A 72,089-nucleotide genomic window follows, 5' to 3' on the forward strand; every position below is an offset into this window, starting at 1 on the left:
GTGGGAGAATCGTGAGCACTTCCACCTCATCCCCAGGATTTTGCTCAGGATTTACTCACCCCACCTTATTGAAGGAAGGGAGGGCTCCACTGAGCGGTGTGTCAGTCCCCTCTTACAAACACAGCCACATGCGTGGAAGGACTGGGGGGTCGGTCTGAACCTCCTTGGAAAGGGATGAACCCCTTCCTCACACTCTCTTTGACATTTGTTTTAAACAGTGATTGTAACATATGGAATATATTGCAGGAAGACATTATTTATGCAAGGCTAGATTGCATTCAAGAATGCAGGAAGCAAACACTTTCTAGAATGCTTTTTGGAAGAGAGAAATACGTGGCTTAACTCAGGGCAAAATATCACCCTCTCTGAGTATTATTGGCTCACTCTCTTTCCATTCCTTCTCTTGCACTTCTAAGCTTGTATACTTTGTAAAGCAGAGACTACCCTTTTGTAATGGTATAACTCTAATCTCATGCAGTAAGAGACAAATTTACTGCGTTCATCTATAATTCTCAACAGCCATAAAGCTTTGCTTTGCCTCAGACATTCTATCAGGCATTTAATAGTAATGCTGCATAAAAACCAATTTCCCAAGCAGCTGGTGCCTTTATGTTTAATAACTCTCATTATTGTTATATTTTGCGGCAAAAGGCATCATCAACTGATCAGTTTGCCAAGATGTGAAACACAAGATGCGCAGTTTAGAGAATATTTCAGGGCAGGGAAATGGTATTTCACTTTGAACTTCACACGTGGAGCTTCCCTTTGCTCTGTGCTCAATACTTTTGATTCAGGCACAAAGTGATCTCCATGCTGTGTCTTTGGAGCCTGAGCTATTGTGACGGTGGACACATCTGCCTAATTAGTATTCTGGTCTAATGTTGGTGCAGAGAATGTGTAGGAAGCCAAAGGACAGCACTGCAAAAATTACAGGTGGCGCAGCCGTGGCGCAGCCCAGAGCCTCTCTTAGAATTCAGGCTGACATACGTAGCGCTGCCTCTGATGGTCTCAAGTGCCCTGGGAGTATCGCCAGAGGCCTGCTTAGCCAATTTCTCTCCAATTAATTTTAGGGGAGCATAGGTTTACTCTCTGAACAAATGGCACAGTTTTTCATGGTGGCACATAGGGAAGTACTTTGGCTTTGATTTACTGAACATTTTCTTTCCAACTGCATAGGTTTTACTTAGACCAATCTCTTAAAATAAACATGCTCCCTATTATGACCATAATTAGTTCCCCTCTGTTTTTGTTACCTTTTCTCGCTTGAAAATTATTGGTAATGGAACTTGGCAATATGGAGTGGTCCCAGGGGGGTCTCTGTGCTGTTGAAAGACATCCATCAGTGGGAGAGCAGGATTCTAGTCAATTATTCTGCCTCCCCCTTCAGCCCCTTGCCCAGCCCCTGTACCTGTTCTAGAGAGCCCCACCACCCTACACAGCAGATTTAGCAAAGGCTGCAGAGGAGGGGAAATGGCCCAAAAGGCCTCTCTTCCCAATCCACTGAGGGGTGCCTTCCATCCGCAGAGGGACACCAACAGATATTACTCAGAAACTTCCATTTGTATCATAGGGTATTGTGGAACATTTCCCTCAGTGAATTGAGAGGATCATAGGGGAGGTTTGGGGCTTGCTTTCCTCCTCTACCCTTAAAAGGGGGGGGGGGACACACCTCTGGTTATTATTTAACAACACTTTCACCTCCATGTGCCACAAATACTCCTTTTTGGGGCTTCCTTAGACTTGTTTCGTGTGGGCCAGCTCAAGCAGCGGAGATCTTGCTCTACTTTCCCTCCAGCTCAGTGTAGCATTTCTTTTTGCATTTAAAAACCATGTAGTTCTGCGTGACTCAGACTGCTGTCACGTGATCAGGATTCTCTTGAACTTCTATGCACTCAATCTCTTCCCGCTCCTTTCGTTTGGCTCGTTTCTTTTTCTTGTGGTGCTTTTTGGAGGGTGGGAAAAATGTTAGGAAGACAGGTAAGATTACAAAACAGTGCAGAAGTGTGCAACTGCCAGTGAGCAGCAAGCATTTGAACAGTGTGAAGGTCAAGTTTGAAGGCACGAAAAGGAGGGGGACCAACCCAATAAGAAAAGAAGTAACGTTTTGCAAAATTGCTGTTCCGTGTTCTTGGAGGGAGCTTTTGATACACTGAGTTCGGGTGTGCTCAGTTGCTAGTACAAATGTGTAAAGCAGGGGTGCACAGTGATCTATGGAAAAATTCAAAGTGTAAATAAGGCACAGTGTGGAAATGCAATCCATGTCAACGTTCCACAAAGTCATCAAGCCAAGAACACCCAACTCTATTGAGGTGACAGTGAGAATTAACCAGAAGTTCCCTAGAGGATGGATCACCAGGAAGAAGGTAAGCAGCAACACCAGTAAGATGCCAAAGCTTGAAATCAAGAGCGGCATAGTTACAGAGAGGCTGTATTGGTCCATGAAGACAAAGGTGGGGTTGAACACAATGAACTTGATGCTCTGCTTCAGAGACAGGGGTCTCAGCTTCTCCAGTAACTCGATAACATCTCTCTGTGTTTTTTCACTAGTCCTAGCCACAAGGTACATGCGGGATGCAATTATGCTATTAACATTTCCAGCCTTGGAAAAAATTATGTCATTTTTGAAGTGCTGGAATTCTGGCTTTCTTAAAAAGGAGCTTTGCAGGATGCTATGGAAATAGCTTTTGTTGGTGGCACTAATATTCCCAGCTTTCAGATATTGATAATACTGTTGAATCCAGGACAGGGTGTTGAAACCTTCAGTCAGCTTCTTTAAGTCATCTTGGACGGTGCCGTTCCAGTACTCAAGGGGCTCGTAGATATAGAACCCTATCACTGGGCTGTAGTTGCTAAAGTACTTCTGTTGAACAACAGCATAGGAGACACTTGGAGAATTGCTGGAGAGAAGATTGATAATATTGGCTCCATCGCTAATCTGCAAGCAGCCCATAAAGGAAAAGGAAGCATAAATGAGATACAGTATCACCACAAAGGGCTTAACATAGATATTAGTAATCCATTCATTGTAATGCTCCCGCAGGAAATGTTGTATAAAGTGGTTCTGGTACGGATCAGTTTCGTGGTGAGAAGAGTGGTGGTAGCCATCACTCATCATGGTTTGGAACCAAATAGGCTTCCTTTCCAGGTATTCTGCTGAGGGGATTTTACAGCAGAAGATGCTGTGGTACCGATTCTGCTCCAACTGTCCAGCAAAGACCAGGCAGGAACCAAAGAAGGAGAAGATGTAGAAGTAGTTCAACAGGATGGAGATGCACATATTCTGGCAGAAGACTTTCACAGCCTCAATGTTGGTGAAAGGACTAGCACCCATGCCAAAGGCGATGAAGTACAAGGAACTTGTCATGGTGTAGGAGACCATCACATCAGAGTAGGCGTCGGCAACCCTGTCTTTGAATGGCAGGCTTTCTCTGGTCCGGCGCCATCCTGACAGAAGTTCAAACACCCCTTTGGTTCCATGACCTATAGCAATGACAACAGGGCCATCTATTAATTTCTTTTCATTGATTATCACATTTCTTTCTCTAAGTGTACTTATGAATGATCTTGATATCTCTACATATAACTGATGCAAAATGTCACACAGAATATATTTATTTAGATTTATTATATTGCAGAACACATTGTCGAAATCTAATCTTGCGCTTCAGAGCATAGACAACAGAAGTTAGGCTATCCTTGTGCGGATAATGGCATAGTAGGACCACCACTGAGGCCTCTTGTCTCAAGTGACAATAGTGGGTCTAGGCTACACAGCTGCTCCTTCAGGGGCAGTGTACCCCTCCACACCCACCCAGCACCAAATTTAGGGCAGTACATGTGGTTCCCCATCAAGGGTGCTGATTGGGGGGGATGCAAAATGGAGAAGATCCATTTGGGGATGCCAAATTTTAGCCTCGCACAGGGTGCCGTATTATCAAAGTCCACCTCTGCACCCATCTGATCTAGGGAACCACTCACTAACAATGTCTCACTCTATCTGGATTAAGCTTCAGTCTTAACTGGATTAAGTTTTCATCCAGTCCATGACTGAGGTCTTGCACATCCACCGCAAACCCTGCAGATGTAAAGGAGAAACAGAACTACACATTGCTGTCACTGCACTCCCAAACTCTGGATGACCCCAGTGTGGTTTCGTGTAGATGTTAAAGGGGGGATCAAACCCTGTGGCACACTGAGGGCCAGGGGTGCCAACTTGAAGAGAATAATTGTGGGGGCCCAGGTAAGTCCTGCCCTGCATAATCAATCACATGACACAATGCACACACACTATTTGAATTGGAATGCCCATCAACTTTGTGGGGGCCCAGCCCCCTCAAATATATTATTGTGGGGGCCAAAGCCCCCATGGCCCCTAGGAGTTGCCTCCTATGCTGAGGGCTCACAAGGTCAAACAACATCTCTGAATATGGTAATCCAAACAGGACTGGAACCATTGCCACGTGGTGCTGCCCACCAACTTGGACAGCCATTCCAGCAAGATACCAAGGTCAATGGTATGGAAACCTGCTGCCAGATCAAGGAGGATTGACAAGGGCGGACACACACACATCCCTCTTCTGTCAGAGGTCATCATACAGCGCAACTAAGTAATTTCTGTGCCCCAAACTGATCCTAACCTTGATTCAAGGTAGCAGTTCTACATTTTTTAACAAGCACCAGCCCAGAACCTGAACAGCCTCACTTGATTCATATGACACAGAGAAATAGAGTGGAGTGTGATGAGCCTGCGGGGATCATCCCAGTCCAAATTGCCCAGTGAGCTCACTCTGTGCTTCCATGGAACTCAAGAGCTGCCAACATTTTGGGACTCCTGGCCACATTTGGAGCTGTGAGAGTGCATTGTGGGCACCAGTTACAAAATGGCTGCCATGTGGGCAAAGCATAACATAAAATTAGAGAGAGTCTAGCCCTTGCTGGTCCTGCCCCCAGAGACAACCTCATGATTCCCATGGGCAGTCAACTCTCTCCTGCTGCTCCTGGCTGTGGAGATATGTTGTGTGAAAAGAACAAGAACTCCGTTTCCCCTAATGCCGACACTAAACCAAAGCCTCCTAGGCTGCCCTCCTGTGCCCACATATCTGGGAGTAACGTGGTGTAAACCCTCTAAATTAATAAATGCCGGGGTTCTGATTAATTGGGATATGGATTGAAGTGCAGAACTGTGCCAGACAGGGAATTCCTGGGCTAGATGGTGCAAACCAGCCTGGCCAAGCAAGGGCCTTTGAGGAGAGCAATCCTTTCGCCTGGGGAGTGAGATGTTACCAAGGAGATGGTGTGTTTGTTTGAGGGGGGGCAGGAAAAGGAAGTTTGGAAGCAGGGATTCCTGGGAAAAAGGAGGCGGAAGAAGGGCTGAGATCCATCTTGGCAGGGGAGAGGGAAGGTTGCCCACAATGCTTTGGGCCATACTGTAAGATCTGCACTTCCTCCCTGCAGGTCTAAACAGGCAAATAAACCCTGTTTCCTAAAGCACAACAGTCTCTGCCGTGATACACTTGGCATTTAACCCCCTGCCCCACTCCTTACAGCCATATGAAGTTCGAGGTTTAAGAATGTGTACGAGTTAATCCATTTCTTTTGGTAGGGACTTATGTCATCAAAAGAATGCAATGAATGAACATCAAAGTGCTAACCTTTTTTGTTTTGTTTTTCCTTCTTTGTATATAATGAATTCTGAATAAAAAATAAAGCACAGAACACTGGCAGAGAGGTTCAGTGATTTTGCATGTGGAAGTGAATCAAAGTAGATTAGCCTATAAGAACTCATGCAAAAAAAAAAAATGTTGAAAGGTATGAAAGGACTGGATGTTGGGGGGAAATATCATTTGTTATGTACTGAAGTTCTCACCCTGGGCCAGTTGGGGGATACTGTAGATAGTTCAGGTCCACATATCCAAATAAGGGATCGAAAGTGACGTTCAGTGATTGGATATTTACAGAAAATGGTTACTGTTGCGTTCTAGTGGAGCTCTATATAAGCAGGCTGGCTGAACCCTTCAGTTCAGTTCTGTTCTGGCCTCTGAATAAACAAGAGCTGTTTGGAGAATCGCTGTGTCGTCTGATATGTTCACCCACAACTTAACATCATTAATGCTTCATTTTTTTAAAATTAAATGTATTGGCTGGGGAATTTAAAGTGGTCATCTTACTGGCCAAAATAATACTTTCCTAAATGTTGGCTTTTATACTAAAAATATAAATGTTGTATAATTTAAATGTTGTATTTGAGCTCTCCCCGCCACTTCCCTCTAAAAATCAGAAAGGAAACATTAGCCAATAACTCTGCAATAAAGCATGAAATAAAACAAATAAATGCAAAGTATTTTAAACAGAACTTGCACAAGGCACAGCAAAGTGGACTGTTTGATGACTCTCAAAGAACTAAATATTTCTAGTCTATTTACCAAGAAACATGTGAAACTGTATTTTAAGCTACTGGCCATGTCTGTGCTGCTACACACACAGGGCTGCAATCTTCTGTTAAAGGAACTTTGCTCTCGATGTCTACATGAACAGGGCAGGAGGCACAAGCCTGCAGCATTCCGCTTTCCTGCTTTCTGTCTAAATGCAGTTCCCATTGTGCCTGGGGAGGTGGTCTAGTTAACTTTGCTTTTTGCCAGGCACAGCAAGAGAACAGCAGGACATGAAAAGGAGGCTGCGCTTATACTTGCCAAAAAGAAGGAATGAGAGGAGTGGGTACAAACAAAGGGATTGGTTATGTGCCTAAGAGAAGGCTGTTACTTTTCAGCCTATAAAGCACCTGAAAATTCTGCATGCCTAGCCCAGCCTCCTTGACTGGCTTTTCAATTAATTAATAATTGATTGGAAGGGATCCCAAGGGCCATCTAGTCCAACCCCCTGCAAGCCGTCCCTGGGGAGGCTCAAACCACCAACCCGCTGGTTAACAGCCAGATGCACAGACCCATTGTGCCACCTGGCAGGAGGCAGGGCAGTGGAGGTGTTGCTGCAAGGTACACTCCCGTGGCCCTTTGTGCATGACTCTAGGCCATCTCTCGAGACAGCAAAAATGGTCACCTAATGATTGATCACACAAACACTGCTGTGTTTATAAATGGCATCACCTTAGAGAGCCAACATCCCGCTGTGTCCAGAAGCAAAGGAATGATGGATGTCTGAGGCTGCAACAACCTTGCTAGAGGATAACCTTGCCTTCCTCCGCTGCACGTTTCCTGAAGAGTGAAATCCCTCAGCCCAGCCCTGCTCTGTTATTAGGCTCAAGAAAGCCTTTGCAGCCAAATTGCAGGGGTGAGGAAGGGACGTCATGACCCAGATGCAGGTAACAGATACAACTCAAAGCTTCTCAAAGCTCATAGTTTAACTACTTAAGATTTAGGGGCGACCACCAACCTTGATGGCCTTCAAAGAGGACTAGACAAATTCATTGAGGACAAAGCTCTCTACAGTCGCTAGTCATGATGTTGATTGACGGATTTCCTCCAAGGGGCTCAAGGGGCTCCACATCCCCCCCCCCATTTTATCCTCACAACAACTGTGTGATGTGGGCCAAGCTCAGAGGCAGGGACTGGCCTTGGGCTGCCTGGCTGAGGGGGGACCGAACACCATTGACTGGGAACCCTAAGCAGGAATTGTGTTGTGGCTCTGAGGTGTGGCTTGTGGGCTTCCCTGTGGGAACAACACCCTGCACATGATGGGCCTTTGGTCGAATCCAAGAAGGCTCTTATGATATCCTTTCATTATATTCTTAGTGCTAACAATATAGCAGAAAGATATTATTAAACTAATAATTGCAGGCGTCAAGGAGAAGAACAACATGAAACATGCATAACATCATTATTAACTTTCATTCAGGTTTATTCAGGCATTTGTTGGCTGAAATACATTGTTCCTGGCAACCTTGAAATTATTAGCTGTGAGAGTATGGGACCAGGTATGTGACATGGGTTTGGTTTTTTTAATATTCTCATTGTCTTAAAATATGTTTTAATTTTATTTTTAATTGTATTTTCCCCCACTTTGGTGTTTGACTCCTTGGGCTCCTTTGGGAGGAAGGATGGGAAAGAGATTAATTAATAATAATAAATTATAAGGACTTCCACTTGTGGTTCAAGACCTTAAAAATGCCTTTGGAATAAGTGCAACATGTTTAAATGTTCAATTTAAATAAAAGGGTTTTTTTTAATGCTCTTTGGAAATATTGAAGGGGGAGGGGCAGAGAGAGTACTAGTTTGTCTGCCCCTTGGCCTCTCTTCTGCACCTGCACCTACCTAGGTGAGAGATGCACTAATGAAAGCTCTGAAGAGAGGGAGCATTTGCGCCTCTGTGACCAGCAGGCCAGATCCTTTTCCCCTCACAGGAAAACTTTGGCAGGTTGGTGATCCTGCCCACCTGTCAATCGCATGCTATAATAACATCAGATGACAGAAACCTGTCAAAGCTCAAATAAGAGGCTCCGTGCAACCAGCGATCATTTGATTGTCCGCACAGGAAGCAGATGAAGAGATGCTCACAAAAGCGGAGCAGTTTCTCCTCTGCGGGAATAGTTTGTATACAAAGTGCTGGAGGAAGTACTCTGAATACAGACTGCCTCCCTGGAAAGAAAGGAAAACAACAACTATAACTGGAGCATCTTTTCCCTTGAGTTGAATTGTGCTGAAGGAACCTCCTTCTTCTTCTAGCCCACGCCTGATGCACTAGGGAGTTCCCAAACAGGAATTCTATTAAGAGGAAAATACATAATTTAAACAAACAGAACCTCAGAACATTAGTTTTTTTGTACCCTCAAGGCAAACAGGAAATTTATTAGGCAAAGCAGGTTCTCAACAAAAAAAGAAGGATTGGTGCAAAAGAAGGATTGGTGCAAAAGGATCACAATTCGTCTTGTGAAAATTCAGAGTAAGTCTACCAAAAATGAAGTGCCCTAAGCTTACAGCATCATGCAAAACAGCAAAATTCAGTGGCCCTGACCATATTCTCTGGCTTAGTTCCACTTAATTAGTTCTGGACGAAGTTGGCTTTGAGAACTATACAGTGGTACCTCAGGTTACATACACTTCAGGTTACATACGCTTCAAGTTACAGACTCCGCTAACCCAGAAATAGTACCTCAGATTAAGAACTTTGCTTCAGGATGAGAACAGAAATCGTGTGGCAGCGGTGCAGTGGCAGCGGGAGGCCCCATTTGCTAAAGTGGTGTCTCAGGTTAAGAACAGTTTCAGGTTAAGAACAGACCTCCAGAACGAATTAAGTACGTAACCAGAGGTACCACTGTAATGGATTTGTTATTCTACTATAAAGGCTCTCCTTTGTTATAGCATTTTTTAAAAAATCCTTCACATTTGATGAGCTCTTGAAGAATTCTTCATTAATTCTTTCACGCTGGTCAGGGCTACAATATTAATGAGAGATATTTTAGAAAAGAAAGTAGCTTTCAAACACTCTCAAATGCAAAGTACATGTGGAGTGGACTCTATCTGTATCCTTGAGCTTTGCAAGTTGGATTATATTGATTTAGGGTGTTCCTGATTTAATCATGCTTTCATCATGATTAAAACTAAATTTACAGCATCTCCTGAATGAAACACAAGATTATTGAAAAATGCCACCACTTCTCATCTGCAATACATTAAGACAAAAGTGTATTAATGTATAGGAAAATACCTGCAGTTATCCAATAATAAACCATCATGAATAGCATTTTATGGGCTCTTTTCCTTTCAGGGTTACCTTCATCTCAGAGGTTGTTCAATAAAATCATTGAAATTCTAGAACAAACACCAGGCCTTGGGGTGGGCTTGATAGGGTTAGGGCAATGGCCTGAACTGTAAGCTGGCAGGCATCCCAGAGCTCTCAAGTGGGATGGGTGCTATGGCCTATGATGATGATGATGATGATGATGATGAAACAATTGCAGGGGGGAAATCATAACAGTCCCCCCCCCACTTTAAAAGGTCATAAATTGTTTAATAACCGAAGGTCTGGGTAATGTTTTCGCCTGGTGCCTAAAGACATGCAATGATGACGCCAAGTGAGCCTCTCTGGGGAGAGCATTTTACAGATGGGCCCATTCTCATGTGACACCCCCCCCCCGAACCTCTTAGATGGTGGGGGGCATAGAGAAGGGCCTTGGGTGACAAGCACAGGGTCTGGGTCAGTCTGTATGGGGAGAGGCCATCCTTAAGGTATGCTGCCAAGGTATAAAAGGATGACAAGCGGCAGAAAGAGGAGAAGAGGTTTTTTGAGCTCACCTGGATGCTAACCAGAAGGGCTGGCCTAGCAGACAACACAGGGGCAAAGGAATCGTAGGTTGCCAGGGGTATGAGTGCGCCAAAAGAGTTGGAGGGTCCACAAAGGAACTGGGCTATTGGCCTATGCGCTGTGTCTTCTGATAGTGTGGCTTCTGAAAATGCTTTTCAGGATTTGAATGGGACACCTCCAGCCTGAAAAGTATACCCTGCTCCACTCTTCTAGTTCTAGGGCTGCTCTTGCAACTGCTGTGCCCTGTTCTGTGGAGCCTGATACTGTGGAGCTCATTTTCTTTTGCCCCTTACCCAACTGTTTTTATTATTATTCTTATTATTCTTGCTAGGCATTCAAAAGAAGAGTAGGGTCATGTTTTCTCTCTCTCTCTCTCTGTCTCTCTCTCTCTCATTCTCTCTCTCTCTCTCTCTCTCACACACACACACACACCTCCTGCTTCCCTTTTCCACATCAAATGCAGCACACTCCTGTGGGCTGTGTGCCAGGATGCAACTTTTGCAGCTTTTCCTTTGGGAATGGCTGTGAGGCCTTAGTTGTCAGTTAGAAGATTATTTGTGTTTTGACTGTTTGAGGAACAGGATTAGCAAACACAAAGAGGTAAAAAGGAGACTCCGGATTATGATTCTACGGTGTCACCTTAACAGGAATTATCTACACAGGAACAGATGGCAAGGAGAGGTTTGCAGGAGATACTACAAACACAAACACACACACACACACACACACACACACACGGATACACAAAAGTAAATGTGTCCTGCAAAGAGATTAGAATTGAGCCAACATGCCTACAAAGAGTTACAACCTTTAAAAGTTGCATTTTGGTTTGCCAAACACCCAAACAAAAAGATTGCAAAGATTAATAGTAACATCATTTTGTTAGCAACGCTTGAAGAGTTTAAACCTTGCTAGAGATGGACTAGCACTTCACCTGAGCCTGGCTTGCAATCCAAGCTCCCAGGTTTCTCAGAAGCCTCCCACAAGGAGGGGAATAAACTTCTACATACTCGTTTCCAACTTCAATCACTTCCTGGGCAGAAGAGTTTTCCCTGTCCTAACCCCAAAATATTTAAAGGGTTTTTTATTTTTGGACTTGCTTCTTTGTACATGACTCTCGGTATTTTATTTTTAGCATCTCTTATTGTCTGCAAGCATTTCTTTTGCCAAGGTTTGTGTTCTGTTCTGTTTTGCTCACTTGGCCAAGATTTCCATTTTCTGACAGCTGACTTCTTGCCTCCTAAGAGCATCCTTGGCTTTGCTTGTTACCTGTGCTGGCATCCTCTTGGGGCTTGGAGAGATTTGACTTTCCTTTTCAACTTCCTTTTTTCAGAATTTTTCTCTTTGGGGGTCAAATGTGACTGTGTTTGACTTTGCTGGTGATTGTCTTCTGACATACCGTATTTTTCGCTCTATAAGACGCACCAGACCATAAGACGCACCTAGTTTTTTGGAGGAGGAAAACAAGGGGAAAAAAATTCTGAATCCCAGAAGCCAGAACAGCAAGAGGGATTGCTGCACAGCGAAAGCAGCGATCCCTCTTGCTGTTCTGGCTTCTAGGATAGCTGCGCAGCCTGCATTCACTCCATAAGACGCACACACATTTCCCCTTACTTTTTAGGAGGGAAAAAGTGAGTCTTATAGAGCAAAAAATACGGTACATGCTGAATTGGTTCAAGTTTCCAAATCAGTTCCACAAATACTTCCATCTTGCACCAGATCCACTTCTATGCTTACTTGTCCTCTGGAAGGTTCCAGGAGCAGCTCTTCTGGGGCATGGTCATTTAGATTGTAAGTTTTACCTCTTTATCATAACAGGAACACCCAGTCAACGTGAAGGTAGATGAACTCAGCTTTTGCAACAACTCTTCTCTTTTGGATGCCTCTTTAACTTTCTTCTCCATCTCAGGATTGACTCTGGGGATTTGGGTCAGGGGGGTGATAGTGTATCCTCGAAATGGCTATTGCCACTAAAAACACTATGTGCTGGATTCTGCCCCTCTGGGGTTTTTTTAAAAAATATTTTTATTAGGTTTTACAACAAATTTTAACATAATCACTACTGATAATATAATCACAAACTAAGTTTCAAAATATCTCCCACCCCACGACTTCCCCCAACTTCCCTTTCTGGTTTATAAGACATTTGCTTCTCTTGCACATTATCTTATTCCCTAATATAGTCTGCCCCTCTGAGATTTCAAGCTGGTTTGACTCTGTCATCTTTCATGTATACGGTGACATCACCTCCAAGCTACCCTTCCTTGTCATTTCCAGCATTTGCATGCAAAGATGTGTCCCATGGGTTCTCCTCCTTAACCAGCTCCCCCCCCCCTTTTTCTTTTTTGCCCACTGCTTGTAATGGTCCTTCATTTTACCTATAAGCTGCCTTGAATGCCATCAGGGGAAAAGTCGGGGTATAAATATATTGGTGGTTGTTGTTGTTGTTATGAAGCTTTAGTTATTTCCCATTTGCACATATTAGTTCAATAAAACTTGACATGAGCCAACAGTGTGACGCGGCAGCTAAAAAAGCCAATGCAATTCTGGGCTGCATCAATAGGAGTATAGCATCTAGATCAAGGGAAATAATAGTGCCACTGTATTCTGCTCTGGTCAGACCTCACCTGGAGTACTGTGTCCAGTTCTGGGCACCACAGTTCAAGAAGGACACTGACAAACTGGAACGTGTCCAGAGGAGGGCAACCAAAATGGTCAAAGGTCTGGAAACGATGCCTTATGAGGAACGGCTAAGGGAGCTGGGCATGTTTAGCCTGGAGAAGAGGAGGTTAAGGGGTGATATGATAGCCATGTTCAAATATATAAAAGGATGTCACATAGAGGAGGGAGAAAGGTTGTTTTCTGCTGCTCCAGAGAAGCGGACACGGAGCAATGGATCCAAACTACAAGAAAGAAGATTCCACCTAAACATTAGGAAGAACTTCCTGACAGTAAGAGCTGTTTGACAGTGGAATTTGCTGCCAAGGAGTGTGGTGGAGTCTCCTACTTTGGAGGTCTTTAAGCAGAGGCTTGACAACCATATGTCAGGAGTGCTCTGATGGTGTTTCCTGCTTGGCAGGGGGTTGGACTCGATGGCCCTTGTGGTCTCTTCCAACTCTATGATTCTATGATTCTAAGACAGACAGCCTGATAACGGCTTTGTAGAAAAACGGAGTCTCTTTGTAACCTACTGCTCTAGCAAGGTTCAAGGCAATACAAACCCATTTACTCATAACGTTACAGTATTTTGATTTTTGAAACCTCTGGTTTTAGGCTCATTATTTGTTCTGGATGCTGTTGCCTTTTTCTTTGCTACCCCCCCCCCCATATTTTTGTTTTGTAAGCCTTTGAATTGTAAAAAAAGCACGGGAGAAAACTACAGCAACACACACTTTGGTCTAATTTAAAATCTCCATTTTGCCATGTTAGAGGGTTAAAAGTTTAGTTGCATCTGCTTGAAAATGAATCCACATTTGCATTTCACTTGGCTTTGGTTTCAAGGGAGTGATGGAGATGACAATTTAATTAGATTTATGCTGGCTGCAAACTGCGGTTTGTTCTATGGTGGGTAGGATCTTTTTTGGTAGAAGTTCATAACACACCAACAGAAAGGATCAGGTGCTGTACAAGGAATGATATAACATCAACTACAACTGCTTATCCCAGTGTATTTCCAAGGCTATGTATTTCCAGTCTAGATACTCCTCTTCCTATCAGCAACTGCCTGAATCCTGTGTTCCCACAATACTACACAAAGGCACCAGTATTCCATCCTCTCATGTGTGAATATAGTAGCTGCAAGGAAAGAGCGCCATTTTAACTTGTTCATAAAATATTTCAAGTTTGGGGTGAGAAATGAGGCAGCCAGGTTTGCTGATGATACCCAGTTGATCAGGGTGGTTAAAACAAAAAGAGATTGTTAAGAACTCTAAAGGGATCTTTCCAAACAGAATGAAGGGCCAGTAAAATGGTAAATGCAATTCATTATAAACAAGAATAAAGTGATGCATGTCAGGGCAAAACAAAATCTCAATTTCATAAATACGTTCACAGAGTCTGAAATGGCCAGGAATGACACCTTGTGGCCACAACGGAAAGCACAGTGAAAATGGTGACCCAGCATGTGGCAGCTGAGAAAATGCCTAGTTCCATTTCTGGGATCATTTGGAAAATACAAATGCTAACCGTAGGCTTGTTAATAGAAACCTATGGGTAGTGTTCAAAACTCCCATTGTTCTAGGCGCATTTTGCAACAGGGAATTTCTTCAGCATGAACAGTTTCTGAGCTCTGGGCGCAGTCCTGATTTCAGATTTCAGATTAAAACTATAGAGTGGAAGGAAAGGAGGACCTTTTTCTGCCTCCAGCTACTCTCTGAAGACTGGAGAAGAAACCTTCAGATATTAGGGGGGTGGGCAGGAGTAGGACTAGACCGTGTGAAAAATGAACATAATACTTTAACTTTCATTTTCAGCTTTGCATTTTTGTTACAAAAAGTGTGCCTAGACATTCCGTTGTTGTGCCCATAACCTAGGTTTAAGGTGCCATTTAGCTCCTAGTGTTCATTTATCAGTTTCTAGCATTGCCTATGTGGAGACCAGACTTTGAATACGGTGCAAAATTCTGGCTACCTCTCCACAAGGATATTGTAGATATTGTAGCCTATGGGATACAAACCTACCTCATTCACATCTGAAAATAAGGATAAGGATCTAGAAAACCCACTCTTCTGGTTAGAATCAACATTTTGTTTAGTTACTTCTTGTGATCAATTAGTTTAAATAATACAAAAGAAAACTCACCCAAATCAATTTCACTTTATCAAAAATATCATGCTTGCTATTTAGGTGGAATGAATGGCACCACACTGCAGTCTCTCGCAAATATTAGGGCAGGGTTTGTAACACCCCTTTGTTTACATTCTTCCAAACATTTGGCATTTATGGCCCATTTACTCCAAAGGAAGCGTCACTCGTTTCAGTGGGTGGCAGTCAAGAGCAGAGCTCATGGACTTAACTTGGGCAGTGGTCATTAGGACTGCTGGCTTTGGTCTCAATCCTGCCCACACTCACTTTGGAGTGTTGGGGAATTTGCTTCTGTGTGAACATGCACATGATAATACTGTCAAGGAGTAAATCCTACCAAACTCAGAACAACTATCTTCCACATCTACCTTTATAGGAACAGAAAGTTGATTTTCTCTCCAAATTACATTATTCTCCCTCTGTGTAAATGGGGGGGGGGGGAGGAATGCCAGACAGGATGCTGCGCACATTTCCCCTTTTAAAAAGCCTCCTTCCCAGTCTTTCTGTTTCCCCTTTTTTGGCCCATCTCCCCAGGCCTGCATCAAAGTCTGTTCAGCAACTCTTCATTTTCTCTGCTGACTTGACTAGTTTTCAATAACAATTTCTCCTTCGTTTTGTAACTTGGATCAATAAAACACATCTCTCATGTTGGCTGAGGTTATAAACACAGTCATTTTACCATTTTCCTTTGTTTGGAGATCCCCCCCCCCTTGTAAGTGGATGGAGCAATTTAACAGGCAAAAAAAGTTGAAGGTAAATAAATAAATTAAACACTGCATCTTTGTAGCTCAGGACACAATCCTGTCATTAAGCCATGCTAATCCTATTATTATGAAGATAAATAATTACCCATTGCGAAGAAAGGAATTCCCAATAGAGTCGAATTATATTTTCCATCAGTAATGAAAAATATCCCTGCCGCAGTGACACTGGAGATACAGATCGTGAGCGCTCCCAAGAGGCCAAGGAAGGGCTTGCTGCGCAGGCAGTCTTTCATGGAACTTGAGAGGATGGCAGCCAGCAGAATCAGCATTAAGCTCACCAAAATCTTGCCTCTGGCCAGGATGCTGGTCTTGTGGAAGTCCCTCCACAGGCTGAAGGAGGCCAGAGCATACAGCTGCAGGTCCTCCTGGTGCAGCTGCAGTTTGTGTATCAGTTTGCAAAATTCATTCTCCCATTTTTCACCAATGAGGTCCTGTACTGCAGAATGGTAGGTCTGGAGGTAGTAAGTGATTTGGATGGCTCTGGCCGACTTGACCCTTTGGTCCTTGCTGCCTGGCAATTCCATGACCCCACCAAGCTGATGGCCGATGAAACTGCTTCTTCCATCCTGAAGAAAAAAGTATTTTAAAAAGCAAAAGAAGTGGTAAGTGAACCAACCCAACAGTAATTTGCTATTTACTCATGCCATAAATTCTGTTAAAAGTCCCATTGTTATGAGAGTTCAAAGTATCTTCTGTTTTAAACTTAGAATAATATGAGGTTGTCTGAGGGCTGTTAAACCATTTTCTTCCTTGCTTCGCTTGCTTAGAGGTAAGAGTCTCTCAGAGAGGACAGGAAATGCAGCTGCGGCCACTTGTGCACATAGCAGGGAGGCGAAAATAAAGAAGAAAATGGCTGAAGAGCCCTTGGGCCACTTTGTATTATTGCAAGTTTACTGAGAAGCCCCACCACCGACTCTCACACATGCAAACAATGCAGGCACATAACATATAAATTAACACATAATCTGAATTATTGCTTGGATTACTGGATTAATTGGACTGAAATAAGAGCTTGCCATACATTCAAGAACTGTAAGCATACTAGATTTGACTTACAAACTGCTCAATGTCAAGTTTCAGAAGCATCACTAGAAGTTGGTTAGAATGCTGCACTTTCCTCCCATTAACCCTGTAGCAGGAACCCCCCCCACCCCAATCATTCTGTTTGTACAAACTTCACACACACTCACACTCACACACTACATACGCCACATTTCTGTTATAAATTCATAGAAGAATCAACCATACATCGGATTTGCACTGTTCCATTTTTATTTTACTCCATATGACAAGGACTATCAAAGGGGGGTGGCTTGGTTCTGGTCAGCCATAATCCCTTCACCATCCCAGCACGTCCGCAGGAGCCCTGCCCAGTTGCTATGTCAACCCTGATGATCCCAGACAGAAGACCATCAGGATCACAAAGAACTTGCATATGGGAGTGGATTCAGCATGGACTGAAACAAAGGACAATGATCAGATCTTCCCTCTGGGGGCAGGAAACTGCAAACTCCCCTTTGTCTCCTGGAAGTGACTCATGGGGAGGGGGAAAGCCAGATGACAGGACACTCAGGTTACCACCACAACTCTTCCCTCAACCCCTCCTTTCTGTAATGTATGCATGATGTCAACCCCTCCTTTCTGTAATATATGCATGATGTTTCTGGGGGTGGGCTTGACCTAGAGGAGGGGAATTTCAAAAGTTTTTATAAGGTCTTGCACACCATCTTTCTGGGTCTTTCCTCTCTCCTGCAAGTGAGGGGAACACCCTGTTGCAACAGTTCAATCAAGGCCAAGCCTACAGGCTGCTGTTTTGCTCCAAGTAATCCTGGTTGGTGTCTTTGTTTTTGTCCAAGGGAGCCCTCTGATTTTTCCGGTAACAACCCAAACCATAGAACTATCCACCTTAGAAACGCCCAACAGTTGTAAATGTGTTTAGTCTTACAGTCTTTCTAGTTTCCCCAAACACGTAGGCAATTTGATTAAAGTTTGAAGCCTGTAGTGCAGCCACAACCATAGAGGGAGCCAGCCTCCTGTGAGGTCTGCAAAGCTCACCAAGAAACACTTGTGTCTATATATGCCCCCATTTAAAGAAGCTTTCATGGGGGGGCCACCGGAGGATAAAGAGAAACTTCCCTGCTCTGACATCTTTGTGCTGATCTAATACATTTGCACAATGTGTCCTTCTCCTTATCATCCTTTTGCGGTGTAATCCTATACATGGATATTTAAAAATAAATCCCACTGAGTTCAACTGCGCTTATTACCAGGTAAGTGCATATAGGATTGCAGCCTCCGTGGCTTAATGTGGCAGAAATGGGTCAGGCTTCCAAAGCAGGAAGGGAGGAGCTGCACACTAGAAAACCCTGTTGACCCCGGACAGGGAATTAAGTTTAGGAACAACGTCTCTTTCATTTTCTTCTTGCATGTAAATTATTCTATGCCATTGCTACAACTGGCTGTCAACGGAGCTGCTATTCTCTGCTGCATTTTATCATAATAAGTTGAAGTTGAAATAAATAAGTGTCCACTTTGCAATTCTGTGATTCAGTTAACAGACTGAAAGAGTATTTATTCAAAATTCAAATATTTAAGACCTAAAATAGAATATGGATATTTATTTTTCAAGAATATTTTCTCCCAAATGTTGCCTGTAAAAACTTAACACCATGAAATTTAGCCATTGTTGAATGAAATGATTTTCATTTTCTAATCAATTGTATTTTCCCCATCACTCTGAATACAGCAATGCATACCTGAAATTTTTAGTTTCCTTTCCCATTTGATGTCTCATTTGTTTTTCATTCTTACATTCATTACAGCACATTCCATCAAAATGGTATGAAACTTGAATTGTTCCCCACCAGTGACAGCAGACATACTGGATGAGGGGTCCATTTTATTAACAATTTAAAAAGGAGTAACATCCTGAAAGCTTCCCACTGCTTTACTCTTCAGATCTGACAGTTTTCACTTTTTAATGAATTTCAGAGTATTCAGAGAAGCCCTCCTTCTTTTAGAACATTCCTCAAATGTGACAGTTTGCTAAGCAAAGCACTGCAATGAGGGTAAGCAGTGGATTCGGACAAACTGCAATTTGAAGGGGGCAGATTTGAGGCCTGTTTGAGCCAAAGCAGAATCCCTCTTCAGCACCCAAAACCGAAGGAGGGGCTCCTAAGTGATTTGGGCATTTGAAAACCATGCAGAAAGTGTGTCTGCAAAAACGGAAACATTTGTCCCCCAAACTTGTCATATAAACAAGGAAGAAAGGCTGGGGGGGAGGGGGAGGGAGAGCTCTTTTGAGCTTCTAAGCAAGGCATGGCCAAACTTGGCCCTCCAGCTGTTTTGGGACTACAACTCCCATGATCCCTAGCTAGCAGGACCAGTGGTCAGGGATGATGGGAATTGTAGTCCCAAAATGGCTGGAGGACCAAGTTTGGCCACGCCTGCCTAAGCAGAGGAAATAGGTATGATCTCTGACCAGATCCATTAAAATAATCAACACTCAGTGCCGTAGCGTGGGTTGTCAGCACCCGGGGCAAGGCAAGTAATTTGCGCCCCCTAACCCGTGTTAGTGCGAGCGCGCCCCCCCCAGATGTTGCGCCCGGCCCCCCTGCACCCCCCACGCTACGCCACTGGGGCTGGGGGCCAGCGAAGGAGCCAAGGACCCCCCCAAAGGCTCAGCAGGAATTTATTGAATTTATTATTTGCAGCCGAAGCCCCCTCCCCTCGGGCACCTCCCCGCCCCCTCCTCTCCTTGGGCTGTAGGTGGAGCTCCAGATCTGGGCTTGGCGAGGGCCTCTCCTCCTCCCGGCCGGCCGGGTCCGGGGGCTTCCAGCCATGCTCCGTCCTCGCCCCCCCCCCCCGCGGCTGAGAGCCGGAGCCAGCGGCGCCCCCTTCTGCCGGGAGACCCTCGCCCGCCTGCTGGCTTCCTCTCGGAGGGTTTTGGGGAGTGGAGGGCGCGGCGAGGCCCCTCGGAGCTCTCCTCCCTCCCAGTCGGCAGAAGCAGCTGCCGCCCGTGGCTGGGCCGAGGGGATGGCGGCGGCGGCGGGGTGCGGAGGCTGCCCGTGCCGGCCAGGCGTCGGTGGCGGCGTCGGCGCTGCTGCAGCGGCTGCTCCTCCTGCGAGCAGTGAGTGGCGGCGGGGGGGCGCGCGCTAGGGCGCGCGGCTGGCGGTGGCGGCGGGGAGCCCGGTGGAGGAAGGAACTTGTCCCTTCCCTCTGGACTCGCGCCCCCCCAGATGTTGCGCCCGGTGTGGCCGGCACCCCTGGCACCCCCCACGCTACGCCACTGTCAACACTGGATATCATCCTTTGTTTTTACTTTTTAATTGGGATCCAGATTTTAACTTGAAGCAAATCAGGTAGCTTCCAAAGTGTTTCAGGCCAAATCATTTTGAATTCTGAGAGAGTGCTGCGGGTGCCAGTCACAAAATGGCTGCCATGGGGGGCAGGTCCTTAAAAGCATGGGTGTCAAGCAGGGGCATGGCAAAACACAAAATTAGAGAGAGTAAAATCATGGCGAACCTTTCCCCATAATGTATTTCCATACTATAGAAGGTTTAACTTGTTTGATTTCTGTCTGCCATACAGCTCTTAAAGGCCCAAACCCTGGTTTTCCCCAATGCCGACTCTGAACCTGAGTCCAGGTTGCCACATCAAGCACAGTTTTACTATTTAGCAGACATTGTACTGTAAGTTAACTATACAGTGAATTTTTAGTGAGCACTTGGCCCTTAACTGCTGCACAGCTGGAGACTTACTTTAGCTTTGTTGTAAATTGTTCACATTTGGCTTTTGGGGAGAGGGGGAATCTTTAACATACGCTTACATTTACTGAGTAGAAGAAGTTGCCGAAAATAACTTCTAGAGAGTACCTGATCTTAGACAAACCCACCCTGGGGGAAATGCATCTTGGTCGCTGGGGAAATGATGGAAGGACAAACTACAGAGATGCCTAAAATAATTGTGATTTTTAAAACCTAGGGAGATGCTGATTCAGCTTATTCTGTAAGTTTGATATGCCAAGTTATTTACAAGCCTCTTGGCAGAATTCTTGCATAGAAGGGCTGCCAAATATACTGATGGGAGGGATGTCAAAATTAAGCATATTGAGGCTCCTATATGCAAAACATTGAATCTGATGTACTATGTTATAATAATGATAATAATAATAATTCCGTACAGTGGTGCCTCGCAAGACGAAATTAATTCATTCTGCGAGTTTTGTCGTCTTGCGATTTTTTTCGTCTTGCGAAGCACGGTGTCGGGAAAGTTTTGGAAAAGCTTCAAAAATCACCAAAGTCTTTAAATACCTCAAAAAAGGCTACCACACCGCGTTCTATGAGTTGCTCCTCGAAGTCAAGTCGCAACTGTATTAGCGGTGTTAAGAAAAAGGAAACAAACTTGCAAGACGTTTTCGTCTTGTGAAGCAAGCCCATAGGGAAATTCATCTTGCGAAGCAGCTCAAAAACCACAAAACCCTTTCGTCTAGCGAGTTTTTCGTCTTGCGAGGCATTCGTCTTGCGAGGTACCACTGTATCTTACTCTTTCATTAAATGTCTCAAAAACAATAAAGCCAGTTTTAGAATAAACAATATCAGACTCTTCCAGTCTGGAGTGGGGCACCAAACACTGTTGTTCCTTATCTCCTCTTCTACAAGCCTCCTCCACAGAACCTTTGGCCCATATAATAGATAATAACCCAATCAAAGGTATTTCTTTTCATGGTCAATAATATAAGTGTGGTCTTTTTGCAGACAATACAATCTTTTCCCTATCAATGCCTGAACACTCACTACCTGAGACAGTTAAATTGACTAATGAATATGGGATTATTGCAAGACTGGATATTAACTACAGAAAGTCTGAACAATTATGTTTTGCACTTTCAGAAGCAGAACAAAAACTAATAAAGGACTGGACAGCTGCCAGTAATAAACAAAATAATAAGATACAGTACCTGGGAGTAAGCATATTTAAAAATCTAAATAAACTTTTTAGAACTTAATTCTGTCCCACTTATGAAGAAAATTAGAATTTATCTAGAAAATTGTAAAAATATATAATTTACATGTCTGAGCAGAATAGCAGTAAAAACTCTTATTTTATTAATTGGGGGGAATATAGATTAAATGCAAAAATAACGTACAAATTTGTTTTGTATAATCAGGGTTGCTAAAATGCTTAATAACATTGTAGTTGATGTTATATCATTCCTTGTACAGCACCTGATCCTTTCTGTTGGTGTGTTATGAACTTCTACCAAAAAAGATCCTACCCACCATAGAACAAACCGCAGTTTGCAGCCAGCATAAATCTAATTAAATTGTCATCTCCATCACTCCCTTGAAACCAAAGCCAAGTGAAATGCAAATGTGGATTCATTTTCAAGCAGATGCAACTAAACTTTTAACCCTCTAACATGGCAAAATTGTTTCCTGCTTGGCAGGGGGTTGGACTCAATGGCCCTTGTGGTCTCTTCCAACTCTATGATTCTATGAAAATGGAGATTTTAAATTAGACCAAAGTGTGTGTTGCTGTAGTTTTCTCCCCTGCTCTTCTTTACAATTCAAAGGCTTACAAAACAAAAATATGGGGGGGGGGGTAGCAAAGAAAAAGGCAACAGCATCCAGAACAAATAATGAGCCTAAAACCAGAGGTTTCAAAAATCAAAATAATGTCATGAGTAAATGGGTTTGTATTGCCTTGAACCTTGCTAGAGCAGTAGGTTACAAAGAGACTCCGTTTTTCTACAAAGCCGTTATCAGGCTGTCTGTCTTAGAATCATAGAATCATAGAGTTGGAAGAGACCACAAGGGCCATCGAGTCCAACCCCCTGCCAAGCAGGAAACACCATCAGAGCACTCCTGACATATGGTTGTCAAGCCTCTGCTTAAAGACCTCCAAAGTAGGAGACTCCACCACACTCCTTGGCAGCAAATTCCACTGTCAAACAGCTCTTACTGTCAGGAAGTTCTTCCTAATGTTTAGGTGGAATCTTCTTTCTTGTAGTTTGGATCCATTGCTCCGTGTCCGCTTCTCCGGAGCAGCAGAAAACAACCTTTCTCCCTCCTCTATGTGACATCCTTTTATATATTTGAAGATGGCTATCATATCACCCCTTAACCTCCTCTTCTCCAGGCTAAACATGCCCAGCTCCCTTAGCCGTTCCTCATAAGGCATCGTTTCCAGGCCTTTCACCATTTTGGTTGCCCTCCTCTGGACACGTTCCAGTTTGTCAGTGTCCTTCTTGAACTGTGGTGCCCAGAACTGGACACAGTACTCCAGGTGAGGTCTGACCAGAGCAGAATACAGTGGCACTATTACTTCCCTTGATCTAGATGCTATACTCCTATTGATGAGGCCCAGAATTGCATTGGCTTTTTTAGCTGCCGCGTCACACTGTTGGCTCATGTCAAGTTTGTGGTCAACCAAGACTCCTAGATCCTTTTCACATGTACTGCTCTCAAGCCAGGTGTCACCCATTTTGTATTTGTGCCTCTCTTTTTTTTTTTGCCCAAGTGCAATACTTTACATTTCTCCCTGTTAAAGTTCATCTTGTTTGTTTTGGCCCAGTTCTCTAATCTGTCAAGGTCGTTTTGAAGTGTGATCCTGTCCTCTGGGGTGTTAGCCACCCCTCCCAGTTTGGTGACATCTGCAAATTTGATCAGGATGCCCTTAAGTCCATCATCCAAGTCGTTGATAAAGATGTTATCTATGATAAAGATGTGATAAAGTCACTCTTCTCCAGGATGAAGAGGAACCATTGATGAGCACCCTTTGGGTTCGCTCAGTCAGCCAGTTACAAATCCACTGAGTGGTAGCATAGTCAAGACCGCATTTTACCAGCTTCTTTACAAGAATATCATGGGGCACCTTGTCAAATGCCTTGCTGAAATCAAGGTAGGCTACATCCACTGCGTTCCCTTCATCTACCAGGCTTGTAATTCTGTCAAAAAACGAGATCAGGTTAGTCTGACATGACTTATTTTTCAGAAATCCATGCTGACTATTGGTGATCACAGCATTCCTTTCTAGGTGCTCACAGACTGTTTGCTTAATGATCTGCTCCAGAATCTTCCCTGGTATTGATGTCAGACTGACTGGGCGGTAATTATTTGGGTCCTCTCTTTTCCCCTTTTTGAAAATAGGGACAACATTTGCCCTCCTCCAGTCTGCCGGGACTTCGCCTGTTCTCCAGGAATTCTCAAAGATGACTGCCAGTGGTTCTGAGATCACATCTGCCAGTTCTTTTGATACTCTTGGATGCAGTTCATCTGGCCCTGGAGACTTGAATACATCTAAACTAGCCAAGTATTCTTGTACTATCTCCTTAGTTATTCTGGGCTGTGTTTCCTTTGCTGAATCATTTGCTCCAAATTCTTCAGGTCGGGCATTGTTTTCTTTATCGGAGAAGACTGAGGCAAAGAAGGCATTGAGGAGTTCAGCCCTTTCTGTGTCCCCTGTTTGCATTTCACCATCTTCTCCTCTGAGTGACCCCACTGTTTCTTTGTTCTTCCTTTTGCTACGGACACACCCATAAAAGCCTTTTTTGTTGCTTTTAACCTTTCTAGCAAGCCAAAGTTCATTCTGTGCTTTAGCTTTTCTGACTTTGTGTCTACACGTGCTGGCTATTTGTTTGAATTCCTCTTTGGTGGTTTCCCCCCTTTTCCATTTTTTGTACACATCCTTTTTTAATCTTAACTCAGTTAAAAGTTCTTTAGATAGCCACCCTGGCTTCTTTAAGCACCTTCCATGTTTCCGTCTCATTGGTATTGCCTGACGTTGTGCTTTTACTATCTCCCTCTTAACAAACTCCCAGCCATCATGAACTCCCTTTCCTTTTAGTATTACTGTCCACGGGATCTCACCCAGCACTTCCCTAAGTTTTATGAAGTTGGCTTTCTTAAAGTCAAGAAATTGAGTCCTAGTATGCTTGGCTGCTCCTTTCCGCTGTATAGTAAACTTCAGAAGAGCATGATCACTCGCGCCTAATGATCCTTCCACTTCTACCCCACTTACCAGGTCATCAACATTGGTTAGGACCAGATCTAAAATGGCTGTTCCTCTTGTTGCTTCTCCCACTTTCTGAACAATGAAGTTGTCTGCAAGGGGGAAGCCCGGGTTCCCCCACCAGCCCCAAAGAGCAAAGAAGCCAAGACAGCGCACGGGATCCATAGCCGCGCAACCTCTCCAGCCAGGAGCTAAACCTCTCCAGCGCGGCTAAAGAAGAAGACAAGGCAGTCCAGGGCAGGCACTCACTGCCCTGGCTTCTTCTTTAGCCTTGCACAGCATCTTTAGTCTTGCACAACGGGATGGATTGCGCCCGCTGTCCACCGGGGCTGGACTAGATGACTCCTGGGGTTCCCTTCCAACCTTGCAATTCTATGACCTCGGAAGGTGTTTGGGGTCTCCACCACTGGAGGCTTTTAAGCAGCGGTTGGGGGACCATCTGCCTGGCGTTCTTTAGCTGTGATTCCTACATTGTGATGGGGCTGGGCTAGATGACCCTCAGGTGGCCCTCCCAACTCTATACAGTCCTACAGCTCTGCAGCAGGAGATCCACAGCCACTTAGAATCATAGAATCATAGAATTGGAATAGACCACAAGGGCCATAGAGTCCAACCCCCTGCCAAGCAGGAAACACCATCAGAGCACTTCACACAATGCCCACACCATCAGAGCACTTCACACAATGCCCACTCCCAATTTTCATCTGAGAGACATGTGGCTTCAGTGTCTAGGTAGGTACCCCCCTACTTGCCACACTTCCCCCACCTCACTTAAGCTGAGGGAATTCCTGCCCAGAGAAGCTCCCAGGTGAGGCAAGGGTTAAGATCTACCTCTGGTAGATCTCTTGAGGCTGGAGAGGCACGCAAGGCTAAAGAGGAAGCCAGGGCAGTGAACGGGATGGATCGCGCTAGCTGCCCTGGCTTCCTCTTTAGCCTTGCGAAGCCTCCCACCCCCCCACCCCCGGAGAGGCGCGCAAGTCTAAAGGGGAAGCCAGGCAGCGAACGGGATGGATCGCGCTCGCTGCCCTGGCTTCCTCTTTAGCCTTGCGAAGCCTCCCGCGGCTGGAGAGATTGTGCAAGGCTTTTCTAGAGGAGGGAGAAGGGACTGACTGGCGGCGTCAGTCCCTTCTCCCTCTTGGGGAAAAGCCCGCAAGAGCCGCACGAAGCTTGTGTGGGGCTCTTGAGGGCTTTTCCTGCTTGCCTCCTCCCTGCATTCGCTCCATAGGACGCACAGACTTTTCCCCTTAGTTTTTAAGACGGGAAAAGTGCGTCCTATGGTGCGAAAAATACGGTATCTATCAGCAGAGCACCAAAGCAGGACCACGTGGAGAGAAGAGTCCCTCGAGGGCTTCCTGAGTATGATTCTGTAAACAAACAAATAAGAGCCCAATAAGTACTCAACATGCTCATTGTTCTCCAAGGGGGGGGCAGTTGGAGGGCACACAATGGTCTGCTTGAGCCCCTGGTAACTTGCAATATCCTGGAGGATTGTGTGGAGTTGTGGCTGGGGAATGTGCAGTGTGAGAAATGGTCTTCCCTGCCCTAATTCCCACCAGTCCAAAATGGAATGAACTTTTAAGGGCCTGACCTCTTTGAAGCTGAGCCAAGAGCTGTGCAATATATACACACAGTTAACAGTCAGCTCCTGGTGGGGTGATGAATTAGGATTAGAGGGGAAATGCTCCAAATTCTCTTTTAGCCCCTGGCAATTTTTCTGTTGTCTAGGAGGAAAGATGAAAGCAGGGCCAGAGATCCATGTCATGAGACTCTCCCATAAATATAACCTCCTTCACATTGTATCCATTCTAGTTCCAGACCACATAGGCAGCATCCTGCCAGGGGCGGAACTATGTGCCCTGGCGCGGCGAGCATCAGGGGAAGCGCTGCCAGCCGCCAGCGCAGCAAGTGTGTGTGGGGGGGGTTGTGGCAATGTCACCTGCCCTCACGGCTGACACCCGGTGCGCACCGCACCCCCCGCACCCGCCTTCCTCCGCCAGTGCATCCTGCTCACTTAGCTTCACAACTTGACACTGGGAGCTCATCCATTTGGGCTATAAGGAGTGATTTCGCAGCAGTTCACCCAGAGGCACCACACACACAATTTCTCACAGGCCTCTAACTTGTTCCTTCTAATCTCAGCCTTGGTGGTTTTATGCCTATTGACAAGACAATTGTATCTTCACACCTGGAGAACCCCCTAAGCATGCTCAAAAATAGGTGCTTGTAAATTTGAAAGGAGACAGCCCACCTCACCCCAGCAAGCTTAAGGAGGAGATATGGGATGCTGAGGGTGTTAGGTAGAAAAAAGAAAACAGGTTATGGGGAAAACAGCTTGATGAAGTCCCTGATAGAAATAAATTAATTTGGAGATGATTAGGGTTCGAGAGATGCAAATCGAGTTTAGCATCTCCCCTCCTTGTGTGAAACGGAGAGGTGGAGGAAGGTGTCTCCTGGGTGGAATCTATATACATAGAAAAAAACTCGTCTTCCGGTGAGGCATCATGGCAGACGCCACGGCAGTGAGCAGCTCCTGAAGCCAGCCAGAACCAAGTGGGCTACCTGCCTGGCCCTTCGGACTGCAGGGCCTGCCGCTGCTGCTGCTGCTGCTGCTGCTGCTGCCGCCACAATTGACAGGGAACTGGGGGCGCCCGGTGTGCCAACTGAGGGAGCTGCCAACCCCTCCCCGCAGGCCGAGCCGGGAACGAAAATGAGGACACCCAGTCACCCGGCCGACTGTCTAGCGAAAGTCTGGCAGCAAGAAGATCCCAAAGCTGGCGCAGGGGAGAAGAGGAGAGAGGAGAGAGAAATAGTGGGCAAAGAAAGACACGGAGCCCCAACCTTGCTGCTGCTGCTGCTGCTGCTGCTGCTGCTGCTGCTGTTCCCCACGGCGCCACTGAGAAGGGAAAGGAGGAGAGGTAGGAAAGAGCACCGGGAGGGCAAGGGAAGCCGTGAAAAGACACGCGGCTGAGCCCAACCCGAGCCTCCACCCCCCCCCCACGCAGCTAGTGCCCCAAAAGCAGGGAGAGGAAGCAAGAGGAAGGCCGTGCAACACCCCCCCCCCGTCACTACCGCCGCGCCAGGGGAAAAGGATGAGAGGGATGCCCGGCCATCCGGATGGCTAGTGCACCAGAAGCAGGCTGAAGCCCAGAGGGAAACCTGCTGGGAAAAGACCTCACCTTTTCTATTTTTTATTTTTTATTTCCTTTTTTATACTAATTTTTTTCACACACACACACACATTATATATATATATATATATATATATGCAGGTTTTGGTGTCTTCGGGTGTCTTCCCGTGTAAGAGTCGGGGTGTCTGTGCGACGTTTCGACGAGGTCTCACTCGTCATCTTCAGGCTGGTGCTTTCGGCTTCTTGTTACTGGAACAGAGCAGAATCTGGTGTTTGAGTTCCTATAAATACTGTTGAGGGGTGTGGTGTATAGCCTCCAACGTTCTGGGCAGAGAGGAAGTTCCTAGATTAGTGTGCCTTTTCTTCTTTTGTTCCTTAATTACTTGAGGGATATCTTGAGTGATTTCATGAGTGATATTCTGAATACCACTGGGTGGGTCATTAAGTGTAGATTAGTTGCTAAAGCTTTTGTGTCTTGACACAAAAGCAACTAATCTACACTTAGCAACTAATCTACACTTAATGACCCACCCAGTGGTATTCAGAATATCACTCATGAAATCACTCAAGATATCCCTCAAGTAATTAAGGAACAAAAGAAGAAAAGGCACACTAATCTAGGAACTTCCTCTCTGCCCAGAACGTTGGAGGCTATACACCACACCCCTCAACAGTATTTATAGGAACTCAAACACCAGATTCTGCTCTGTTCCAGTAACAAGAAGCCGAAAGCACCAGCCTGAAGATGACGAGTGAGACCTCGTCGAAACGTCGCACAGACACCCCGACTCTTACACGGGAAGACACCCGAAGACACCAAAACCTGCATTCCTGTACCCGTGAAAATCTACGAAAGCATATATATATATATATATATATATATATATATATATATATATAATAATATTATATTATTACCATTAACTCTATCCTCTATTTTTTAATATATAAAACTTTCCCCTTTCATATATTTTAACCCCCTTTTTAACCCCCCTTTTTTTCCTTTCCCACTTCTCTAAGTCTTCAGCCCTTTCACTAAATTACTATTACTACCATTACATCCATATATTACTTAAAAACACATTTTCCATCCCCCCAAAAAAGGGAGGGACTTTTTTGTTGCTCTTGTCCTCTTTCCTTCCCAATATTTTTTACTTTATTTTTACCAGACATAAAAAAACGCTATAAAAATGGTTTTTTACAAAATGTTTTGAAAAATACATTGAATTTGGCATAGCTCACTGTTGCCACCTAGTGCCACATTTGTATACTACACTTTACAACACATTTAAAACATTTTATTTGCAGCTGTGTAGCTGAGTCCCTGATGAAGTCCTGAGGCCAGGAGCGTTGCTCTTCTAGCTTAGCTCCAGCCCTCAACAGGAGCACTTATCTTACACAACACGGGATACACCACGGGAAAGGAGCATTTGAGAAACTCGCCAAATCTTCCTGAGGGAGCAAGGGCACAACTGGCACCCTGCAGACTGATGACACATTATTCCGTTTCCAGAGGAGGAACCATGTTGGCCTGCTGCAGCAACGACAACCAAGAGCCAAGAGGCCTCAAAACTCTTTGTGATTCTCACTTCCTGGTTGGTCACGTGGTATGGCAGTCATGGAGTCTTTCGGCTGAGAGATTTCCAGCACTTTGAAGAAGGGAGAGACTGTGAGAGTGACACAGTTCCCCATTAAAGCCCTCAGATCGGGCGTTCTGAGGACTTGGTTTATCTGGCAAGCCTTATCTGCGACTCCTCCAGTCCCCGGTAAGCTCGTAAGGGCACCGAGAGTGAGTGGGGTGGAGATGCGGCTCAACGGAAACAACTTCTATCTTCAAAGCTGCGAAGCTCTGAGAACTGGCAACCAGCAGTGATCAATCCCTCCATAAAAAAAAGAATAAGCAATTCGGAACTGTAAGTACTCCTAAATCATTCTTAGAGCTATCTGGGAAGATAAGGGAGACATTGGAAAAGGAGGTGGCTCCCCTTTTGTTGAACAGAAATATGAAACGGCGTGCAAAGGCCGAAGCCTAAAAGTAAAGAAAACTTTTAAAACTGGAAGCGATTTGATGTGAATGATTTATTCCAATTGGAAACTTGCCTAATTAGACTGAGATATATCCTCTTTTGGCAGCGGACCAGCCGAGAGGAAAGGCTAGTCTCCATGGTGATTTTATAAGGAAAGTGAATAAACTTAATCTCCACCTCGACTGAATAGCCTATAAATTGTCCTGCACTGACTAGCAACGTTCTAAAGTGATAAAAGCTGTCTTACTTCCTCTCAAGAAAGAGAGCTTTGGATAAACTTCTCTCTCCCATATTTTTTGTTGTGATTGAAGCAGTTTTAAAGACTAAAGGAAGCTGCTTTCGATTTGGCTGGTGGAAAAGAGAAACTGTTTTTCTCCATTGTTCTGGCAGACTGTGTGATTGACCTTGACATTCCTCAGTTATGACTTCAGAAAAAGAAAAGCCTAGACGTGGCTCTAAAGCACCGACGCAATTTGAGGAGTCAGTATTAAAGAAGGACTGGACAGCAATACAGGTGCGGTAAATAAATTGGAACAAAGGATTGACCAGTTGGGCACTGACCTGCAAGCTGTCAAAGAGCAAATTAATACACATGATGAAAGACTGACACAATTGGAGAATGTTCGGGTTCAGGACCTGGAACGCTTGCAACAGGAAAATGCAACAGCTATAGCTTATCTAGAGCTGGTGCGGAAACAATCTCATTTGAGATTGAGAGGATTTCCTAATCTGGAACAGGATCAAGATAAACTCAGAGAATGTGTGATAAAACATTTTGTTGAATTCTGGGATCTGAAAAAAGAGGAGGTGGAGGACTGGGTGGAGAAAGCCTATAGATTTGGACGTAAAAAAGAGACTAAAATAACCTACGACTGTATTGTGGTCTTTAAGACCAAGGAACAAAGAGATATCATTTTGGGACATCACTATAAAAAAGGCCTCAAAGTATCTGATAGAGTGGTGGTCATTTTCAAGGAAATTCCTAGGGTTTTGAGATCCCAGTACAAGGATTTGACAGACATTCTGAGGAGAAAGAACATTTTTTTTAGGTGGGAATTTCCGGAGGGCTTATCCTTCAAATTTGAAGGAAGAAAGCAAAAGATTAAGAATCTCCAGAAGGATAGATTTATGCAGAAGCACTTGATAGAACTTGGATTGCAAACTCCACAGCTGCAGGGAGCAGAGGCAGCCTCCTCGTAAATAGACAATATGGCGTTGAGAATTTATTCATGGAATGTTCATGGCATGAATTTGCCACAAAAAAGGAGAAAAATTTATCAGATTTTGGAGAAACAAAATTTGGACATAATTTGTCTACAGGAAACCCACATTACAAGATTACACAAAAAAATTCTAATAAATAAAAGATTGGGACAAGAATTTATTTCTTCTGACAAAGTCAAAAAAAGAGGAGTGGTTTTCTACATCAAAGATAAATGGAATCCAAAATTTATTTTCAAAGATGAGGAAGGAAGATATAACGCAGTTGAAATTTCAGCACAAGGCGAGAAATTTTTGTTATTAGGAATCTATGCACCTAATGATGGCAAAGCGGAATTTTTCAAGAACCTGGAAGCAAGTCTGCTGGAATACTTGGATTATAAAATTATTTTGATGGGGGATTTGAATGGAGTTGCATCTACCTTGATGGACAGAACTCAGAGATCAAAGGTTACGAACTCTGGCAGACTACCGAAGACTTTCTTTGATCTAACTGAAAAATTTGATCTGTCAGATATATGGAGAATTAGAAATCCAATGGAAAGAGACTTCACTTTTTTTTCAAATGCAAACCAAGTATTTTTGCGAACAGACTATATATGGATATCCAGAGACTTGGTTCCTAAAGTGGCAAAACCAGAAATTTGCCCTAAAACCTGATCACATCATAATGCAGTTTCTATGGACTTGAAAATGTCTGTTCAGGGTTCCTTCAGATGGCGAATGAATGATGATTTGTTGAGAAATTCATTAATTGTAAATAAGGCCCAAAAAACCCTAAAGGATTACCGTATTTTTCGCTCTATAACACGCACCCAACCATAACATGCATGTAGTTTTTAGAGGAGGAAAATCTGTAGGCATGCCACCCATAGGCATTTCCTCCATAACACACACAGACATTTCCCCTTACTTTCTAGGAGGAAAAAAGTGAGTGTTATGGTGCAAAAAATACGGTATTTTGAACTTAATATGACGCAAGGAATGGAAATAAGGGTGATTTGGGAGGCCAGCAAAGCAGTAATGAGAGGGTCTCTGATACAACAAAATGCAATTAGGAGAAAGGCACAGAATGAGACAAAAGACAAAATTATGGAACAACTGAAAGACAAAGAGAAGAAGCTTAGAGGAAACCCAAAGAATTTGCAGATCCGAAAAGAAATTAAAGCCCTACAGGTTCAATATTCGCAGTTAGTAAATCAAGAAATTGAATGGAAGATAAGAAGGATGAGACAAAGAAACTTTGAATCTGCAAATAAATGTGGGAAATTACTAGCCTGGCAATTAAAAAAGAGATAAAAACAAAGTACTATTACAAACATTGTTACAGAAGGAAAATCGGTAGAAAACCTGCAGACATTAGAAAATATTTTTATAAATATTACAAGCAACTGTATAAAAAAGAAAAAGAAGATTAGCTGTGGGAGGAGCTTATCAGACCTAGCAGGGCAGCAGTTGAAGAAGGAGCAAAAAGGGTTTTCTTGTGTGTGTGTGTTTCTTTGTGGCTAATTAGCTGTTCTCCCTCTGCAAAGGTCAGAGGGGGCAGGGTTTCCGTTGAGTCAGGTGATTAGCTGTGGGAGGAGCATATCAGAGCTTGCAGAGCAGCGGCGCACACCTGGCGGTGCGCACAGTTTGATCCATCTTTTAGATTTAGGGGAGCTAGTCTCAAACGTTTGTTGGGTGAGACCTAGGTTTTTTTCTTGTGGGGGGAGTTATTTGTCCTGTCTTCACGCTTTTTATGATGGAGGACCGCTGTAGCCACCCCCAACGACTTGTTCTCAGGATGGAGGGGGAGGGAACAGCTGCAGTCGCCTGCAGTTCCTGCGCAATGTTTGCCATCTTGCCAAAGGTTGCAGGCAGCTTTACCTGCAGCAATTGCATGTTGATTGCCCTCTTAAAAGACAAAGTCCAGCAACTGGAGGAACGTGTAGCTACGCTCCAAAGAATTAGAGAGCTGGAGCTCTTCTTGGAAGCAACAGAGCACACCGTCTCCACCAAGGAGGAGACAGGGGACTCCCCTGAGAAGGAGGCTAGTTCACCAACACAGGAGCCAGATATATGGAGAAACGTGACTCAAAGAAGTAGGAGGCCTAGGGTTCCCTCTGATTGTTTAGAAATACACAATCGCTTTGAGGTCCTCTCCCCTAGCATGGAAGACGAAGAGCAGACTCCATTTGAGGATCTCTCCCTCATTACAGTCGATCAGGTATATGAAGACGAGCAGCAAAGTCAGTCCTCAGGGAATGTGCAGGCGACCTTGGAACGGACAGCTCACGGAAGAACCCCGACCAAACCTAAGAGGAGGCGTGTAGTGGTGATAGGGGATTCCCTACTGAGGGGAACAGAAGCAGTGATCTGTGGGCCTGACAAGATGTCTCGGGAAGTGTGCTGTCTCCCTGGGGCTAAGATCCAAAATGTAACTGAATGACTGCAAGGAATCATAAAACCCACTGACGAATACCCCTTCCTCTTGGTTCATGTGGGAACCAATGACACTGCAAGCAATAGCCTCCAGAAGATCAAAAGAGACTACAAGTCTCTCGGCAGGAAATTGAAGCAACTAAATGCACAAATTGTCATCTCATCTGTCCTCCCAGTTGAACGACGTGGCCCAGGGAGAGAGGGAAAAATAGTGGAAGTGAACAGCTGGCTTCACAAATGGTGTAAACAGGAACGGTTTGGATTCTTAGATCATGGACTGCAGTTTCTTGAAGACGGACTTCTGGCAAGCGATGGGCTGCACCTCACAACGGTTGGGAGAAATGTTTTTGCAAAAATCTCAGAAACCTCATCAGGAGGGCTTTAAACTGACTAATTTGGGGGAGGGAGACAGTGCTCCTGAAAGTAGGAGTCTATCAATTGATGAAGATGATCATCCAAATGTCATAGACCAAATGGAGCAAAGAGCACACAGACCTAGTGGTGGGAGGAAAAAATCCTTAAATAAGAGACACGGGGGAATGATTAATGGACTTCAATGTCTGTACACTAATGCGCAAAGCATGGGAAATAAACAAGATGAGCTTGAGCTCTTGGTACAGCAAACTAAATATGACATAATAGGCATCACTGAAACGTGGTGGGATAAGTCCCACGATTGGAATGTAAAAATGGGGGGATACAATCTATTTCAGAGAAACAGACCAGACAAGAAAGGAGGAGGAGTGGCGTTATATGTCAGGGATGTGTATACCTGTGAAGAGATCCAAGATTTAGAACCTCAAAGCCAAAGTAAGAGCATTTGGGTCAAAATTAAGGGAGAGAAGAATAACAGAGATCTCATTGTGGGAGTTTACTATAGATCCCCAAGCCAAACGGAGGACATAGATGATGCCTTCCTGGAACAGATGGCCAAGCATGCAAAAGGAAGGGAGATAGTAGTAATGGGGGACTTCAATTACCCGGATATTTGTTGGATGTCAAACTGAGCCAAGAGCATAAGGTCAAACAGATTCCTCACTGGCCTTGCATACAACTTCATTGTCCAGAAAGTGGGAGAAGCAACAAGAGGAACAGCCATTTTAGATCTGGTCCTAACCAATGTTGATGCCTTGGTTAGTGGGGTAGAAGTGGAAGGATCATTAGGCGCGAGTGATCATGCTCTTCTGAATTTTACTATACAGCGGAAAGGAGCAGCCAAGCATACTAGGACTCAATTTCTTGACTTTAAGAAAGCCGACTTCATAAAACTTAGGGAAGTGCTGGGTGAGATCCCATGGACAGTAATACTAAAAGGAAAGGGAGTTCATGATGGCTGGGAGTTTGTTAAGAGGGAGATAGTAAAAGCAAAACGTCAGGCAATACCAATGAGACGGAAACATGGAAGGTGCCTAAAGAAGCCAGGGTGGCTATCTAAAGAACTTTTAACTGAGTTAAGATTAAAAAAGGATGTGTACAAAAAATGGAAAAGGGGGGAAACCACCCAAGAGGAATTCAAACAAATAGCCAGCACGTGTAGACACAAAGTCAGAAAAGCTAAAGCACAGAATGAACTCAGGCTTGCTAGAGAGGTTAAAAGCAACAAAAAAGGCTTTCATGGGTATGTTCGGAGCAAAAGGAAGAACAAAGAAACAGTGGGGTCACTCAGAGGAGAAGATGGTGAAATGCAAACAGGGGACACAGAAAGGGCTGAACTCCTCAATACCTTCTTTGCCTCAGTCTTCTCCGATAAAGAAAACAATGCCCGACCTGAAGAATTTGGAGCAAATGATTCAGCAGATGAAATACAGCCCAAAATAACTAAGGAGATAGTACAAGAATACTTGGCTGGTTTAGATGTATTCAAGTCTCCAGGGCCAGATGAACCGCATCCAAGAGTATTAAAAGAACTGGCAGATGTGATCTCAGAACCACTGGCAGTCATCTTTGAGAATTCCTGGAGAACAGGCGAAGTCCCGGCAGACTGGAGGGCAAATGTTGTCCCTATTTTCAAAAAGGGGAAAAGAGAGGACCCAAATAATTACCGCCCAGTCAGTCTGACATCAATAGCAGGGAAGATTCTGGAGCAGATCATTAAGCAAACAGTCTGTGAGCACCTAGAAAGGAATGCTGTGATCACCAATAGTCAGCATGGATTTCTGAAAAATAAGTCATGTCAGACTAACCTGATCTCGTTTTTTGACAGAATTACAAGCCTGGTAGATGAAGGGAACGTGGTGGATGTAGCCTACCTTGATTTCAGCAAGGCATTTGACAAGGTGCCCCATCATATTCTTGTAAAGAAGCTGGTAAAATGCGGTCTTGACTATGCTACCACTCAGTGGATTTGTAACTGGCTGACTGACCGAACCCAAAGGGTGCTCATCAATGGTTCCTCTTCATCCTGGAGAAGAGTGACTAGTGGGGTGCCACAGGGTTCTATCTTGGGCCTGGTCTTATTCAACATCTTTATCAACTACTTGGATGATGGACTCAAGGGCATCTTGATCGAATTTGCAGATGAAACCAAACTGGGAGGGGTGGCTAACACCCCAGAGGACAGGATCACACTTCAAAACGACCTTGACAGATTAGAGAACTGGGCCAAAACAAACAAGATGAACTTTAACAGGGAGAAATGTAAAGTATTGCACTTGGGCAAAAAAAAAGAGAGGCACAAATACAAGATGGGTGACACCTGGCTTGAGAGCAGTACATGTGAAAAGGATCTAGGAGTCTTGGTTGACCACAAACTTGACATGAGCCAACAGTGTGACGCGGCAGCTAAAAAAGCCAATGCAATTCTGGGCCTCATCAATAGGAGTATAGCATCTAGATCAAGGGAAGTAATGGTGCCACTGTATTCTGCTCTGGTCAGACCTCACCGGGAGTACTGTGTCCAGTTCTGGGCACCACAGTTCAAGAAGGACACTGACAAACTGGAACGTGTCCAGAGGAGGGCAACCAAAATGGTCAAAGGCCTGGAAACGATGCCTTATGAGGAACGGCTAAGGGAGCTGGGCATGTTTAGCCTGGAGAAGAGGAGGTTAAGGGGTGATATGATAGCCATGTTCAAATATATAAAAGGATGTCATATAGAGGAGGGAGAAAGGTTGTTTTCTGCTGCTCCAGAGAAGCGGACACGGAGCAATGGATCCAAACTACAAGAAAGAAGATTCCACCTAAACATTAGGAAGAACTTCCTGACAGTAAGAGCTGTTTGACAGTGGAATTTGCTGCCAAGGAGTGGGGTGGAGTCTCCTACTTTGGAGGTCTTTAAGCAGAGGCTTGACAACCATATGTCAGGAGTGCTCTGATGGTGTTTCCTGCTTGGCAGGGGGTTGGACTCGATGGCCCTTGTGGTCTCTTCCAACTCTATGATTCTATGATTCTATGATTCTATAATCTAGGGAAAATCGAGCAATTTATAAAGAACAACGGATTGCAACGGATTCCGAAAGATAAAGAGAATCTTCTAAATGGCGTAATCACAAGTCAGGAAGAGGAACATGCAATAAATTCAATGCAACTTGGCAAAACACCAGGACCTGATGGTCTATCAGTGAAACATTACAAGACATTGAAAGATTGGCTGATACAACCTCTGGTAGAAATATCTAATTCAATTTTACAGGGGGGGGGGAGAAGCACCTGAAACCTGGAAACAAGCTTACATTACTCTGATTCCTAAACAGGGTCAGGATAGATCCAACGTTAAAAACTACAGACCAATCTCCCTACTTAATGTGGATTATAAAATTTTTGCAAATATACTGGCTAATAGGCTAAAAAAGGTTTTATCAGAGTATATTCATAAAGACCAGGCAGGATTTCTGCCTGGAAGACATATGAAAGACAATATTAGAAATGTTGTGGATATTTTGGAAAAGTTAGAAGCAAGAAAGAGTTGTAAAGCAATGTTAATGTTTATTGATGCTGAGAAAGCCTTTGATAATGTTTCTTGGAGTTTTATGTTACCTAACTTAGAGAGTATGGGGATAGGTCATGATTTTATAAATGGTATTAAAGCGATCTATCAAGAACAAAAAGCTAAAATTATTGTAAATAATGTGGTTTCAGAGGAAATTAGAATTGAGAAGGGAACCAGGCAAGGGTGTCCACTGTCCCCTCTGCTGTTTATCTCGGTTCTGGAGGTCTTGCTAAGTATGATTAGAAAAGACGAACAAGTTAAAGGTATTACAGTAGGTTCGAAACAATACAAATTAAAAGCCTTTGCTGATGATTTAGTTCTGACATTACAAGATCCAGACTCCAGTGCAGTTAAAGCACTGGAGCTAATACATGAGTTTGGTCAGCTAGCAGGATTTAAATTAAACAAGGGCAAGACCAAAGTAATAGAGAAAAATCTGGATAATGAAGAAAGGAAAATATTACAAGAAAAAACGGGCCTAGATTTTGTGAAAAAGTTAAATACTTGGGGGTGAACCTGTCTGGGAAAAATTTGAATTTGTATAAGGATAACTATGAGAAAATATGGAATGAAATTAAAAGAGATTTAGAGGTGTGGTCTAACTTAAAATTGCCATTAATGGGCCGGATTTCTGTGATTAAGATGAATGTGCTGCCAAAGATGCTTTTTTTTGTTTCAAGCCCTCCCAATTATAGACAATGTGAAATGTTTTAAAGAATGGCAAAAAGCTCTTTCTAGATTTATCTGGCAGGGGAGGAAACCCAGAATTAAATACAAATTACTTACGGATTCTAAAGAAAGAGGAGGATTCTCTCTGCCAGATTTAAAAATCTATTTTGAAGCTGCTGCATTTTGTTGGATTAAAGAATGGATGAAATTAGAAGATACAGATTTACTAGATTTGGAAGGATTTGGTAATGTGTTTGGTTGGCATGCATATTTGTGGTATGATAAAGTAAAAGCCCATAAAGCATTTAAAAATCATATAATTAGGAAATCGTATATATTGTATAATGTTTGGATAAAATACAAAGACCTTTTAGAAAGAAAGACGCCCAGATGGCTTTCACCAATGGAGGCAAAGGCCCAGAAAAAATTAAATATGGATACCAAATGGTTGAGATATTATGATTTATTAATAGAGGAAGAGGAAGGCTATAAATTAAGACCATTTGAGCAAATTAAAGATAAGTTAAATTGGTTATATTACCACCAGATTAACAAATTGTATAAACTGGATAAGAAAAATGGTTTTGCCTTGGAAAAATCGAAGTTGGAGATGGAGTTGTTAGATACTGAAGGTAAAAACTTATCTAAAATGTACAAGCTTTTGCTGGAGTGGCATAATGATAGATTGATGATAGATTGGGCAAGAGATTTAGGACATAATATAATGTTTGAGGACTGGGAAAGATTGTGGAAGAAAGGGGTGAAGTTCACCGCATGTACTTTGTTAAAGGAAAATATTATGAAGATGATGTATAGCAAAGATGTATCATAACTGTGATAATACATATTGGAAATGCAAAGAAAAAGAAGGAACATTCTTTCATATGTGGTGGACCTGCCCCAAGGTGAAAGACTTCTGGGAAAAGATTTATAATGAATTGAAAAAAATGTTGAAATATACATTTACAAAGAAACCAGAGGCCTTTCTTCTTGGAATAATAGGTTCGGAATTGCCCAAGAAAGATGTTAATCTATTTTTGTATGCCACAACTGCGGCTCGTATTCTGTTAGCTAAAAAGTGGAAAACTCAAGAATTACCAACAGTAGAAGAATGGCAGATGAAGATGATGGATTTTATGGAGCTAGCCGATCTAACTGGAAGAGTCCGCGACCAGAAGGAGGAGGAACACCATGAAGAATGGAAGAAATTTAATGATTATTTAGCTAAATTTGTTAAGCTAAAATAACTGGAAATAGCGTCCAGATACTCAATGGGCTTAGGATTGTACTTATGTTAACTGACAAAATAACATGTTTAATACAAGAAGGAAAAGATTTAAAGATGTTAACGTTTAATTTTAAGGGTATTAAAATTGGGATTTGGAAAACCGTTATAAGGATATGCAGTGAAATTCAACTAAGGGGAAACGAGGAAGTCATTTTACAAAGTAAATAACTGTTATTTTCAATAAGGTTAGGATTTATGTTTGTTATGTTTTGTTTGTTTTATGTTTTTGCTTGTCGTTGATATTCTAAAAACTAATAAAATTTTACAAAAAAAACCTCTTTGTGATTCTCTTTGTGTCATTATTGAGATCAAATGAGCACTTTCACCACACACTTTTTGGAACTAGCTAAAATAGTCTTGTTTAAGTAAGCCTACCCAGACATCGAGAATGTTGAGATAATTTTAATCTGTTTTAATATTTTAGCTTTTGTATGTTTTAAAGGACGGATGTGAATTTTTCTTGATTTTACTGTTTTGTCTTTGGTAAACTGTTTGAGGTTTTTTACACTCAAGCGGTGCATAAATTTTATGAAAAAATAAAATAAAAATCTAAGTCAATGCAGACAGTCATCTCTCTCTTTGGTAGAACATGTTCATGTTTCTAATTACCAGATGATTATTTGGAGACTGGAATAACCAAATACCTCATAATATATGCTCACCCTCACAACAGCTCTCTGGGACAAAAAGTGTCCCTAAGTGAGAAGCAGATGGGAAGCAGCTCAGAGGAACCAGTGGAACAAACCTCTGAGGAAACGTGGTGAGAACCCTTTAAATTGATGGCATACAAAGAAACACAAATGCGTTCCTATTTGGAGATTCAGTTCTCCCATATGCACTGCCTGGGACGTTCTATGCCTGGCCCAGAGGTGACTCTTGTGTCTTTAGGAGTGAGGAGAAATTTGGCAGGTGCACTTGCCTCATCATTACTGCTCTGAGAGGTAAGAAACTAGATGTACTAATTCACTTCTTTACACACAGCCAGTAAAGAGCCACTTAGGAGCTGTCAGTCTTGAACTGAAACAGAAAGGGTCGTGACCACTTAACCTTTTTTTAAACCAGCACAGAACTTGTATGCATAATTGGACATTTTTATTTTGCGACAGCTAATCCAAAATTGCTTCCTTGATTAAATTTGCACAGCTAGGGTTGGTAGGATGCACCCCAGAAAACAAGCATTTGTGCTTAAAACAGGAGCTGGAGTTGCCCGGGGGCACCTGCATTGCCTTCACCCATTCTCCACCCTGAGTTGCGGTGCTGAGCAGGAGTTTGCTACAATTGCCTGACTGAAGGTGGCAAGATGGGAAGGACCTGCTGCTTTGTGCTTCCTGCCTTGTAGGCCCACCCCTGTATTTTAGTGGCCTATCAACAAGGTATAGTGAAGCCCTCTTATATGAAACAACGTGAGCTTACATCAACAAAATAAAATAAAATTGGATGACATGCATAATCTTCATTTGGTAGCTCTCTATAGCAAACATGTCATAGAGTTCACTGTCACCCTGAAGCTAATTTTCTTAGTGCTGCAGAGAACATTAGTACACATGTGCACTGCGTCATGTTCAAAGGTCTCTTATGTCCCTCCTCTTGGAATGTCCACATTGTGTTTCTTGGCCATGCTAGGGTGTGACAAAGAGGTATTTTATAAGGAATACAGAGTATATTCCATACCAGAAATGTTTTTGCGTGGACAGGCAGAGTCCCCAGATCCCGCGCCCCCCCCCATCATATGAAATAAGGACTCATGACAACGTGCTATGGGATTAAATTGGCCACAACTTTATTAACTTTCAAATGTGGGTAGACCTTGGCTCAGGCATTGGGCGTTCTCCCTCCCCGGTCCCCAGCCGGGGACCTAGGGAGCATCAGGGTTATCTAGTGTGTGTGGGGGGGGATGGGCCAGCTCTGGAGAACATATGTTCAAGCAGAGATGGCCGCCCCCGTTACGCCGCCGCTGCAGGGGAGAGCAATGACGACCTTTCGGCGTACGGTCAAAGCCTCCCTTCAGAAACCCCTTTAACGGAGAACCCTGGTATCGCCGCCGCAAAGAGGAAGATGGACTAAAGGATTCCGCCCAAGGCCTGATACCGCCAAAGTTGTGACGTTTTGCTACGGGAAAGGCAAAACCTGCCAATACATGGGAATTCCTTTCTGGCCCTTTAACAGCGACCTTAACGTAGCAGCGCCCGCATACCTGTGAAGAAAAGTTATCCTGCAAAATAAGACATTAACTGAGGGTGGGTAGGGTGGGAGAAGCTCTGGAGCCAAGTGAGGATTCCCAGGTAAGATCCTCCCTCTATTGTGTGGGCAGGTAATCCCTCCCCTACCTGGCCTGGTCTCCCCCTGGTGGGATTGGACAACTAACTGAGGTAGGCGGAGACCTCCAGGTATCCCACCTGAGGGAAGGCAAACCAAGCCTATGCTGTTGGAGCTGCTCCAGATCTAGGGGCTGCGCACGTCCATGCAAAGGGCGCCCCCCGTTTTAAGCGTGGAGCGGTCATTACTTCAGACTTAAGGAGGTTGCATTTTAAAAGGGAAGTGAGGAAAAACTTCTACAACAGTGCTGTTCTCAGTCAACCTAACATTTTCAGTCATTTTTGCTTATAAGCTAAGTAGGTCATGCATAAAAAAGCAAAAGTATTAAAGGTAAATCTCATTTAGCCAAGTGACCTAGAGCACACTGAAAACACCTAAGGTCTGTATTTTATTTTTATATGCACTGATGGGGAGCTAAGTAAGGTGCACAGAGTTTTGATGAAGAGAAGATACTAGAGCACTGATATGATGTTTCTATATTTATTATTCTTTATTATATTTTTAGCGATTTTTGCAATCAAGGGAAGCAAAAATAAAATGACAAAGTCATAAAAATCAGATGCAAACAGCAAAAAAACTAAAATATTCATCTGACAATATGTTTAAAGGGAACAAGTCCTACCCTTGCTTTCAGTGACCCTCCAAATTAAATTTGGACAAATAAGCTTACCCAGCAATGGTCCCAGATGTGCTTCCTGGAAAAGAGCCACCACCGAAACGTCCCATTCGCATGCCGCCATCTTTGACACTTCCTTCAGAGAGGGCACATGAAGGAGGAGCTCCGATGGCGGCTGCAGTGTCCAGGGTGGTTTATGTGGGCAGAGGCAGCCCTGGAGGCGTTGGAGTCCTGAGACTTTATATGTCAAGGCTGTATCATGGGTTGTAAGTCAAACCAGCACTGCAAACTAAGTGATAGCCAGTGCAGTCGAGCCAGGATAGCTGCTAAATGTTCAGACTGTCCTGCCCTGCTCAGCCCTGCTGGCTGCTGAAATCTGCATCAGCTGCAGTTTCCAGACTGTCTCCAAATGCAGTAATCTAACCTAGAGGTGACCAGAGCACAGACAACAGAAGTGGAGCTATCCCTGTCCAAATTGGGGCATAGCTGGGCTGCTGGCCAAAGCTGATGGAAGGCACTCTGTGCCGCGGAGGCCACCTGAGCCTCAAGCAACAGCAAGGGATCCATAAGGACCTGCAAGCTACATAGCTGCTCCTCGAGAGGGAATTTCATCCCGTCCACAGTAGGGGACGCTCCACCCATCCAGTCTAGGGAGCCACCCACAAACAGTGCCACAGTCTTATCTGGCTCAATCTTCAGTTCATTTGTTTGATTTTGTTCTATTTCTGGGGAATATGAGTTTGGCAGGACACCTGGCCTTGTTGTAAGCTATTAAAGGTCATTTTAGAAGCACCTGATGAAGTGTAGATACATGGTTGGCTAATGGCACTCAGTAAATGCTGGAATGTGCATCGACTCCCATGAGATTCACTCCGTAATGTCACAGCAGCCCCGATTTTACAAGCTGCCAAAGTCAGGCAATATGTTTTGCAGTAACCTGACTTTTAATTTCTCTTCCTTCTGTGGGGGGTAATTCCCTCTTCCCATAAATATGTAAGTTAGATTTCATAGAGTGGTCCCAGGGCAGCTGCGGAAGAAATCATCTAGCATAAATTCATGCTGAGGTATTCCTGTCACTGCAATGGTGAAGCGAGTTCAGAGCTGGAGTGTGGTGGGCCCATGATGAAGGACATTTGAATGGCACTTACAACAACATATGAGAGTTAGATATAGAATAAGTGTATGTGGCAGCTTCGTCACAAAGAAAACGCCTCAGAGCGATGGCATCTCCTGTCTTTTTCACCTTTGTACATGTTAAAGTTCCCAATAACCACAGAATGTCAAAAATATTGGTTTTTGATAGTAAAGTCAACTGCACTATACACTAAGAGCATCTTAGGGCATTAAAATCCAGAACATTAGCCTAACCCTAAAACAAGGGAGCATTCACAACATTTCCCCATAGTTAATAATCCATAATGCATGTTGACCACAGTCATGGACAGCTGAGGAGTCAGGGATTAAATAGCGCACAAATGTGTAAATTTGTGTAAAATGTGCACAAGCGTGTGAATGTGTTATTTTGTTCTACCCCTGCCCCAGTGTCCCATAGAATAGAATCATAGGACTGGAATGGACCTTGGATGTCACCTAGTCCAAACCTCGGCTCTGTGCAGGATGCAACAATAGCATTTCTGCCTGATGGCGATCCAGCCTTATCTTGAGTTTCATACCTTGCTTCCTGACTGGGCAACATGTTGCAATCAAGTCTGACTCTTGTTTCTGCCCTACCTAACATTTTGAAGTTCAGCTTGCCAATGTGTTGATTTCTATAATAGAGAACCAAGGATTTCTGCAAGTCAGTTTCCAGACTACAGCTGTAACTTGACAGCTTTGCTCCTTAAAAGTCTATGCCATTCCTCTACCAGAAAAGAAAGAAACATTTTGATCTAATTCAACTGCTCTTATGACAAATTTTCTGAAGTATGTAGGAAAGAAACAGACTTAGACCCAATAGGAAGTTTTTTTAAAATCTAACTGGTATGTGGGAGTGGAGTTTTTGGCAACAGCTGCAGCAAATGCCCCCTCCCAAATTAAAAATCAGGTGGCATCTATCCAAAAGTTCTTAAAGAACTCAAATGTGAAATTTCTGGTCCTCTAAGAAATTAGCAGCAGCAGCAGCACTAGTATATTGTCCTTCATTGTCAGGGAACTGACATCGGAGCAGAGTGGAGAGGCTAGGCTCCGAGATTCTGCCAGAGAGGGAACCAGTAAGGGAAGAGAGAGGACGTCCTCTGGGGAAAGAAGTCCAGGTGACACCAGGAAGAAGGGAGAGGCAGAGAGCACTTCGGAGGGGAGGCTCCGAGACTCTTCCAGTGAAGTCAGTGAGGAGAGTGGAGGACCGCCGCTTGGCACGCCCACTCTGCGCAGAAGGCTTCCGCGCAGAGAGGCGAGGAGGAGGTTGTCCATTAAGGAATTCTTATGCTGGAGGAAACCCACTGACGGATTCTACCAGCGACTGAGACAGCCATGGGAAAGGGCTGCTCAGGCAGGGAAAGACGCAACCACCCCTAAGCAGTTGGAACAGCTGGAGGTTTACACACAAGCAACCCCAATTCCCATGATATTCATCTATAGATCACAGTTCACATCCATAGGTCTCAGTTCACCCATAGTTCACATCATCATAATAAACGTATGTAGCTTGTTTTTTAAAAGGGTCCAAGAAATTATACGTTAGTTGGCTTTGTATCTGTTCTGGGAAAACTGATGGAAAGCATGACTAAAGATAAAATTACCAAGCACAGAGAAAAGTCAGCATGGCTTCTGAAAAGGTAAGACCTCTCTAAATACTTTTTTAAAGAGTTCTTTTAGTGTGTCATTAAGCACATGGTGATGCAAAACGTTGGATCAGCTGGAACTAATGCTTTTTAATTTGTTCGTGATGGAATGACCTGGAGCTAGTATTGAGCAGATGACACCAAATTATTCAGGTTGGTAAAAGACAAAAGGGGTTGCAACAAGTTGTGGTTCAATGTAAACAAGAGTAAAGTGTTACACATTGGGGCAAATATACTAAGTTTCTGGTGGTTACTGACCAAGAAAGAGATATTGGGGTCACAGTTTGATGAAAATGTTGCATTGGTGTGCAACTGTTATGAAAAGGGTGAATTTAATGGTAGGGATAGAAAATGAAACTGTCTGTATCACAATGCCTTCATATCATAAATCAAAATGCTTATAAATGTGGCTATGTGTAGAATATTGTGTACATTTCTGGTAACCACAACTCAAAAAGGGCATTGTTGGCATCTGTCTTTCTTTTTTTGGTGGCTCTTAAAAGAGTCTTTGGGGTCGCGTGCCAAGGGCAAGCGGTGGGTCCAGGGAGCCTCTTCTTCTTGGGCTTGGCCACCGTCTGTCTTGAAAGACAATGGAGTACATCTCCAGTGGTGAAGCAAAACTGCTGCATTAGCAGCACCAAAGTGACCTCTCCTGGGGCACAAGCCTGGAGGTCCTGGGCTGCCCAGACAACAAGACCCCCTTCTCAGCCTCACTGATGGGGTCCACAGGAAAGCAGAGCAAGGCGTTTGGCACCAGATTGTCTGCAGGAGTTGCTGGAGGTGCCATCCAACCACCTTAGGGAGTCCACTCTGGATTTGTGGAGGGTTTACTCCTGAGCCTTTTCTTCTTCTGAAGATATCCCACAAGGCAGCAGAGGTTTAGGATCAGAGATTTCATTCTCCTAGATGGGCCAGATGGGCTACCTTCCTAGACTGACAACCCCCATCTCACTTCCCTCTGCGGCATGTGCACAAACCGCCTTGACTGTTGGACCCACTCTTGGTCTCATCTGCTCAATCCACCAGAGCCTGTCTTTGAATGCAGGGGAAGCCCTAACTCACAGAGAGATTGAGACCCATCAGCTACGCTCACTGGCCAGTCAAAGCTGTTCTCAGGGCATGCTGACAGCTTCTTGGAGCCCCTCCCCATGCACCCCCAAAAAATGATATTATAGAGCTGGAAAGGGGGCAGAAAGGGGTGACCAACATGTTTAAGGGGCTGGAGCAACTCCTCTGTGGGCTACAGTTACCACATTTGGGGCTCTTTGGTTTAGGGGGGGAGGCAAGTAAGGAGGGAGGCCGGGATACTGCTGTAGAAAACTATGTGTGGTGTAGGAAAAGCAACACCCGAATCCAGGGCCTTCCGGGGAAGAGGCACAGACAAAGCCAAGCGTTTCTTTACACTGCGCAAAGTTAAACGATGTACTTTGCTACCACAAGATGTGGCCATCAACTTGGAAAGTGTTAAAAGGGAATGACAACCATGTCTATTAGCATATTTGTGTGTGTCTACACTGTATATTAAATTTCTGTCTCATTTTTCTTTTTTCATGGAACCCAGATTGGTATATATGTGGTATCCAGGTACTGACCAGACACAGGAGTTTCAGCAAGGTCACAGTGGCCTCTTGTGCCTTAAGCTTAAGCTAAGCCCTGCCGGATCACACCAAAGGCCTTGCCCAGTCTGCTCTTTGGGCACTTAGAAAACAAAGAACAACATGCAGCAGGCTGGTGTGAGAAGGACCAAAGCGTTCTGCTCCTCTTCTGGGACCATCTCCCCCACAAATGGGTTACCAAATGAAGGAGAGGCCCTCCTCCACAGTCCAAAACAGCTCTTGTTTTGTATTTGTTTTGTTCTTTTCAGGTTAGCAACTTTTTTGGATCTTCTTACAATTTCCTTATGTATTTGCAATTAGTGGTATGAGGGGAATTTTAAAATATGCAGGAGCAATCAAAATTAGAAACATTATATGCTTTTTTTACACACATTTCTATGGTAAAAGCATCTGTATACCATGCACAGATGTTATGTGTGGCAGTCTTGCTACATGGACACACAGAAAAACTAACATACATGTCATTGTTACAAGGTTATAACATTCCTTTTTAAACACAAGATTTTTTTAATCCATCAAATCTTCAATGGTGGTAATAAATCTTGCAACTGGTGTTGAACCTTGATTGAAGTCCTTTTGTTGCACTTGGATGTTTTCTGTTTGGCCTGTTTGGCTTGTGGGTGTCATATATGTGGTAGAATTGGCCTCTTGCCCGGTGGTTGGTCAAAAGTGAACTCAACCAAGGAAGGTGCTACCTTCATCACCAAAACACGGGCTCTGCTCTGGTTGGTTGGTTGGTTGGCCTGCCCATGGGACACAAGGGCAGAGAGCTGGCAAGGTTTCATAGGGGAGGAATACAGGGCCAGCCTTGGGTCAACTCACTCTCCCTGAAAGAAGCTGCGGTCGAAAGTGCAACCAAGGACAGGGTAGCAGGAGCTGCATCTCTTGAGTCTCAAGGTTCTTTACAACTAGAAGGAACAAGTGAAAAGAACAGCTAACCAATATTTGGCCATGTTAACTGATCTTGGGCCTATGGAAGAGAACCTTTAAACCTAAAGATTTCATTCCCTAATAGCTGTGCACAAAGACGTGGAAATAAATTATGGTGTTAATGCACAGTTTCATATTCCACAGAGCACCAACCATGCCAGCCAGAAATTCCATGAGAGCCAAAAGGAACACATTAGATCCCATCAACCTTTAGGGTGGGGCCATTTTAATAATCAACCTCTTATTCCTATGGTGGACAGCGGCAGCTGGAGGCCCAAATCACCCCAGGATGTGGTGCAATGGCAATGGCAAACTCCCGCAGTTCCAGCTGACCCCGTCTCCACCAAGGCGACCTGCCACATAATGGGGCAGACTCACAGTTCTAGACTGAGGGGCTTCTCAGAATGCAAAAAGTTATAGCACGTCTATTAGGTGTTTCTGAGCATGGAGAAAGATTCACTAAGGGCATGGAACAAAGTTTAATTCCCTGACTGTTAGTTTTCAAAGCCGTTTTCCTGCCCAACAAAGACAAGTCATGTATATGAATCAGAAATAAACATAAAATGCCCCTCAGTTATAGAAATCAGAAAAAATCCCAGTCAGATGGGTGGTATACAAATAATAAATTATGGCATATGAATATGTTGTTGTTGCTGCTGCTGCTGTTGTTACTATTATGTACATCTGTCATATCTTTCCTACACAAAATAAATAATTTCAGTGAAAGAAAATGAACTACTACAGTGTGTTTTTCTTACTTCACTTAGCAGGTGTTTTTCTTACTTCACTTAGGGCTTATGGTAGACTTTATGCACATTTTCAAGTATGGATATTTTCCCATGTAGGACATTATCATTCAGACACACACAAATAGCTGAAAGAAACATGTAAGGTATAATTCAGCAAAAGTTAATGCTGGCAAAGTTCTTCTGGCAACAATGGGATGGGATGGGACATGCAACACAGCACTTGCGCATGGTTACTTGGAAGTAAGTCCCCCTGCTTTCAATAGGACTTAACTACTAGGAAAGTGTGCCAAAGATTGCAGCCTTAATTGTGCTAAACAAGCCCTCTTCATCTCAGTAGGGCTTAGATGTGGCCAGGTTTTGCTGCATTGTGCTCATATTTATAACTTCCAGGTAGATCAGGAGAACCCACTATTAGGGCTGCAGCCTGAACTAATGTAGGTCACAACCATAAAAATGAATGGGGTTTTTTTTCTGAAGAAAAATAAGAAGTTTTTGTGGGTTTCCAAATGCATGTTTGAGCTAAAGGTGGGTGTCAGGGATAACAATAAGATATGGTTTCTGAACTACATGGCTAAGGCTTAAATTGCACATCCAGTGATGTCAGTGATAACAAAAGGTTGCAGGTTATACCTGAAATTCTGTCTGCCATGCAACACAGCAGTCTCAAGAAGAATCCTAGAATAAAATTTCTACCAGTGGAGAAATTGTTGAGCCAAGCATTCATATCCACGGTCGCATTTTTTAGATTCAGGTAGGTAACCTTTGTTTGCCTCGGGATATGAAATATTAGGGTTAGCTGGGCAGAAACTTTCCATAGCCCACCATTTTGCCTTTACTTGAGCATTGCATTGATGGTGCAATCCTATATGCCAGATCATAACCAGTGGCAAGGCTGGCCGTGCGGACGTTGGCCATCAGACTTGCCACCCTAGGCATGCAGCTAACGAACACAATTCCTAGAATCACTACTGCAATACTTCTGCCATCAGCACACTACAGCACAGGTTTCCTAAAATACACCCGAGGGAAGCCTTTTCTGGACCATATCAAAGGTCTCTTCCTGTACTGAGCGGAGTTCATGACAAGTGCAAAAAATGTGACATTTCCCATATACATTCCTGTGATGGATTCACCTCTGCCTGAAAAGCGTTGCAGAGCTTTACCCCATGCTCAGTTTATTTGCAGACGGGACAATTTCCCACTCCACACCATTCCCACCCACCCCCACATCTACCCGCCCCCGCCCCCCCCCGATTCCCCCATAGAAGTATGTCATTGGGTGCCGTCTTTGGAAAACTACCCCAGAAATGACCACGGCGCTTCTCTTTGCTGTTGAGGACAAGGAAGGAAGTGCTGCCTCTTTAAGGGGAAAAGCATGCAGTTGAGAGCATACCTTCAATTTAGTGTTGGGATAGCTCACTTGCACCCTGGCTGTTGTCTTATTGGAGAGGGCAGCCTGCCTCAGATCCTCTAGCACTGAAATTATATCATCCAGCACGCATTTCTTATCCTGATTTCTCAACACACACAGATGGGGAAAAGTATAATTATAGCCTTTGTGGTTCACCTTCATTTCCAGCACGGCTCGGTGGATGCGCAGCAGTCCTTCTGCCTGATGCAGAATATTGCCTCCGGGCTTGGCGAGGGCGATCAGGCGGCCATAGCGCCCCGGGGTGTGCAAGTCCGAGTAGAGGCGGCTCTTGGAGCGGTCCAGCGGGAAGAGGCTGTTGGCCAGGCTGCGCTCGATCTTGGCCAGGCTGTGGCTGGGCGCCACCAGGCGCTCCAGGTCGGTCTCGGGCTGGAAGCGGTGCAGGGCGCTGAAGCCGAAGATGAGCGTCAGCACTGCGGGCACCGTCAGGAAGAAGACCGGGTGGCGGCTGACGAACAAGCCCAGCTGGTGGCACGACGAGCGGAGCCCTCTGTGGATCGCCTGCCGCAGCATCCTCCTCCGCCCCAGCCGGCGCCAGGCTGCCGGCGCCGAGCGGGCAAGCGCACCTTCCGCGGGGCTCCGCGCCGGATCCGCCTGCCGCGTGCACGCCCGGCGCGCGCCCCCGCTCCGCCGCCCCCGCCCCCCGCCCGCGCGCCCGCGCCGTTCAAACACTGCAGCAAGTTGCAGCAGCGCGGAGGAGAAGCGCCGTCCGGGGGGGGGGGGGAGCGAGGGAGGGAGGGAGGGAGGGAGGGAGAGGGCAGGGCTTCCCTGGCTGGCTGGCTGACTCCCGCCCCCCCGCTGGCCCGGATCCCCCACCAGCATCCTCGCGGGCGGGGCTGCAGCAGCCCCCCCCCTCCCGAGGCGATCCCGCCGAGCCATCGCTCGGCCCAGCGCCGCTCCGGACTTCGGGGGGGGGGGAGAGCCGGGGCCTTCCTGCTGCGCCCCGTCCCGGGCGGCCAGGGCGGCTTGGCTCCGGCTGCTCGCCGCCCCAGGATCCGCCGGGCCCGGAGACCCTTCCCGCCCCTTCCCCAACCGCCGTCTGCGGCTTCGCTTTTTCCTCGCTGTTGGGGACTGTTCAGGGTTTCCACTTTCCCCAGCCCCATTTCAGCCCAAATAAATGTGTTTCAGTAAAATGAATGAACAATGTGGTATCTTTGCAGAAGCACACAACGCATGCAGTAGTCACAAATCGGTACTCACACACGTGTACACAGCATAGATGGCAAAGGCCAAAAATTTGGAGTACTGACTTCTCCCAGTTACTCTTCACAAGCTCTGCAAAAAGTGCCAGAAATCTGTGTCCTTATAACCCCCTCTAATTTCCTGAATTCATCTAATCCTTTTTAAAGCTATCTATGTCTGCTGACACCACTCTTCCTTGTGGCCATGAATTCTATAAATCAATTATGCTGTGTGTCAAGAAGTACTTCATCTTGGCTTGACTGAATCCACGGCTAGTCAATTTCGCCGGATGACCCCGGAGCCAATGTGCCAAATGCTTCCTCATGGCGAGCTTATATGAAGATGTGACGGTTGCCCCCCGTTCCTGGCTGACTGTGGTATCCTGGGGTGGCCGGCGGAGGTGGGGGGCCTGCTGGATCTGGCCTCCTGGTCTCCTTCAGATGCTCCTCCTGGGAAGCCCTCCAGACCTGAGCTCCCCACCAAGGGGCCTTCAGAATCCTGCTGCTTCTGACCCTGGAGCCAGAGCGTGGTCCTCGGGGCCAGGATCCATTCCATAGCAGGAAGCAAAGAGCGTGAAGAAATGGGCAGGTCTCCAGACAGACAGAGCCACAGAAAGTGGAGTTTTCCAAGGATCAGTACTGGGACCTTGTCACGCCACCCCACCCCCGCCCCCCGCAAAGAACAGGAGCTCCTGCCCGTGGGAGGGAAGGTGGTGGCTGGAGAGGGAGAAGCAGTTTTGCTCTGTTGTCCGCCTTCTCCCGCGTTAAGAGGCGGGCGCAGCTCTGAGCTGGGCATTCTGCTCGGGGCTTTAAACCCTCTTTGCTTTCACTGCCACCAGAGATGCCAAGAGGCAAGTGTGCCCAATACAACCATTTGACTGAGAACAGAAGTAGTAAAACATGGTTAAATCATAAAGGATACATTGGGTAATGGACATATGTCATAATATTGGCATGACAGCGTGAGAAAGACTCTGGAATGGAGATTTAAAATTCACAGCTTGCTATGCATTAAAAGAAAATTATATAAAGATGATGGACAGAGGGTACTTGACGCCTAGTAAGCTAGCTAAAATGTAGAAGTCTGAATCCAATATTTGTTGGAAATGTAAAGAGAAAGAAGGTAACTTTTTCATATGTGGTGCTCGTGTGAGATTGCAAAAGCTTTCTCAGAAATGATTCATAATGAATTGAAAAAGGTGTTGAAAATAACTTTTGTTTAAAAACCAGAAGCTTTTCTTTTAGGTATATTCGGAGAAGAGGTGCCGAAAGACCAGAAAATACTATTTATGTATGCAACCACAGCTGCCTGAATGATATATGTCCAAAACTGGAAAGAGGAACTGGCTCCCAAAAGAGGCAACTGGCAGTTAAAACTGATGGAATACGCAGAGATGGCAAAACTTACCAAAAGAATAAGAGATCAAGAGGACAGACTTTTGTGACAGAATGGGGAAAGTTTATCGAACATATGGAAACAAATTGTAAATAGTTAACAGGACTGATATAAACATGAGCAGTAAAAATTTAAAAAGAATTATAAAGGATAAATTTGTAAAAAGGATAAATTTGGATATGCAGTAAGAAAATAATGGAAAAATAAGAAACCGTAGAAGAGGAGGGAGGGAAGTTGCAGAAAATATTATTTGATTTGTGTAGATTTATATTCAATGTTGAATGTTGTAAAATGGAAAATAAAATTATTATTTTTAAAATCAAGACTCAAGGTTACATATTTCCAGCTGAACTCAAGAGGACTAAAGAATATTTTACCTTGGCTGGGTTATGCCTAGACTTTGTCAATAATTAAAACTTTGCCACGGCTGTGTTGTTATTAGAGAGTTCTAAGCCCCTTGGAAACTCTTTTATGGATAAATTGGAAACAATTTATGAATACAGAAAAGTCTATCTGACTCTGAAAAGATAAGATCTTCAGTGTTATGTATTCTCATGCTTTGAATATCGCTAAACCTTAGATTGACAGGAACTGGGAGTGAATGACAGGAGGTGAATGGATTACTCCATTATTGTCAGTAAGCTCTTTCTTGGACACTTGGAGAAGATGGAGAAACGTAAGCAGGTGACAGAACCATTCTGCCTCTACTTTGCCTCTGTCTTTTACCACAAGGGAAACAAGCAGAAAACAGATTGAATGGTTAAGATTGTGTAACACACTAGACCTTTCAAACAAGTTTCTCCATTCAAAAAATTTTGAGCACTGCCCATGCAGTGTGTATGCCTACAAGATCAATGGCTAACAGAAGGAATTACAGCCCAAGAAAGATATCCGTACACAAATGCCTAGCTAGGCCACATAAATTCAAGTCTTGTAGGTCAGATGTGTTGCATTCCACAATATTAAAGGAATTTGCAGGTGTCATCTCAGAGCCCCTGTCAATAGCTCTTGAGAATTCTTTTTTTAATAAACAATTTTTATTTGATTTGAAATGTATAGAATTATAACAATACAAAATACATATCCATATTTAGAGATTTCTCTGAATCTCTGGACTTCCCACCTTCCCCTCCATGGGTCCCATTGTCAACCTTTTCAACTGCATATCATTCAGTAATCCATATTTTATATCTCTGGAGCCAAGTGACGCTTCACAGGTAAGATTCACCTTCCGTTGTCTGGGCAGGACGGTCCCTCCCCTTACCTGGCCAATCCCCTGGCAATGCCTCCCCAGGCGGGACTGGGTGATTGGCTGAGGTAGGCAGAGACCTCCAGGTATCCAGCCTGGGGAGGGTGAAGCCAGCCCGAACTATCGGGAGCCTCGCTGGGATCTGGGGGGGTGTGCGCAACCACACAAAAGGTGGCCCCCATTCAATGTGGGGAGCGGTCATTCTTTCCATCTCTGGGCTTGTAACATCCATGCGGCTGTCGTTGCGTACATAAAAAGTCTTTCCCGCTCCTTTGGGATCTGGTACCTACAATTCCTAATAAAAGAGCTTTCTTTTTTAAAATAAATGTTATTTTAAACATTTTTTTTCCAATTCATTATATATCATTTCCCAGAATGCTTTTATTACCTTGCACATCCACCACATATGGTAAAAGGTGCCTTCTTTTTCTTTACATTTCCAGCAGTTATTTGTAATTGTCTTATACATTTTTTCTAACTTACTAGGGGTCAAATTCCACCAGTACATAATTTTCATGTAATTTTCTTTCAGCATACAACATGCCGAGAATTTCATAACCTTTGCCAATCTGAAAATTGGATATTATGCACCAAATATATTGCCCAGTGTATCATTATAGATTTAACCTGTTCATCCTTTGCATGCCATTCCAAAAGCAATCTGTACGTTTTTGACAGTAATTTTATATTATTTTCTAACAAGTCCTTTTCAAATCTTGAGGTCTCATAACTGAAAGCTTTCTTTTTATCTATCTTAAAAATATTGTTTAGTTGGTGAAACTGTAACCAATCAACAGTAACCATTTTCTGTAACTATCCAATTACTGAACGTCACTTTCAATCCCTTATTTGCATACGGTATATGGACCTGAGTAAAAACTAGCTACAGTATCCCCCCGCTGGCCCAGGGTGAGAACTTCAGTACATAACAATGAGCTCTTTCTGTTTGCGAGAATTTCAACTGATGAACCAACTGATGCCATGATCATTCAGCTGGGTGAGAATGACCTGGGCCTGCAAAAGGACATAGACTTAACTTGGGATGTAATTGCGAACTTTGAATCACTGTGAGAAATGCACCCGTGGAAGGTCATTGGTTGGTCAGATTTATTGGAAAGGAGGCAATGGCATGCTATTTCAGACCCGGTGAGTACCGGTATAAACTGCTCAAGGAAGAAGGTGAGGAGCAAAGTGTAGCTATTGGGTGCCTCAGTGAATCATCATCTTGACATCCCCTTTGGCAAAGAGACTTTGTTTCGATCCGATAGTGTCCACCTGTCTGCTGTTATGTGTGGCTGAAGGCTATTGTCAAAGGTTTAAGGGCTGTCTGCAGATGTGAGTGGTTTGGCAGCAAGCCTGGAGATTGGCTCAGCTCAGGTGGCAGTTTTAAGCATTGGGTAAGCCTTTGCCATGGTTGGAGGGTGGGTTGTAAGCCTCTAAAGGGATGGAGGTGGTGTTGTGATCTAAACAATTGAGCCTCTTGGGCTTGCTGATCAGAAGGTCAGCGTTACCCATTATGGGGTGAGCTCCGGTTGTTCTGTCCCGGCTTCTGCCAACCTAGCAGCTTGAAAGCATGTCAGTGCAAGTAGATAAATAGGTACCCCTGCAGTGGGAAGGCAAACGGTGTTTCCGTGTGCTCTGGTTTAAGTCCTGCTGGCCGCATGACCCAGAAAGCTTTCTGTGGACAAATACTGGCGCCATTGGCCTGAAAAGTGAGATGAGCGTTGCAACCCCGTAATCACCTTTGACTGGACTTAACAATCCAGGGGTCCTTCACCTTTACATTTACTTTTTACCTGGTAAGCCTCTGACTGTCCAAGAGAAAGGGCATCCCATTAAAGGAATCCTGGAGGAAGTGCTTCTGTCCAGATGCACGGGGGGGGGGGTAGGTCATCTACGACCACAGCATTCCCGAAAGTGGTCTTCCTGGTGAGGACATTCCTATTTGATGTGAGTCATCTAGGTTGTACCCAATGCCTGTGCCAAACCTCTTACATCTGCAATTAATAAAGTTGTGGCCTTGTTTGATCCAATTTAAAACCATGTTGGCAAGCTTGTAAAATTTAGGCTAGACCTTGCTACTGTGGGTTGCATTTGTAGCTGGTTGATTTGTTGTGCCCAAAGGGTACAACAATGGCATCCTGTCAACCTGGAGAGAAGTAACAATTGGGGTGCCACGGATTCCAGCAAAACATTAGTGCTATCAGATTTTAAACAATTTTTTTGCAAGCAGTTTCCCCTGTTATAATGCAATAGGGCTCCTCATAACCTGAAATACAAAGGCTGGCAACATGGAAAGTCTGGTGTGGATTATATCCACATTTTCTGGAATTGCCATAAAATAAAATAACACCAGTTCTTAGTTCTGAGCAATTTCAAAGAAATGGTGGGTTATAACTTACCAGATCATGCCATAATTATACTTTTAAATTATTTAGAAGACTACATGGAGGAAGGAGATGCTGAAATGATTGCAGTACTGCTGACTTCAGCTAAATTGTCCCTTTCTAAATACCCCATCTGAGTGGTTTTATAGGGTGTGGGTTTCAGCAGCTATGTATAGAATTACATACTACAATTGAGTAAGAGAAAGCATAAGAATTGAAAATAAATTTATTGAAAAATATGCAATTTTTACCATCTTTTGTAGTGAAAATTTTGGATATGTCAGGCTATATTTGTTATTTTTGCTAGTTTAAGGTAATCAGTTTGATAGACATATGTTGGTTTATAGCTGAAAGAATTGTTTTTCTGCAGTTTTGCTTTACATAGTTTAGCTATGCATACTTATGCTGTGCTATATAATAAATAAATAAAACAAACAAACAAACAAACAAACAAATAAATACATATCAGAAACCCAAAAACTTAATAGGACTTCCTTCCGAGGCAACCTGAAAAACATTGGAAACCCTAATATGTGATAGCCTTTATTCTGGACTGTCAATCAGAACCCTTTTAGTCTCTGACTCCATTCATCCCTGGCATCCAAAGTACCAATGTTCCATTGGCAGAATGCCCCTTAGCTCAGGTGACGGCTCTCAAGAGGAAGAAAGAAGTTTGTCTATCTGCTTTAAGAAACAAACAAACAAAAAAGAAGTGTGCAAGAACCTCGTGAGAGTCAAGTGGTTCTTAAATGGTTTATTTATGGCATTTGAAAATGACAGAAAGAGGGGAGAAAAAGAATGCACAAATTGCAAAAAGATGCACAAATTGCAAAATATTACCATCTTTATAGAGGAAGGTATAAACATGTGCCAGTGTTCAGACATGCATACAGTGAGGGGGGGGGAGTATTTGATCCCCTGCTAAATTTGCCCGTTTGCCCCGATGAATAAACGACCAGTCCATAATTTTAATGGCAGGTTTATTGTAGGTGTGAGAGACAGAATAACAACAGGAAAACCCCCAGAAACCCAGAAGACAAAAGTCAAAGAACTGAAACTTCAGCCAATATTTGCTTGCAGACACTTTCAACTGCTGTAAGTCGTGGGCTGCCTTTGAGATTCTATGCACTCATGTGCATGACACAGTGGTGCCAGCCTTGTTATTTTTATTAATGGATTAAAAAACAACAACACAGTTAAAGGCATTAAAAATACTACTAAATATGCCAAGATCCGCATTGTTCTTAGCAAATATTTATCTTGCTTATGTATGATGATTTTGTATCTGTTTACAGTCCAAGTTTCCTACTTTTGGCTTGAAGAACCATAACCTTCACCTGCCCCATGTTAACCAAGGACAGTCCCTATTTTACAGGTATCTGTTCTGCCCCTGTTTTGCCTTTGTGGGAGGTGCTGGTGGCATCATAACATTTACTAGTGTTCTTGCATGAGTTTCCCTTGGGTCTAAGGGGTTTCAAGGCTCGGTGGGGCGTGGCTCTGGACTCGAGGGACACGCTTGTGCCTCTGTCCAGATGCTCTGCTGCCCTTGCATTTCCTCCACAACAGCCTAGGCAGATTCCCTGCTTTATTAGACAGTGCACAGAGGGGCCACCAGAAAAAGTATGCTTCTAGGTGAGTGAGCTTAATCTCACGTTAAGATCTTTGAAAGAAAAATAACAGTATGGATCACATTAAGAGACCTGTTTGGAGTAAATGGGACAATGTTGAGCTTTTGGGTGATACCTATGACCCCAGTTTTGAGTATCAATTACTCAGTTTGTGAGGTGCTGCAAAACTTTGGCACCAGTTTCAAGGGGATCCCAAATTTGGGGTTCATAGTTAATGAAGCTATAGTTGACCCAACACTGGAGTTGCTGTTATTTATGTCTCTTCTCTGTTTCAGAGCTAGAAGGTAAAATTATTGTAATTTTTCTTATTATTTGATCATCCAGCTTCACCCAAAGATACGCAAAACTGGTAAGGAGCAGGGAAAAGCCTAGAGTGGCAAACAGCAAACCGTCTTTTAAAGGGCTGTCAGAAGGCATTCCTCTTTTGTGGACAGTCCGTGTGATGTAGTAAGTCCTGAAAGTCCAGGGTTCAAACCCCCCACTCAGCCATGAAGCTCAGCATAATCTACCTCACAGGGGTGTTGTGAGTGTTGTGGGAAATCTCTCACCAAAGATTAGGGTACTGACTCCGTTCTTGGCCGGGAAGCTGGAACTCAGGAATGAGGTGCAGAAAAAAGTAAACAGACACCTGATCAGGAATTACTAGTTTATTCCATACTCAAGAACCGTATAGACGTTTGGCTTCCAGTAATCTGGGACGTTAGCAAGAAAAGGGCTGGACTGCAAACCAAGGGTTGTTGCAGGAATTTTATGCCCATACTAAAACAAGTGGAATTGTACTGGCAGGAGGGTCTGTCCTGTCCACCTTTGTTGTGAACATGATCCCACTAGCTACAAATTGGCCAGATCTGGTTTTCCTGGCTACCTCCGATTCCTGCTACTCATCCAGCGTAAGTATCCTTTATTCTGCCCCAAAGTATGTGTTCCTGTGTTCATAATGGCAATGGCTACTTTTTCTTTACTTTATTTTTCCACATACATCATGAGGATAAGATATGGAAGGAGAGAACTACGTACGCTACCTTGGGGTTCTTGGAGGAAAGGTGGGGTATAAATGTAATAATGAATATCTGAAGGGCTGCCTGACCCAAATCCCCTCTCAAGATAGAGAACAATAAGAAATGAGAGCAGAGGCCTTGAAGTCGCCCTTCCACAGATCAGTCCTGGGGTGGATCTACACATAGGGGGAAAACCCGCTATAAATAAGTCAGAAGTTAAATCATTATAACAAAAGGGGGGGAAACTACTATGGAAAATCATAAAGAAATTCTTTTTGCTCTCCAGCGTTATCTGGTGTTGCATGTATATAATGCATTCAAAATAAAGTTTTTTTGACTAATGTAGCTGAGTCCCTGGAAAACAGCTGATCAAGCACCAGGATAATGAAATGGATACTAAGTGGAACAGAAACATTTATGGGAATTTAGAACCTAGTTCCTTTTCATTTGGAGAACTCTTTGCCACTTCTACCCATTGGGGGGGGTACTGCAAAGGGTCATTCTGTGGTCATTAGCTAATTCCTTATACTGTATCTTGCTTATTTGGTTGCTCCCTGTGATCTTTGCATTGCAGTCCAGAGGAATGCAGACTGAGGAGTGCAAGTGGCTTCACTGATTCGGAATCACTACATTTGCTTGTGAGTAAATCCCATTCAGCTCAGTGGACTCTACTTCTGAGTAAATAGAGTTTCTGTTGCAGCCATTGGCACAATATTTGGATTATTTTTTTAAAAAAAATGTGGATGTGAAAAGAAGTGTTCAAAGTATCACTGATTCACCCCAGTCCCTGGGTATTTGCTTACAAACTGCTTACTGTAAGTTGATATTTTAATAAATACATTTGTATTAAAAAAAAACCATGTGCAGTTTCTTTTGCATGTACAGAGTATTTTCCAAATCTTCAATTTAGGGGATTGAAATAAACAGAGGAGCTTTGTGGCTGTAACTGACAAAGTCTTTTCTCAGAGCGAGAGCGACCTGTAGACCAAATGCACATCAGAAACATTTATTGAAAGCTAGTGGGATTTTTTAATGATACCTAGTGTGCCCTTATAGGTGAGGCATACTAAGGTGAGATGGACTGTGTTTCTACTAAAATTATAGTAATTTTAAATTTGCATCTATACATACAAATTAACACATTAGCAAATCCCCGCCTTCTTTGGATTTTGTCATTGATTTTATAGTTGTAAACTGGATAGAAGCTATTTTGGCATATAAGTAGTATATAAATTTAATAATATTAATACAACTGTCTGTCACAAAGGTCACCTGCACATAGTCTTTCCTACCAAGGAACAGAGGCGAAGCAACCTGCTCCGGTCCCTGCCCGGGGGCGTGGCGTGCGCCAGGAGGTTATTGCAAGCAGCTGCCAATGGGGAAGCGCCTGTCCCCCTCCCTCCCCGGCTCTGCCGCTTTACAGCGAGTCGGGGAGGGAGCGGGGCCCTCCGCCTCGGAGTGCCAGAGCGCTGGAGCTGCAAAGCCACGCACAGCCAATGGCTAGCGGGTAGGCTTGCCGTGGGAGTTGTGGCGGGCGGGCAGGGGGCAGAATGTCACCCCCATCAGGATGGCACCTGGAGCGTGCTGCACCCGCCGCACCCACCTTGCTCTGTCCCTGCCAAGGCAAGATGCAGTGTGTTTCTATTAAAAATATACTAATTATTTCTAAATTTGCACATTAGCAAATCCCTGCCTTCTCTTTTAAATAGCTACTGCAGATGAGCAGATCCAGTTAGGATCACTGCCTCTGTGGTCACTTTCAGGGCCGGCCGATCTCTGGAGTTCTGGCTCAGATGACTCTGGATAGTTGTTTGAGCTGTGGGGCTCTTAAGGCCCAACTCCATATTGCATTTTGAGGCCTTTACAAAACAGGATACAGTGGAGCCTTGGGTGAATTGGCCTCCGGCTTATGTCACCCTCGGCTTGCGACCGGGGCAAACCCATAAGTACCAGAATGGGTTACTTCCGGCTTCGCGCCGTTCATGCACACGCATAAGCGCTAAATTGCATTGCGTGCATGCACAGATGTGACACTTTGGGTTGCGTCTTTTTCAGGTTGCGGCAGAGCTTCTGGAACGGATCCCGCCGTAACCCGAGGTTCCAGTGTACTACTTTCTCTAGGCATATGCCAGCCAGCCATCACAAGCTCCACACAATATCTTTTCCCATTTTCAGCAGAGGGCTCTGGTCCGTCTTGGGATTCTGCAATTTAGCCTCTTTGGAAAGGTCAGCTTTGGAATTTAGCCTATTAATCAAAATATAGGCAATTCATTGCAGGCAAAGTGGGAGTTTAAATGGAGACTTAACCAGAGGAAACACGGTGTATCCTTTTAAGCTCGCAAAGCTTATCATTGATAGAAACGCTAAAAGAAATCATGAGTCATTGCTAGCAGATTCCCCCGATCAAATGGAGAAGACGACATAGTGTGTGTTTGGGAAGAGACAAAATGCAGGGGGGGGGAGACAACAAAGCATTTAGAGAGCACTTAATTTGTAAACAAGCACACTTCGTGGAACTCTCTGGACAGCAGGCAAGAGCATAGTACAGATTCTTTTGCAGCAAAGATTTGGGGATTTTCACCATTGACCTTAAGCAGTCCCAGGCAGTAATTTAAAATACTTTATTACCATGGCAGAAACCCAGGGTGCAATTCAGCCATAAAGATAACTTTAAAGTCTCACTGAATTCAGCGAGAGAGATAAAGATGTGCTTAAATGTATCCCATTGAAATCAGTGAGAACGCGTGTGATTCGAAAAGCACTTTGTTGTAGTTGCAGTAGTGCCCACAATATTGCTGCCTGCCACCTCAATCTCTGAGAGGCCAGGGGTTCCAGGCTCTCCCCCAGAGCCCATGTTTCCTTTTGGAAATGAGGTGAGTCGGAGACTGTGGTCTTTTTAGAATATATAGTTTATCGGCACACATGAGCCCAAGATGGAGGGGCTCCCAGCTTTTCAGTCCTCCTTGGGACTTGCGTCCTCCACAGACGCTTACCAGTCACAGAACTCCCTGCGCTCAGCTTCTGGCCCACATTGCTTTTCTTCCTCCTTCTCTCACCTAAGCTCTCAATATAGCATCTTTGTGCACCTTTTAGTCGGCAAATCGCAACACAAAATTCAAAGAAGTGCACATTTTGAAGAATAGCTGTATTTCCGTTCACTTATTGGTCTGTGAAGTATGAACTGAATCGGTTCACATTAAAACACAAACTGAATGACTTCCTCTTGCATGCCTAGTCTGACAATCTTTTAATTTAAAGTGCTTAATATGGTCATGAACATGTGATTGAACAGCTTTTGAAAATGAGGGAAACCTACAGTTTGGGCCTCGAACCCAGATATCCGCTTAAAAAGGTAAAGGTACCCCTGCCCGTACGGGCCAGTTGTGTCCGACTCCAGGGTTGTGCGCCCATCTCACTTAAGAGGCCGGGGGCCAGCGCTGTCCGGAGACACTTCCGGGTCACGTGGCCAGCACCAGCGCAGCACACGGAAACACCGTTTACCTTCCCGCTATAAAGCGGTACCTATTTATCTACTTGCACTTAGGGGTGCTTTTGAACTGCTAGGTGGGCAGGAGCTGGGACCGAAAGACGGGAGCTCACCCCGCCACGGGGATTCGAACCGCCGACCATGCAATCAGCAAGCCCTAGGCGCTGAGGTTTTACCCACAGCGCCACCCGCGTCCCAGATATCCGCTTAGATGCTCTTAAAGAAACAGATCCTCACTATTTTGTTGCTCTCTGTATTTTTGTTTCTTTTAGATGCTGCATTTTTCTCATCAATAAAACCACCTGGGGGAAAAAGATTTCATACATGCTTATAGATCCTGAAGGTTCACCCTCTTCAGACACCAGGTGATAACAGTGTCCTTTCATCTCTTTTCTAGGGCGAGAGAATGCATATTTACAGAGTGGGGTCATTCCAACCAAGCCTTTTTAGTAAATAGATACCAGTTTGTCCAGAAATGTTACCTAGGGTATCTAGGCTCTTTGTCCTTCAATTTAATTTTCCCTGAAGCAGAGCCGTTTATTAGTGCTGTTTAACACAGTGGAGAAAGTTTCAGCAGCGAGGGAAAGGCAGGCAGGAGGAGGCCATTTCTTCTCCTCTCTTTTCGCCCGCTTTCACCCCTGGGAGCCCGGCATAGTGAGGCCAGGCTGGCTGCAGTCCTGTTCCAGAAAGCAAAGGGGCGCCGGAGAAAGCCAGAGAACACCAATTCCCAAAGTGCCAAAAGGGTTTATGAAGCACAACGTGTTTGGGAATTGAGGAATTCCTTCAACGATGGCAACCTAGAAAAACATAAAAATGGATACAGCCACAAAGTCTTCCACAGATTTCTAATTACTTTATTCCATATAGAGGAAGCCTCGGTGTAAATTATTCCCGTCTGCCGCTCGGGATAGCACAGTTACAATGCTCCATGATTTTCTATACTCAGAATGTGCTGCTTGGATTTAAAATATTAAATCAAGCCAAGTCTCCTGGCTTCCTGGCTTTTTTCTTAATTTTGCACAGGGTAAAGGCCTCCTTGCCACTCCCACCCAATGCCCCTTGACTGACAATAAGGAAGACATGCTGATGTTAACTGCGGGGGGGGGGGGGAGAGTACAAAAATAGTCTTCACTTGCTTTAACGCAGCAGTCACATGAAGACCTCACAGTTGTCTCATCCTCCCCAGCGGACAGTGTGCAAAGCTGCTGCTTCCCCTCCTGGGTCCTGGAGAGCTTGGGGGGGGGGCGCCAGCAGCACAATTCTCCTCACATGTGCCTGTAGGACAACCTCAAAATATAGACATCAAGAAATGGTGCCGCTGTTGGTGACTACCTGCAGCTGACTCTCTGTTATTTCCATCCCAGCAACTTGTAGAATGCCTCAGGCTAAAACACTGCTTGTAACCTGAAATTTCTATTTTATTAACCTTCTTCTTTATCTAATAGTAGTCTGTCATGTTCTGGGAGGGCAGAACAATGCTCACCCGATAAGATGTCTCCTGGGAATGCAAGCACTTCAGAGAAATGGAAGCATGCAAAAATTGTGCCTCCTTCAGCACAAATGCAAAAATACTCTTCTGAAATACCGTGTACTCCTGTGCCCTCAGATGTTGTTCTTCCTTTTTATTAAAAAAAATGTGTCAGATGTGGAGAACTGGTTCCTGGTAGACTCTGTTAGCACACAACGTCACTTCTGAACTGGTCCGGTAAGTAATTTGGACTTAAAAATTATGGATGCTTTGGAAAGGTCAATACAGAAATGTGTGTATGGAAGTCAAATATAGGCATTCCCATGTGGCAGCTACATGTGCTGCCAGTTTTGGACTAACATTGTTTTACCCAAACGGCTAGAAAATAAGTTCTATTTTTTACCAAAGCAGCTTGTGTCAAAAGCGCAACTTGGACAGGAATGGGCTGACGGCGCATTTGAACTCATCCAAACCCTAAATGGAGAAGTATTCCAATGCATCTGCTTCATTGCTATTTGTTAAAGGAATGCTATGTTGAAGAAATACAGCACTACAAATTGCAGCTCTGTGCATTTAATTGGAACTGAAGGTGGTGTTGCGTATTCGCTGTGCACACTTTCTGCCCGTTGTTTTATACGTGACACATTCTCTGACCAAGGCAATTAATCCGCACAAGAGAGTTACAAAAGGGAGTGCCATTTCTTTCAAAGGACTACACTGTGGCCTCTTTTCCACTGCCCTGACCACATAGCACGGGCATTTCAGGACTCAGCTGAATTAAGCACAGATGCCATTAAATATTTACTTTCTGCAGCAGAATGCAGCCGTTCAGGGCTAAAAAAATTCTGCCAGAGAAACATAAACAGTGCAGGGCTCCCCAAGTTGTAAGTTCCCAGATGGTGATGAATAAGTCATGTTGTACCTTGGGCCTAATTGCTCTAAGTTCTCAGATACTTGCAAAACATCAATTATACATTACAAGCTCTTCTTCTTAATGGTTACTTGCCAGCATTTAAAAAGAAAAGAAAAGAAAATGTAGTAGAAAAGAACATTTGAGATGCAGGGAAATGTTCTTTTAACTCTTTGTTATTTGTTAAAAAAAAGATTTTGGAAGCAACCCCACTGTAGTTCACAGCCACACCCAACTTTTAAGTCCATGGCTTCCCACAAAGAAACCCAGGAACTGTGGTTTACCCCAAAGAGCTACAACTGAAAGCACCCTTCCCAAATACAGTTCTTGTGCCTGACACAGGCCTCACCAAACTTCTGGTCCATCAAGCTGATTCAGCCCGTCAGCTTTGGACTGTGCTTGAGAAGGGACCCTCTATACTTGTCACCCCAGACAGGTAACCAAAATAGCACATCCAGGGAGCCTCTGGCAGCTTGGATGGTCACAAGTGATGCAGATTTGCCATCCCATTCAGAGTTCCATTAAAGCCAAGGATCCCAGGAGAATCCCCCTCACCTGCTAATGGGCCACAGAGTGAGCATAAAGCAGGGAGGAAAAGCTGCACCCTGGAGCCTCTAGCCCAGGGGTCAGGAAACCTTTTCAGCACTGTCCCTCAGAACTTGTGGGGGGCTGGACTATACTTTGGAAAGATGAAAGAAAGAAAGAAAGAAAGAAAGAAAGAAAGAAAGAAAGAAAGAAAGAAAGAAAGAATTCCTATGCCCCACAGATAACCCAGAGATGCATTTTAAATAAAAGCACACATTCTACTCATGTAAAAACACACTGATTCCTGGACCATCCGTGGGCTGGATTGAGAAGGCGACTGGGCCAGATCCGGCCCCCGGGCCTTAGGTTGCCTCCCCCTGCTCTACCCCAAGGCATTCTTGCTCCAGTGCTTGATCATGAATGGCCACAAGTTCCTCCCTTCCCAGCTCCACTAAAATACACCTCTTTAATGAATGCTTACAATGGTGCACTTGCATATTGCATACATGTACTGTATGCACAATGCAATGTACACAAAAGATTGGAGAAGAGATAAAATAGTCATTCTTTGTGAAATAAATAGCAAAATATGTGAAGTGTCCCCCTGCCAAGTTGGCCAAGTAGATGATAAGTTGCTGTAGGTTTCTAAAGAGAGTAGAAGGGGCAGTACCTTCCTGAGCATCCTGCCTCTTGTTTTGCCAACCACAGAACCACACAGCTCCATACCCACCTGATGGGGGGGGGGGGTGATCAGCTGAAGTCTGCAGCACCTAAAGCATGCCATGGTTCCTGCTTTGGCAGCAAAATGCTACCTGTCAAGCCCAGGAGGTCTGTGGTGGGATTCATTGCCTGCTTTGGAGTAGAAGCCAGATGGCAGCCCTTCCACAGGGCCCACGTCCTGTAGCAAAGGGGAGCCCCAAGGCCCGGAGGAGAGGTGCCATGGGCAATCTTCCCACTCCCTCTCCCCCACCCATTCCCAGGCCACAGATCCCCAGTATTTGGTTATTTGTTTTTACTTAGCTTATTTATTATTTACCCCTTAACAAAGGTCCCATGGTAGATTATTGCATGATCAAAACAGTGGAATACCACAGACAGTAGACAATTGAAATCAACCAATAAAAGCCTGTTACCATGCCTGTCTCATTAACTTTGGGAACTGACCAGACACATTGCTCCACCAGCTAAGAAGGGCCATGTGCCACCCCCCACTGAATTGAAACAGTGACCCATCTGTCATAGTACCTCTCCGTGCCGATACCTGGTAAGGTTTCCCACATTGCGCACAGCCATAAGGCCCGCAAGTGAGTAGCCGCCCCTGTGGGGTTTATCTTACATCCCACTCCTTGGCCTGTGACTCAGTCTCATGGCGAATGACTGACCAGAGGCCAGGAGGATGGAGCTTTGTAGTCTCACCCCAAGCTTCGTTGCAAAATCTCATAACAGAGCCAAAATCCCAGCGCTCACAAAATTTCACTGCCCACCATCTTGTGATGGCTGGGACCTCCTGCCCTTCAAGACTAGCGCCCAGAAGGCTCCCTGACTCTTCTCTGGACTGTCACATCTCTTTCCCTTCTGTACAGCACAGTCTGGATATTTTGGGGGGGAGTGGAGAGCTTTTTGCATTAAATGATCACCAAAGGGGGTTCTTTTCACAGGTCACTGACAGGTTCATAAAAGGGATTTATCTAATTCTCATTCTATTTATACACATGTAGCTTTTGTGATGAATTTTGCTGAGCTTTAGTTTCAAAGCAATTTATTACTGTTTCATACTGAAACAGAGGAGGGATAATGAAGATAAACTAGTGTTTCTATTCAAAGGCTATTTAGTCTGTTTTAGTAACATAAATTTCCTATCTTTTTTTTTAAGAAAAAGACACCCAACTTTTCAATCAGTTTTACAAGGACCAGGACTGCAAGCATGCCATTTGCCTTCCCAAACAAGAATACATGTACCTCTTTGGCCTAGTCCTACAGAACAGAACAATAGCATGAGTAGATTTAATTGCAGATCTAAAAATGGTTTGCCAGCTGCTGCCACTGACAACTGTTTCAGCTTGTGCCCTCTTTAATTAGCATGTGATGAGCAAGCAGACATGTTCAGACTGCAAAGAAACATTAGTGATCTGTAGAATGATGGTTATGATGCAGAAACATTGGCTATCCCAATGGAGGGATTTTTTACTGTGACCTGATAGAACAATAATGATGACAACAACAACTATTGTTAATTTCATTAATTTATGAGTTTCTTCTCACAAAGGAGTCTCCAAGCAATTTACAGCCAAATAAAGTGCAATACATAACAATATATCCATTAAAATACAAATGGTTTAAATATAAATGTTCATTTATAAAGAATAAAGATAGAATTTTAAAAAAAACCACCCCACCCGAACAGAAAATGAATACTGAAAAGGCTGTTCTCACACTGTTACCTTCCAAACTTCTTTTAAAGGTGGCATGCAGAAACTAGCCCCAGGTGACTATTGTAGGGTCCAAGTTGTGTCCACTTCTGGGCGCCACAATTTAGGAAGGATGTTGACAAGCTGGAACGTGAGCAGACAAGGGCAACCAGGATGATCAAGGGTCTGGAAACCAAGCCTTTTTTATTATTATTTAATCATTTTTTCAATACAAACAACAACCCCCCCCAAAAAAATATACAACAAAAACCACAATAACACTAATAACACAATTTAACAATTCAGATTTGAGTACTGATATACCTATAACTACACCTTTTTAACAATATTTCCCCACCTCTCAACCCCTTACTTCCCACCACTGTCTGCCTTACCGCTTAATCATAGAATCATAGAGTTGGAATAGACCACAAGAGCCATCGAGTCCAACCCCCTGCCAAGCAGGAAACACCATCAGAGCACCATCAGAGCACTTAAGTATTCCTTCCAGATTTCTTCATATTTATCCATTCTTAATATGTGTCAATATGCAATTCGTTCGTATGTCGCTAGTCTGTCCATATTGTCAATCCATGTGCTCAATGGAATCTTTTTGCGGCTCTTCCAATTCATCAAGACAAGTATTTTTGCTTCTAATATGGCACGATACATCCATTTTTTTTGACCCCTGGTAATCTGCCACGTTTCCGGTATATAATTTAGAATTAAATTCATATCCCCTAAATTACAATTTCTTTTTATTACTCTTGGTATATATATCCTCACCTCAGACCAAAATGATCTTATCATCGGGCAGTTAATCATCATATGTACTAAGTTCGCATTTTTACTTCCACATCTCCAGCAGTTGTCTGCATTTGTTATTTTCTTCTGGTAAAGTTTTGCTGGAGTCCAGTGGATTCTGAGTATTATTTTCTGCTGAATAAGTCTTAAATCCATAGAAGCTATACAACATGGGTGACACCTGGCTTGAGAGCAGTACATGTGAAAAGGATCTAGGAGTCTTGGTTGACCACAAACTTGACATGAGCCAACAGTGTGACGCGGCAGCTAAAAAAGCCAATGCAATTCTGGGCTGCATCAATAGGAGTATAGCATCTAGATCAAGGGAAGTAATAGTGCCACTGTATTCTGCTCTGGTCAGACCACACCTGGAGTACTGTGTCCAGTTCTGGGCACCACAGTTCAAGAAGGACACTGACAAACTGGAACGTGTCCAGAGGAGGGCAACCAAAATGGTCAAAGGCCTGGAAACGATGCCTTATGAGGAACGGCTAAGGGAGCTGGGCATGTTTAGCCTGGAGAAGAGGAGGTTAAGGGGTGATATGATAGCCATCTTCAAATATATAAAAGGATGTCACATAGAGGAGGGAGAAAGGTTGTTTTCTGCTGCTCCGGAGAAGCGGACACGGAGCAATGGATCCAAACTACAAGAAAGAAGATTCCACCTAAACATTAGGAAGAACTTCCTGACAGTAAGAGCTGTTTGACAGTGGAATTTGCTGCCAAGGAGTGTGGTGGAGTCTCCTACTTTGGAGGTCTTTAAGCAGAGGCTTGGCAACCATATGTCAGGAGTGCTCTGATATCATTTGTTATCTGTACCCCTAACTCTTCACTCCATTTTTGTCTATCATATTCTAAATCATATTTCTTTCTGTTGAGTAGGGTTTTATATAGTGCAAGTATAGAGTTCTTTGTTTTTGTTGCAGAAATTAAATCTTGTAGGTGTTTCCGATGCTGCTATAGCATCAGGGCCAAACTGCCTTTCCAACATATGTTTCAATTGGATGTATTGCCATTGTGTTTCACTGGTTAATCCATACTTTACTTGCAAGGTCTTATATTCCACAAATTTGTAATTTTCATCAATTAATTGATTCAATGTCAAAACACCTTTTTTCATCCAATTTTGCCAAATTATTGCTTGATTTCCAATTTTTAATTTTGGGTTGGCCCAAATTGTTAATTTTTCATGCTGAAAGGGGTCATCCTTATTATTTTTATTTATATTCATCCAATTTTTTATAGGTGCTTTAATAGTCTCCAGGATAATAGGATATTTCATAAAACTGGAGCCCAGTTTAGTCCACCCTACAAGAGGTTCCAAGAAACTATATTTGAGAGTAGCCCAGTTGGGATTCCTGCTAGCTCTCCAGTCGTTAGTCTTACTCAGCAGGCAGGCCTGGCGATATAGTTCCAGATTTGGGAGACCAAAGCCACCTTCCTTAGTTGGAAATTGCATTTTATGTAGTAATATTTTTGGTGGCTTTGTACCCCACAGGCACGATCTAAATAGCTGATTTATTTTTTGGAAATAAAATTTGGGAATATGTATTGGTAATCCTCTGAGAATGTATAAAAGCTTTGGAACAACATTCATTTTGAGGACATTAACCTTTCCCCAAAGGGAAAGGTTTAGAGGTCCCCACTTTCAATATATATATAAAAAATCTCATTTATAATTTGATTCAAATTTAATTTTACAGTTTGGTCTATATCCAATGAAATCATTATACCCAAATATTTAATAAAGTCTTTGCACAGCCGAAATTGATGGTTTCTATACAATGTAGCCCTTGGCCCAATTGGTAAAATCTCTGATTTTGTCCAATTTATAGAATATCCCGATATTCTGCCAAAGGTTTTAATTTTCTCCATAATTTTTGGAATTGTATCTTCTGGTTTTGTAATAAATAAAAGGATATCATCCACAAATAATACAATTTTGTAATTATCTTTGTTGTGTTTTACACCCTTGATATGCTCATCCTGAATTATTGCTCTTGTTAATGGTTCCAGGCACAGATTAAATAATAATGGAGAAAGAATCATAGAATCATAGAGTTGGAAGAGACCACAAGGGCCATCGAGTCCAACCCCCTGCCAAGCAGGAAACACCATCAGAGCACTCCTGACATATGGTTGTCAAGCCTCTGCTTAAAGACCTCCAAAGTAGGAGACTCCACCACACTCCTTGGCAGCAAATTCCACTGTCAAACAGCTCTTACTGTCAGGAAGTTCTTCCTAATGTTTAGGTGGAATCTTCTTTCTTGTAGTTTGGATCCATTGCTCCGTGTCCGCTTCTCCGGAGCAGCAGAAAACAACCTTTCTCCCTCCTCTATGTGACATCCTTTTATATATTTGAACATCCTTGTCTCGTTCCTCGATTTAAACTAATCAAATTTGAAATTCTTCCATTTGTAACGACCCGGGACGTTGGGTTTTTATAAATCATTTTAATCCAATTGCAGTATTCTATAGGGAAACCAAACTTACGTAACACAAACCCTATGAATTATTTATATACTCTGTCAAAAGCCTTTTCTGCATCTAATGACAATATCATAAACTCCTCTTCATCTTTATTTAAATTTATCAAATCTATTGTTAATCTGATATTATCTGTAGCTTGTCTTGTTTTTATAAAACCTGTTTGATTATTAGGTATCAAGTCTTGAATAACTTTTTGTAATTTTGCTGCCAATATTGCATTCAAAATCTTTGCATCAACATTCATTAATGATATTGGTCTATAATTTGCACATTTAGTAGGGTCTTTGTTAAGTTTTGGTATAATTATTATTAAAGCTTCATTGAATGTTGTAGCAGATATACCTATATGAGCTATTTCCTCATAGACTTCTAGAAGTCTGGGGACTAGTAGATTTTTGAATATTTTATACCATTCTATAGGAAGACTGTCTGGTCCAGGTGATTTCCCATTACCCATTGTATCTATTACATTCTCAATATCTAATATATTTAGGGGTGCTAATAGCATATTTTTGATATTCTTCAATAGTTGGTATTTTAATATCTTGAAAGAAGTTTTCCACCTCATCCTCTGATATATTTTCTGGCCCTTCATATAATTTTTTGTAGAATTTTAAAAATTCATTATTGATATCTACTGATGAGGTCGCTGCAGTGTTATTTTCATTTCTTATTAAGAGTATTATTTGGTTCGCTTTCTTTTGTTTTAGACAATTAGCTAGAATTTTTGTCGGTCTTCCTCCCTGTTCCCAATATATTTGTCTTAGGCTTAGTAGGCTGAACTCAGTTTTTTGAGCTAGTATAGTTTTTCAGCTAGTTCAGTTCTAATGTTAGTTGTTGTATTCTTTCATATGTAATCTTAGATGGGTTATTTGCCATATCGCCCCACAGTGTTTTTAAAGAAGTTTTTAGATTATTTTCTTTTAATCTTTGCAGCTTGGCTTTATGGGCAGAGAAAGATATTATCTTCCCTCTGATGTAAGCTTTATATCCTTCCCATTTCATCAGTCTTGACTTTGAAGATTTGGAGTTATTTTTAAAATACATTTGTGTTTCTTGGGTTATATATTGAATAAAGTTTTTTTCATTGAATAATGATATATTAAGATACATCTCCTCATGCCTTCCTGGGTTTTAGATAAATTATATTCCAGTATTACTGCTGAATGATCAGCTATAATGGGAATATCAATGTCACATTGGCTAG

General features: G+C 43.7%; 1 protein-coding gene across 2 annotated transcripts; it reads right to left on the reverse strand.

Moving 5' to 3' along the window:
* Window positions 1–1,517: 1,517 nt before the first annotated feature.
* PTCHD4 (patched domain containing 4) lies at window positions 1,518–50,491 on the reverse strand. Of its 2 annotated transcripts, none has more exons than XM_082215751.1 (3): window positions 49,916–50,491; window positions 15,907–16,387; window positions 1,518–3,480 (listed from the first exon to the last, which is right to left on the reverse strand). In XM_082215751.1, exons 1-3 carry the CDS (start codon window positions 50,462–50,464, stop codon window positions 1,847–1,849), a joined length of 2,664 nt encoding a protein of 887 aa, XP_082071877.1. In that variant the 5' UTR covers window positions 50,465–50,491; the 3' UTR covers window positions 1,518–1,846. The 2 variants fall into 2 exon arrangements, with proteins under 2 accessions (XP_082071877.1, XP_082071878.1); XM_082215752.1 differs by having other exon boundaries at window positions 1,521–3,480; window positions 50,090–50,491.
* Window positions 50,492–72,089: the final 21,598 nt, after the last annotated feature.

The sequence above is a fragment of the Podarcis vaucheri genome (assembly GCF_965113315.1).
Source record: "Podarcis vaucheri genome assembly, chromosome: 3".
In the NCBI taxonomy this organism is placed as follows: domain Eukaryota; kingdom Metazoa; phylum Chordata; class Lepidosauria; order Squamata; family Lacertidae; genus Podarcis; species Podarcis vaucheri.

Excerpts from the sequence above, each read along its gene's own strand:
- PTCHD4 (XM_082215751.1), bottom strand. The coding sequence starts at position 50,464 with ATGCTGCGGCAGGCGATCCACAGAGGGCTCCGCTCGTCGTGCCACCAG. Across the intron at positions 16,388-49,915 it reads ATCCCAACACTAAATTGAAG|GATGGAAGAAGCAGTTTCAT; the intron begins GTATGCTCTCAA and ends TTTTTTCTTCAG. Across the intron at positions 3,481-15,906 it reads AATTCCTTTCTTCGCAATGG|GTCATGGAACCAAAGGGGTG; the intron begins GTAATTATTTAT and ends TCATTGCTATAG.